This window comes from Pelophylax lessonae (genome assembly GCF_965119305.1).
Source record: "Pelophylax lessonae genome assembly, chromosome: 11".
In the NCBI taxonomy this organism is placed as follows: Eukaryota; Metazoa; Chordata; class Amphibia; order Anura; family Ranidae; genus Pelophylax; species Pelophylax lessonae.
The window spans coordinates 193,005,122-193,077,210 of NC_138778.1; the positions used below are offsets into that span (position 1 = coordinate 193,005,122).

The 72,089-nt window shown below is 46.2% G+C and overlaps 1 protein-coding gene across 1 annotated transcript; it reads right to left on the reverse strand.

The window, feature by feature from the left end:
• Positions 1-13,907: 13,907 nt before the first annotated feature.
• Positions 13,908-37,706, reverse strand: PRELID3B (PRELI domain containing 3B). The gene is made up of 6 exons (XM_082271968.1): positions 37,583-37,706; positions 25,879-26,047; positions 22,374-22,463; positions 21,410-21,480; positions 17,660-17,762; positions 13,908-14,376 (listed from the first exon to the last, which is right to left on the reverse strand). The coding sequence occupies exons 1-6, from the start codon at positions 37,612-37,614 to the stop codon at positions 14,257-14,259; spliced, it is 585 nt and encodes a 194-aa protein (XP_082128094.1). The 5' UTR covers positions 37,615-37,706; the 3' UTR covers positions 13,908-14,256.
• Positions 37,707-72,089: the final 34,383 nt, after the last annotated feature.

The following is a 72,089-nucleotide window of genomic DNA, read 5'->3' on the forward strand; positions in this document are numbered from 1 at the left end:
TTGCGCTCCTCCACCCTCCGATCGAGGATGCCTCACAGATGCTCAATAGGGTTTAGGTCTGGAGATATGCTTGGCCAGTCCATCATCTTTAACCTCAGCTTCTTTAGCAAGGCTGTGGTCATCTTGGAGGTGTGTTTGGGGTCTTTATCATGTTGGAATACTGCCCTATGGCCCAGTCCCTGAAGGGAGGGGACCATGCTCTACTTCAGTATGTTACAGTACATGTTGGCATTCATGGTTCCCTCAATGAACTGTAGCTCCCCAGTGCCGGCAGCATTCATGCAGCCCAAGACCATGACCTTGCCACCACCATGCTTGACTATAGGCAAGACACACTTGTCTTTGTACTCCTCACCTGGTTGCCGCCACACACGCTTGACACCATCTGGACAAAATAAGTTTATCTTGGTCTCATCAGACCACAGGACATGGTTCCAGTAATCCATATCCTTAGCCGGCTTGTTTTTAGCAAAATGTTTGCGGGCTTTCTTGTGCATCATCTTTAGAAGAGGCTTCCTTCTGGGATGACAGCCATGCAGACCAATTTGATGCAGTGTGTGGCATATGGTGTGAGCGCTGACAGGCTGACCCCCCACCCCTTCAACCTCTGCAGCAATGCTGGCAGCACTCATACGTCTATTTCCCAAAGGCAACCTCTGGATATGACACTGAGCACGTGCACTCAACTTCTTTGGTCGACCATGGCGAGGCCTGAGTGGAACCTGTCCTGTTAAACCACTGTATGGTCTTGGCCACTGTGCTTCAGCTCAGTTTCAGGGTCTTGGCAATGTTCTTATAGCCTAGGCAATCTTTGTGTAGAGCAACAATTCTTTTTTTTTTCAGATCACCAGAGAGTTCTTTGCCATGAAGTGCCATGTTGAACTTCCAGTGACCAGTATGAGAGAGTGAGAGTGATAACACCAAATTTAACACACCTGCTCCCCATTCACACCTGAGACCTTGTAACACTAACGAGTCACATGACACCGGGGAGGGAAAATGGCTAATTGGGCCCAATTTGGACATTTTGTCTTAGGGGTGTACTCACTTTTGTTGACAGAGGATTAGACATTAATGGCTGTGTGTTGAGTTATTGAGGGGACAGAAAATTTACAGTTATACAAGCTGTACACTCACTACTTTACATTGTAGCAAAGTGTCATTTCCTCAGTGTTGTCACATGAAAAGATAATAAAATATTTACACAAATGTAAGGGGTGTACTCACTTTTGTAAGATACTGTACCTAACAGCTATGCATTAGGATTGGCTATGTTTGGGCCACTAAAACTGGTCCGGTAGGTGACTTTCTGGCCATCATCTATGAGAGTGTGCTTTGAGTCCTTAGTGGGGATCACTTTTTGGGAGATACCGTATGTTTCACACAGGCTTCGGCTTGTATAAGAGCAGTGTGAACAGCAAGCTTTTACAAGTCCGGGTGGTATTGAGCCCTGAGGAAGTGATGTGATCTGGGACATTACTTTCCGATCGTGACCGAGGCCTGGAAGTTCTATGCTATTGATCTCTGGTGACCTTCTTAAGCTGTTTTTCATCTGCTTTTACTATTTTCTAATAAAATGTTATTTGGGAATACTATGCTATGAGGATTATTCTTATCACACATAATGCTGAACAGAGGAGAATATATAAAGGTCTATTGGGAGGAATTATTGATTACCAAATACTTCTAGACCTGTCTAATCATGTGTTTGAGATCAGAGGAGAATTCCTAGTGACCTTCTGTAAGGAATTATCTTCATACAAGCACTGCCAGACGTGTTTGGTCTTTGTTTGTGGTGATCTGCTAGAGCACACAGGGTGGATCTCGGAGTGTGATCACTGTACACAAAGAATAAACACTTGGATCACTACTCGGCTTTTCCTACACTTTCCTATTAATTATTGGACACGTATGATTGTGTGCACAAGCACTGAAATGGACTTTATATTTTCATTTTATTGATGGACTTTACTTTATTCAAGTATGGAATTGTCATTTATTTTTATGTTTATATATTTAATTGCAGTTTGCACGTTATTTGAACCCCTGTCACATTAGGGATTTGGGGTTACTACCTAGTAGGATATTTATTACTGTATGTAACTATATGCTGGCTGCCCAATTTATTGATTAGAAATTTGATTCTGCACAGTTTTATCCTTTGCAGCACCAGGGATCTGGGTGATGATTTGGGGAGCCATGTCATCTGCTGGTGTTGGTCCACTGTGTTTTATTAAATACAAAGTCAGCTCAGCCCTGTAGCAGGAAATTCCAGAGCATCTAATGCCTCATACACACACAACGATTATCGGCCGATCGATCGTCCGACTTTTGTCCAAGTTGTGTTTTGTTGGTTGGAATGTGCCTAGACTGCACACAAATTTTCTCAGCCAACAAAAATCTACTTCAGAAGTGATGTCATGTGCTGGTTTACTTTCCGTGTGTTTTTTCTTCTCTGAGCATGCCCAGTCTTGATCTTCAGATTTTTGTCTGCCGAAATCTGTACTGACTGACGAACAATCGGCCGTTCTTTTGACGGCCAACAAAAATCTTATAGCCTGCACACCAGATTTTTTTCGGCCGAAAAGTCGTAGTCGGTTGTCGGAAGCATCATACTAACAAGCCGAAAATCGGCCGATCGGACGCTGGCCGAAAATTCACGGCCAATAATCGATGCGTGTGTACGAGGCTTAATGCTTCCCTCTGCTGACCAGCTTTATGGAGATGCTGATTTCATTTTCCAGCAGGGATTGGCACCTGCCCACCCTGCCAAAAGTACCAATTCCTGGTATAATTATCATGGTATCACTGTGCTTGATTGGTCTGCAAACTCCCCTGAGCTAAATCCCAATCTGTGGGGTATTGTCAAGAGGAAGCTGAGAGACACCAGACCCAACAATGCAGATGAGCTGAAGGCCACTATCAAAGCAACCTGGGCTTCCAGAACACCTCAGTAGTGCCACAGGCCTCTAAGACCGCATTCACACTGAAGCGGCATGACTTCGGGGGCGACCTGTGAAGTCCCGTGCACCGCGACTTCGGCGCGACTTGCAGGGACTTCACATAATGGAAGTCAATGCAAGTCGCCTCCAGGTCGCCCCGAAGTAGTACAGGACCCTTTTTCTAAGTCGGAGCAACTTGTGTCGCTCCTATTAGAACGGGTCCTGTAGCAGTCAATGGACCGCGACTTGTCAGGCTGCCAAGTCGCGGTAGTGTGAATGGAGCCTAAGCCACGCCACATTGATGCAGTAATTCATGCAAAAGGAGCCCCGACCAAGTATTGAGTGCATACTATACTGAACATGGACATATTTTTCAGTAAGCCAACATTTCTGTATTAAAAACCTTTTTTTTTTTTAATTGGTCATATGTAATATTCAAATTTTCTGAGATACTGAATCTTGGGTTTTTACTAACTGTACGCGCCATAATCATCAAATACACTGTCTCCCTTTACACAATGCACGTTGAACACCCATGCCCCAATACACCACAGGAGTGTGACATGTATTGGAGCTAAGGACAGCCAGACAACTGATATTGGGTGAAGCTTAAGCCCCGTACACACGTACGGATCGTCGTCATACAAACGTCGGCGGACGAAAGATCTGCCGATTGTACGCATGTTAGTATGGTGCCTCCGACAGCTGTCTGCGCACAATCCGCGGACAAGAGTCTTTCTTGCAAACATGAAAATTTTTGTCTGCGGACACCAGAACGGACGATTGTTCGCCTGTCAGTACAGAAATCAGCCGACAGACCGCAGATTTGCAAGACTGGGCATGCTCAGAAAATAAAAAACACAGGGAAAGTTAACCATTACATGACATCACTTCTGCAGTCAGCTGAAGTCTGCGGACAAAATTCTTGTGCTGTCCTTGTGCTGTCTTTGCACTTTTCAACAGACACCGACATCCCGGGGAGAAAAGACGAACGTTTGTATGACCACGATCCGTACGTGTGTACGGGGCTTTAGTGCTGGAAGCCTACATGACAACAAGCACCCTTAAAACCCCAATATTTGTTGGCAAATAATTTTGGTTCATATTTTTACGGTTCAGTCTAGGATTAGCAATTGTAGAAAACAAAAACCAACACCCAGTGCATTACTGAAAGATTTTATTAAAAATCAACACATATGCCAATTTTATATTCACAAAAGTGATAATGTTGAAGCGGTGTATGACATCAAACTCAGGTCCAGTGACAGGAAAGTGTCACCCAGGCCCAATATGTCACTCAGTTAGCAGGCTTACACGTTTCAGGGGATACAACCTCTTTCTCAGAGTTAGTGGAACCCAACCCTGGGAGCAGCTCTGGACTGTTCATTATTGTATGATCTGTGAAGGTTGGGGTTGCTAGATTTTATTTTCTTGATCTTTTGAAGATTACATCCTTTATGGTTTGCAAGTATATTGTCAAATGTTTTTTAATAATAAAGCTTGGTTAAAACATGAATTCACTATAGGAGCTTTTGTTTTGATATCTGCATGCTGCATACAAGGAGAAATCTTAAGAGGACACCACCTATGCTGGAAGCACTTAAAGTGTTTGTAAGGAAAAGTTTTGCACAGAACAGCCGGACCCTCTTCTCAGGTCCCTCCCCCTGCCAAGTCCCCCCCACAGAAAGCCACTTGCTATGGGGGCACTCGTGCGTGCTTGCTCCTGTCCAAATGACAGAGAATGTCGCTCAGCCCTGCCCTCCTTACTGGCTGTGATCGACAGCAGCAGGAGCAAATAGCTCCCACTGCTGTGTCTCAACCAATGAGGAGAGAGACCCTGCAGAGCAGCTGCTCTCGTGCACATTGCTAGATCGGATCAGGCTTAAGTATTGGGGGGGGGGGGTCTGAGAGGGGAGCTGCACACTGAAGGTTTTTTTTACCTTAAGTGCCGGTTCACATATGTGCGGCTGCGGCGATCGCATGTAATATCGGAGAGCACTGCTCCTTCATTACATGCGATCGGGTGTGCGGTGCAAATTCAGCCATACACTTTGTATGGCTAAATTCGCACTGCATCCGCAGTAAAGTCGCACAGGACCCTTTTTTTGAGCCGCATCAGGATCGGATCGCACAGTGGTTCACACTTGTGCGATCCGATGCTGTGCGAACTGTAAGATCGCACTGCGATATGCGATCAAACTGGGGGTGTCGTTAACATTACATTGACACCCCCAGCGTATCGCATATGGCAGTGTGAAGTGCCAGGGGTGCGTTTGCGATGCGGGAACAGGCTGTGAATTCGCAACCTTCCCGCATCGCATAAGTGTGAACCGAGCCTCAAGCATAGAATGCATGAAGGTTTAAAAGAAAAAAAAAAAAAACCTTCAACCTTTAGAAACACTTCAAAGCTGCCCTTGACTATTCTTGAGAAAAGATAGGCATGCACTTTCGTTGAGAATGTTTGCTAAAGAGGGATGAGGAGAACTTGAAATCAAGATTGATGAAGTCACACGGTGGTGGCATTTTTCAGCATATACACTTGGACTTTGTGAATATTCAAACATAGGAATTTTTCAGTGCATGCACCATTGTATTGATATATTGGACTTTTACGTTTTTTGCACAAGAATTGTATATTTAGTTTTTATTGGATACTTCTTAGTACTTTAAAAATTGTTAAAATTATTCATAAGAGATAGATCATTTATATACAGCTGCTGATCTACAAATGTCTTCTTTTTTTTGTGGGATTTGTTGTCAGCGCAGAAGGATTTACTTTTTTTTTTTTTTTATAGCTTACCAATTCCTAAATGTGGTTGGTTGCAACAGTTTTCTTTCCCCTTTGTTGTCATGTGGTGTTTTGGCCAATAATGTACTTACTGTCTCAGGGTGTCTCCGCTCTGGATGGAGGAGCACTAGAGACACCTTTAGGCATCACCATTGTCCGTCTGGTGAGAGGGTAGTATTAAGGCCCGTACACACGTGACGAAAATCCAGCGAAATATCCTCCGATTTTTCTCTCTCTTGCTCAGCGTTCATAACCGTTTTTAGTTGACAGTGCATAAATGTTCAAGAAATTTCTCATCCGATTTTTTTTTGGGACATTTGTTCCCAGACTTCCGGGTAGTCAGCAACTTCAGATCACGCGCAGTCTTTCGTATCCGATTTTTCGCAGACTTATGGCGTACACATTAAAACGAAAATTGGTCATCTGGGGACGGACGATAAAAATTTGGGGTTTGTCATGGTTTTTTTTTTCGTTGAAAATGACAGCGTCGGCTGCTGAAAGTTGTGTACACACTAGCCGAAAATCGTACGATTTTACCTCGGACGGGAATTTTCAGTAGATTTTCTACTAGTGTGTACCCCACTTTAGATGCACTAGTAGATTTAGATGGACTTGGATAACAAATTTAATCTAAACTCCAGCTAACGCGTTGTAAAGGCATTAGGATAAAAAGCCTTTTGTGTGTATCAGCTCCCCCTAATACATACCTGAGCTCCATCTCTTTCCAGTGATGTCCCCGAGTCCCTAAGTCATCCGGGACTCTTCCTCCCAATTGGCTCCAGCTGCTGTCAATCAATGCCAGTTAGCCAATCAGGTGAGAGAGGGGCGAAAAGCAGCTCTGTGTCTGAATGGACACACATGGGTGCAGCTCAGCTTTGGTGACCCCATAGCAAGCTGCTTGCTGTGGGGGCACTCCACAGGAGCGAGGGGCCAGGAGCAGGAAAAAGGGACCCGAGAATAGGAGGATCCAGGCTGTGCAAAACCAAATGCACAGAGGAAAGTATACCATGTTTTTTTTTTTTTTTTTTTAATAACAAAATACATATATATATATACACACACACACACATATATATATATATATATATATATATATATATATATATATATACATATACACACACACACACACACACCATTGTAAGCACCCATCATTGTTAAATTTGGGTTTTATACTGCTTTAAGCCTACCAATAATGGGGTTAATTTGAAGCTTCCTATTCTGCCAGACTGAATATACCTGGGTAGTCTATTATTGTAGGATTGCTTTTAATGCACTCTCCACACCCAAGAAGTAGGTCTACAGGAAATATTTCAATAATCTGGATTATACATGTATATGGACAAATCTGTAAATGAGGAGTGACCCAATTGTTACGTGTTTTATTGTTTTGGGGTTATCAAATGGTCCAGACAACCCCTCCAGCATCTGCAGAAGAAATGCATGTTTCAGCAGGCTTTCCATAGACTGCCAAATAACTGATCTTACAAAAGAGTAATGATCATAGATTGCAAACGCTAACGTGCAGGGCCCCCGATTCCTCCTCTATGGTATCTGTATGTTCTGCCCTTATATTGTAAAGCACTGCTCAAACTATTGGCACTACAGTAATCCCCCGCTACATCGCGGTTCAGTTTTTGCGGTCCCGGTAATTCGCGTTTTTTTTTGTAATGTTATTTTACTATATAAATCATTAAAAATGAAAGATTTTGTGTTTTTCATAGCTCTTGCTCTGTCTCTAAGTATCTTTTATGTGTTTAATTGAGTTTCTATTGTTTTAAAAGTGTGTTTAAAGACCTTAAAATGCTTCTACACGTACAGTGACAGTAAAAAAAACATGCCTACAATGCATTTTAATAGGGTTTTTCTATTTCTCGGAATTTCACTTTTCACAGCTGGGTCCGGAACGTAACCTTCGCAATGGAGGGGGGTTTACTGTATATAAATCCTGTATAATAAGACTACCCCATGTGAGTGTTTACCCTGGATTAGGGGTGATTTGTCAGGCCCTGCTCAAAGATCATTATGCCCTGATGAAGTTTAATTCCCACTCTGCAGGCACTACATTAGGTATAGTCTGAGAACTCTGTCAGATATCAGCGAGGACTGCTTGCTACTCTCCCTGCCTCTATCCAGAGATTACAGCTCCATAGAGGTCAGTGTGATTGTGACCTACATGTACAGGAACCTTAGAGCTGACACTAATCAGGGACCTGGAGAAAGTGCAGAAAAGGGAACCAAGCTGATAAGAGGCATGGAGGAACTCCGCTATGGGGAAAGATAAGAGGAACTGAATTTACGCTCTCTTGAGAAGAGGAGATTTAGGGGGGATATGATCAACATGTATAAATTCATAAGTCCATATAGTGAACTTGGTGTGGAGTTGTTCACTTTAAGGTCATCACAAGAGGGCACTCATGCACACATGGCGTTTAAACACGAGCTGCAAAGCCAGTACCAACTCCACCATAAAAAAGTGGCTGTAAAAACACGCTTTTAGAAGCGTTTTGCATTAGTGCTAGAGGTTGTAAAGAGTCTACAAAAAATAAAAACCTGAAAGACAAAGGCATAATGAGCTTGTGTGCATCACATACCAACTCATTATGAAATAAATACTTACCCTAGAACAAAGCCCTTCCCAGTGGCGCCTGCTCACCGCTGAGATGGCCGACATGTTGGTCAGTCTTCCTTCCGGGTTTGCATCCTCAAGCCGGAGCCGCAATGACGTTGCTCCAATGCTGGAGTCGCTGTTCATGGCACAGGGCTCTAAAAGGAACTGCAGGGGCGGCCGTTCCTTCAGAGCTCATGTGCCAGTGGTGTCATTGCACATTTAAGAGATATTTACAGTACCTATAGGAGGAAGTTACAGAGGGAACTTCACTTCCTCTTTAATGTGTGCTTAGTAGAGTTTCGCTGCCCCCTATTTTCCACTCCCAAAACCCAATTACTTCAGCTTAAACGCTAACAGAGTGTTAGCATGAGTTTAGCAGCTTTAAAGCTGCTGCTCCAGAATGCACAATCCCTGCGTGGCGTGTTTTTTTTTTTTTTTTTTCTTTTTTTGCAGCTTAACCACTTAAGCCCCGGAAGATTTTAGCCCCTTCCTGACCAGGGGGTATTTTTCGATTCGGCACTGCGTGACTAACGGACAATTGCGCAGCCGTGCGACGCTGTACCAAAATGAAAATCTACGTCTACGTCTTTTTTTCCCACAAACAGAGCTTTCTTTTGGTGGTATTTGATCACCTGTGCGATTTTTTGATCATGCGCTATAAACAAAAAAAGAGCGACAATTTTGCAAAAATAATATTTTTCACATTTTTTTTATATGAAATTCCCCCAAAAAAAATTTAAAAATCAAAATTTTTTTAACATTTTAGGCCAATCTGTTTTCTGCTACCTATGTGGTTAAAAAAAAAAAAAAAATAAAAAAAAAAAAAAAAATCGCAATAAGCGTATTTTGATTGGATTGCGCAAAAGTTATTGCGTTTACTAACTAAGCGAAAGATTTGTCATTTTTATTGTTTTTTTTTTTTTTTACGAGTAATGGCGGCGATCTTCAATTTTTTTTGCGGGACTGCGACATTGCGGCGGACAGATCGGACCCTTGACTGACATTTTTGACACTTTTGGGGGTACCAGTGACATTACTACAGTAATCAGTGCTATACATATGCACTGTTACTGTAAAAATAACACTGGCAGGGAAGGGGTTAACTTTATTAGAGAAGGAGGGGTTAAGTGTGTCCCTAGGGGCGTGATTCTTACTGTGCAGGGATGTGGCTTTTCTTGTAACAGGAGAGATCTACGATCCTACATAGCAGGACCGTATGATCTCTGCTGTTACACAAGGGAGAATGACAGGCGGCTTTGTTTACATTAGCCACCTGCATTTCTCCCTCTGTAACCGACAATTGCGAGTGACCAGCGGACATCAGGTCCGCCGGTCACACGCGCGGGGATCCCAGTGAGCGAGCGGGGGCGATAGCTCGCCCCCTATTGGCTCGCAGGCGAGTGATGTACCAATACGTCACTTTGCCTGGACGGGGCTGAACGCTGCAGTATATGTACTTGCGGCGGTCAGCAAGCAGTTAAAACCGCCTATGCCACGTACAGCTCCTAAAAGCCTGTGTGCGCCTGGACACACAGAATACCATAGGGAGGCGTCTTTAAGCTGTAAAGAGGGAAAAGGGGGGGGGGAAGCACCTGACGCCCCAAGGAGCAGCTGTAAAAACATCCTGTGTGCATGAGGCCTTAAAGGTAAAGTTGATCCAGGAAACCTATTGCTCCAGCAGGATAAAAAAATTCCTTCCTGATCCCCCCTGAGGCAAATTGGATCATGCTTTGCTGGGTTTTGCCTTCCTCTGGATAAACTGTGGGTATAAGATTGAATGATTCCATCCTGGATGGACTTGTGTCTTCTTTAACCAGACTATGTAACTAATAACTAAACTTGTGAACACGCTATCTGGTTGCCAAACTGAAAGCAATTTTTAAAAAAGGTGCAGAAAAAGTATGGCGATCAATTTCTGCGTCAGTGATTCAGGAGGTATTCGCACCAGTGGGCCACCATCTTCTTTTGTTGTTTGGAGAAGTGCTATTTGTTGCGGTTCTCCTCATTGAAGATTTACGCTCATTTCCTGTCCAATGAGAACAAATCTCCCCAATGAGGCCTGAGGCAGGAATAAAACCAGACAGGGATTCTAACCCTTTCCCACTGTACAAAAATTAGAAAAGGTTTTGGCTGGAGTCCCATTCTAACTGAATCAAAGAAGTTCACTGCAGCCTACAAATGCCATGTTATACAAAAATAATATGAAGCCCATTGGCATTTAAACAAAAAAACACCCTCTGACTAACACCCCAAACTGAAGCCTCCGTTCTGGTTTTATCCCTACAGGCCTTCCTCCCAACCTTTTACCAACCTGTATAATGGAATAGAACAATGAAGACACACAAGTCGGAGCCATTTCCAGTTTTTACTGGTATTTTCTTGTCCAATTGACATACATAACAAGAACAAGGTAAATATAAAAATAAACTCAGGAGTGCTAGTTGTATAAAACATGTCATTTAAACCTTATTGTCTGTACAGTTAAGGCCATGTTACATTTCTGCCACACAAGCAAACATTGGCTGTTACTTTGTTTTATACCCAGAAAAAAACTATTTCTAGATGGGCGAAACAAAACTGTGCTCATACCCTAGAACAGGATTTGGATGATGCAGTCCACCATTCTGAGAAATGATCTGATTTAGTCGGTGACATCGCAGAGTAGCAAGGCAACGACCTTGGGCTGACAATGGCCGCTGCTGCTTGGCGACCCGGTGATGTTGCTAGCAAGCTTGTAGGCGGTGGAGTCCAATCACAGATTAGCTGCTGGACTGGGCGACAACAAAATTTATGCAGCCCTATGCTGGGAGTTGAAGCCTAGTGGCGTTTTCTGTTTTTAAACGCCTAACAGGATTATCGCTACATTCTAGCCGTACTATTCTTCATTAGAAAAATACTTCAAGCAGTATGTTGAGCCCCCGTTCACACTGGGGCGACCTGTCAGGCAACCTGGTCGCCTGACAGATCGCCTTCCATAGAGAAGCTGCGGACCCGTTCTAATAGGAGCGACACAAGTCGCTCCGACTTAGAAAAAGGGTCCGGAGCTTCTTTGGGGTGACCCTGCATAGACTTCAATGATATGAAGTCCGTGCCGGCCGCTCCGAGGTCGCGGTGCCAGCAAAGTAGCGTCGCCCCATTGTGAACAGGGCCTAAAAGAATTGGTATTTTCAGATATTCAGAGATCCTTTAATGTGTATGTTCTGTGCTTATATCCATCAATTTCAATGGGCTTAAGGTGAAGTTCGTTAGTTGCTGGGGATATACCTTAGGACGCTGCGCCCAGCAGTTTTCCTGTACTAAATGCAGGACGCAGCTGGATGTCATTAGCTGGAATTTCTTTTCTTTTTTGGCTAGGCTTCATACTTGGCCTACTCTAATATCCTCAAAGTTAAGCTCAATTCCTCTCCAATATATATATATGTTTTAACATACTGTGCTTTGCTGCATACTGAATTTTCTTAAAAAGGTGAGCTTAGCGTGTAAAGAGATACTGACACATTGCCCAAGTAAATGGCAGTGACTTTGGCAAGGGTATCCCCCCCTATCCCCCCCCCCCCCCCAAATCTCCTTGTACTCCTTTACCTGGGCTCCCTTGCAGCTTCTTCTTCCTCAATAGAAAGCAAGAAAACCAGTGATGGCACCCAGCCCTGTCACGTGTTTGGGGGACTGAACATCACTGCTCCCCGTGGTCACAGACAGAGCCAATCTCAGTGCAGGCTGAAGAGGAGCAAGGCGCTATAAGAGGGTGCAGGTAAGGTGATTACAGCAGATACCTTCCTAGACACTTGCCTGCTTGATCAAGATGACTGTCTCTTTAAAAAGGAAGATGGCATTTTCCAGTGCAGCCATTGAGTTTTTCTAATAAAAAAAAAAATAAAACACCAAAACCACATAACTAGCATCTGATTGGCTTCTAAAGATGCCAACGGTTACACTGCGTACCCCAATAAGGTTTCCACCCACATGAAGAGGGGTTTTAACATTAAACATCACATCATCTCTCATACATCTACTTTAGAACCATCACATTTTCAGAATTTGCCCAGCTGTACATAGGTCAGCCAACCGAAACAACCCAACTAATGAACGGATATGGTTACACACAGGGAAATGATCAAAGCATAAGTTCAACTGATTTTCAGTACTCTATTTTTTGTGATATGTACATCCCCAGTCAGGAAAGGATGGAACTACGATTAGACAGTACCAAGTCTCAGTTCTTCTGAAAGCCCAAAACTGCAAGGACTGAAAAACAACACGTAAAAAACGATTTGTCCTTTTAGGGTGGTGTGGTTGGAAGGTGTGATCCCTGCTCAGGTCATTCAGCTATTGAGGACCTCAATGAGGAGATCACCCTCCAACCCTACCAAAGCTGTGAAAGGCCTCTTCAGGTGTCACCTACAATAGTGACTCCCCCCCCCCCCATGTGTCCTTATGGAGAATCCAGAACACATGATGCAACATTTGTGCCTGTTGCCCCGTTTTGAATTTCCATAACGCAATGTGGGAAAGACACTTCAGTGGGTAACATTAGATGTCTGCTAAGACTGGAAATTCAAAGCCAATGGCACAGACCATTGCAGGGGATACAGAGAAATCAGTTTTAAGTGCCATTTTACTGCTTGCTAACACAGACAGTATTTTAAAAAGAACACTTGTCACCAAAGTTATCCAAGCTTAGGAGAACCCAAAAGCTGAAACCTAGAGGTTGCCTGCATGCACACCATTTTTGTCTCCAGAGCACCTTGAACCTGGCTCACTCTGGATGCAAATACCGACTTTAGTCAGAAAGTCAAAGCCAAGCCACACCCTTGATACAAACTTAGAGGTTTAAGAAGCAGAGGGGGTGCAGCAGAGCTCAGACTTTGCTGCCTGGGGTATATAGGGGTGCTCTAGGGCCTAAAACTGCCCCACGTTTAGGTTCTCCAAACTTTATCCAAAAGACAGCCTAACCTATAATGTAAATCCAATTAACTCTACTGCTAGAAATAAGAACGTGTCAAGTCTTTAACAGTCTTCAAAATCCTGAAGGATATGTGCCACAACTGACAAACTGCCACTTGTATGGTGCAACAGACTTTATCAACTATCAGAGGAAGGAGCCATGTTTGTGGATGCACTATTACCTCAAAGCAGCCCATCTATTTCCAGAGACTTCTGAAAATGCTACCTGCCTAGCTTTCAGACCAACTGAACGACTTCAATACTGAGTCAATGACTCAGAGCAGGTCAAAAGCCCAAAAGTCAGAGAAAAGTCAAAGTCCTTATCTGACTATTTGCAGATGGATCTACAATGGTCAATCATCAAACCAGGCAAATGGCATGTTCACAAGGTCAGAAATGCACTATGTTTCTCATCCTTTAATGATGAGAGTTGTAACAGAGCTAGCTTAGTAAACCCTTTAGTCCGATTGCAGGTGTGCAGATAAGGGACAGGTGATGGCACTGAAGTGTGTGAAGTAACAGCTGCCCCAGTTTGGGCTGTCTGTATGGCACCAGGAAGCTGAAACGAAGCTTGGGATTAAATGTCTTGGGCATTAGGCTGTCCAGGACAATTCTAACACCTTTATATAAAAATAACCTGACCTGATGAAAGAAGCTGGATAAACATGGCTCTTGGTCCAATAGTGGAGATAAAGCTGATGAGATCACATCGAAACCTGTCAAGTATTAATACTGGGAAGGGTGATGGAGGTATTTAGAGAAAGTCACTGTACAGCTGTGTACAGTCACTTAACTACCTGGTCCCCATTCATTCCTTGTTCCCACACAGCTGCCTCCTCTCTCCACGCTTCAATTTGAAAAATCCTACTTAATAATTAACATTCTTAAATAAGAATAAATAGTTGAAGTGCCAAGAGGAACATCCTAATGGTTCCAGTACAAACGCCCAATGCCTATGGCATGAGTAGACATCATTCCTCTACATAGGCCGCTGCCGCTATGGTCGTCCTGATGCCCCCTCTTGTTGTCGCCTTCAGATCCTCAAGTTCAGCATTTAGTTTGCTAATCACCCACTCCATAGCATCCCGGCCCTAAAGAATCAAGAGAGAAGAAGAAGTACTGTTAGAAGTAATCATTTTTAGAAATGTCCTAGAATCCCTTGAACTAGCAAGTCTAAACACGACAATTCGCCTCCGTTCACACTAAGTCGCTCCGACTTAGGGGACGACCTGTGAAGTCGTGTGCAGCGCGACTTCGGCGCGACTTGCACGGACTTCATAAAATGAATGTCTATGCAAGTCGCCTCCAGGTCGCCCCTTTTTCTAAGTCGGAGCGACTTGTGTCGCTCCTATTAGAACGGGTCCTGTACTACTCAATGGGAGCGTGATGGACCGCGACTTGTCAGGCTGACAAGTCGGATCAATGTGAATGCGGTCTTAAGGTGGACCGGTAAATCAAGTCAAGCATTTCTAAAACCCACAATATTCCAGTGGGGGGGGGGGGGGGGGGGGGTTGGTTAGGAGAAGTTTTGTACCGTTCAGTTTACCTGGCTGCACCAGTGACTTTTTAACCACTTAAGGACCAGGCCTATTTTTGACACTTGTTTACATGTCAAAATCTGTATTTTTGGCTAGAAAATTACTTCAAACCCCCAAACATATATTTATGTTCAGCCCTAGAGAAAAAGAAAAAAAAAATGAGATTGTTGCAATACTTTGTCACACCGTATTTGTGCAGCAGTCTTACAAACCCATTTTTTTTAAAAAAAATATACTTTTTTTTTTTGTTAATTAAAAATTCTGGAAACAGTAAAGTTAGCCTTCAAAATTGCGCACGCATGGAATGGAATGGCGACAAACATTGGTACTTAAAAATCTCCACAGCCGATGTCTACATGTTACCAGTTTAGAATGATAGAGGAGGTCCAGTGCTAGAATTATTGCTCTCGCTCTAACGGTGATACCTCACATGTGTGGTTTGAGCAGAGTTTACATATGTTGGGGTGAGTTGCGTGCGCGTCCTTGGAGGGGCGGGGCACTTAAAATGTTTTTTCCTTATTATACCTTTTATTTTTACTGTCCCTTAAAAAAAAGTTATTTTGCTTGCTTTTATTCCTATTACAAGAAATGTAAACATCCATTGTAATAGAAACAGGACAGGTCATCTTTAATGTGATATCTGGGGTCAAAAAGACCCTAAAAGCATAGACCCAAGATCGTTGGGAGGAAGCTCTGTCGGCAGCAGGGAAAATGATCCGACCCGTCCATCCATGTCCCAGGCAGTTAGTCAAGTGAGGGCAAGATGGCCATCACGCGACTGTTTGGGGGCACCCCTCCTGCTGCCCATAAAAGTGATCTTGCGGCGAATCCGCTGCTGGGACCACTTTAATGAGGACGCCAACCCTGTAAGAAAATACCAGGGTTATGGCAGTTATCTGCTGCCATAACACCAGTATTTAACGTCAAAGTACTGACATAAAAACGCAGGGAGCGGTCTGGAAGTAGTTAAAAAAAAAGAAATGTATTTTTTTTTTTTGTGTGTAGCAAGTTGTTATAACATGTTTTGTACCATTTCTATTATACAAAACTAATCAAAAAAACCCTCACAATTTGTGTATAAATGTAGGATATGTCCTTAAAGTAAAAGCTGAACTCACAGTCTCAAAGTACCAATGATTGCATGGGAAAAGGGGTCTAAAGTTTTCCCATTTAGGTCTCTTGCACACTGCAGCTTGAAAAAGCTCAGTACAGCTTTTTTTTTTTTTTTTTAACTTATCTATATAACCAACAACCCCCATATTAGGTGGGACTTTGAAGACAACCAAACATCAATTTCAATTAAAGCGTATGCTTATTAATTCGTATTATAAACCAATGCATAAGGTGATAATTTAAGTAGAAAACGCATGTATTTAGGGGTTGTTGATCTATATATGTTCTAACCGGGACGGTGGCAACCAACATATTGGTTTCTGAACAGTGGGGATCTTTTAGCTTTTTTTACAGAGCTAAAATACAGGTCATTAAAGAGGTTGTAAACCCATGAAACTTTTTTTTTTTGCTGCAACCTGAAAGAGAAACCCATAATGAGCTAGTATGCATCGCATACTAGCTCATTATGAAATACTTACCTAAGAACGAGCCCCCGCCGTGCCGTCCGCTCACCTGCATGACGGGCGACATGTCCAGTCGCCCGTCTTCCGGAATTGCAGCAATCGGCCATCTAAATGGCCGGAGCCACGGTGACGTCACTCCCGCGCACGTGCGAGGGAGCCGACGGTCACAGCACCGGGCTCTGAAGAAACGGCACCAGCGGCCGTTCCTTCAGAGTGTATGCGCCAATGACGTCACTGGCTGCATATAAGGTAAATATCTCCTAAACGGTGCATGTTTACAGTACCTATAGGTAAGCCTTAATATAGGCTTACCTATAGGTAAAAGTGTCAGAGGAGGGTTTACTTCCTCTTTAATTGTAAACAAGTGCATTCTTCAGAAAAAAAATAGAAAAATCTGCTTTTTTGGTCAGTATTTATGCTTCATGCACGCAAATGCACACAAATGTCCATTTACATATTATGCAGAACAAGTATGCAAGAATATGTTTTTGCGTATTTGCACGAAGGCATATATACAAAAATGTGTGTGCATACAAGAAAAAAAAAAACAAAACACACCACACACAACACGTCTGGAAAAAGTAGATTATTACACAGAAGTATCATGTGCAAGAAAGAGGCCTTAGACCAGGGGTCTTCAAACTATGGCCCTCCAGTTGTTCAGAAACTACAATTCCCATCATGCCTAGTCATGTCTGTGAATGTCAGAGTTTTACAAAGCCTCATGGGATGTGTAGTTCCACAACAGATGGAGGTCCGTAGTTTGAGGATCCGTGCCTTAGACCCTGACTGGTGCTCACTGGAATGCCTCGCATACGATCTTTGCATAAAAAGCAAAGAAAGCTGCAATTACAAGCTTTACATAGAAAACAGTTTTTCCAAGCAAGCAGCGGATCATTTCTGTATATACAAAATGTAAACATTACTACTTTTCCATAAAGGTTTAGGCAGATCTTGCCTAGATATTTGGTTGCTTGGACTGCCAATGCGATAACCCTGAATCACTAGTTGCTTTGGATTCATTATAACACTAATTATGCTGTGTACAAGTCATTACCAAGAAAGCCGGAATTACTAGTTGTAACCTGAACACACGTGGACAGCACAACCCTAGATGCAGTACATGGGATAAGAGGCTTATCTGTTCCAGGTGGTTTTCTTACCCCACCTAACAAACACCAATGGAAGTCACCCAGGAGGATACGACACGCCCAAATATTGGCAGAAAATACTGGATTTAAGGCTAGTCACATACTTACCTTACTGGCATTGCTAGAAATGGTATTGGCCATCATTCCCTCTAAAACGCTGCTCAGACTGACGCCTTTCACAGATATGATCGCTTCCTGAGTAAGAACGGTCCTGAAAAACACAAAAAAAAAAAAATATATATTTGTGTGTTGTAGTCTTGCCTTATCTGAGAAAAATACAGCCATGAAATACAGATAAACAAGAAAGTGTCTTCCAACCTCTCCACGCTAAGACATTGCCAAAGCTGACTCAAGGGTCTGATGTTGGCGATTCCTACTATATAAAGCCTCTTCAACCACTTGCCAACCTTTAAAATGTCCTGACTACTAGTGGTGAAAAGTTCACACCTGCAGCTATGAGCTTGGTAGCATTTTGTTTGAAGCAAGTGGTGGGCTGTTCAGTAAAAGTGATCCAGGCGGCCCCATATTTTAGATTTGGCCATATATTGAGTATTCTATAGTGTACAATAAAAAAAAAAAAAAAAAAAAAAAAACACAATCATTTTACCATTTTTTTCCCCCCTGAAAATAGGAGTTTGATAAACTGTGCAACTGCTGTGCAAAATAGACAATTGCAACGGATACCATTTTTATTCTACAGGGCCTCTGAAGGCATGTCATTGTTTGGGGGTTCCAAGAAATTCTCAAGAAAAAAAAAAAAGCTTAACTACGCCTATGGGGCAGTCCCAGGGGATATACTTACACTTCGTGTTATAGGCACTCAGTTTTGTTGCAAGCAATGTCAGAAGAAATCTAACCCAACTCAATAGAGGGGTGGGTGCTGTGTCTGTCAATGATCATCAGAGAAAAGGATTTTACGATAAAACAAAAAATCTAAATTTTCTCTTTCGTTCATTGACACAGCTCCAGAATCTGCTTGACCTTTGGGACATCCCAAAGCAGTGTCAAACATGAGTGGTGGGGGGGGGTTGTAGGGGGAGGGGGAGGACTATTCCTCTCAAACAGCAGCTAGCAAAACATTCTGGCCAAAGCAGCAGATGCCAGCACATCCACTTTGTAAAAGTGTGCACAGGTGACCAGTGGCCACTTTGCATCACTGACCCCTGATGGCGGAAGGCCCAGGAGGCACTAAGTGCCCGCGTAGAATGCACCATAACAGGGAAAGGAGAACCTGACCCTTGATTGAACAGGCCTGCACCTTCGTCTGTCTGATCCATCTGGAAATGGCAAACCCGGCCAAACCCTTGCGAGGTCCATCCATAAGGACACATAGCGAGTCTGATTTCCTTATCGACTCGGTAGCTTCCAGGTACACCCTGATCAGCCAAACCACATCCAGAGAACGCAAGGCAATCTCCTTAGGATGCATAGGCTTAGGACACAGGGAAGGCAACACAATGTCTTCATTTAGATGGAAACCAGAAACAACCTTGGGAAGGAACGACTGACAAGGACGAAGCTCCACTGTATCTCCATGAACCACCAAGTAACGTGAACGACAAGACAAAGCTGCCAGCTCAGACACCCTAAGTGCAGAGGAAAAAGCCACCATGAAGCATTGGGACAATGTAAGCAGAGGAATCTCACAAATATTTTTCAATGGCAGTTACTGAAGAATCGACAGCACCAAGTTGAGATCCCACAAGGGCAATGGAGACCGCACTGGGGGAGCCGAGTGGCGAATCCCCTGAACAAAAGGTGGGAACCAAAAAACACGTAGCCAAAGGACGTTAAAACCAAAACGGCCAAGGCCGAACCTGGCCCTTGATGGTACCCGAGGCCAGACGCTGCTCAAAACCTCGATGGAGGAAAGCCAAACTCCGAGTCACGGAAAAGGAGCGGGGGTGAACCCAAGAGATTCACGCCCGCAAAGTACGCTCCTCAAACGCGATGGTAAATCTTCCTAGAAGTAGATTTACTAGCCTACAGCAACGTGGGAATCACCGATTCAGACAACCCTCTATTCTTCAGCCCCAGGCTTCCGACAGCCAAGCCGTTAAGCCAGAGACTGCAAGGCAAGATGGAAGATTGGCCCTTGGGCCAACAGATCTCCTCTAAGAGGAAGTCTCCAAGGAGCATCGGTGACCAACCATATCAGATCTGCGTTCCATAACCGGCAAGGCCAGTCTGGAGTCACTAGGATGGCCGCAATCCCTTCTGCCTCAAACCTACGCAGGAATCTTGGCACAAGTTCTAGAAGAGTAAAGACTTATAGCAGACAATACTGGCCTCAAAGGGAGCCACCAGTGCATCTGTGGCGTCGGCCAGAGGATTCTGAGACCATGCCAAGCACCTTTCTGTTGAGACGAGAGACCAACAGGACCACCTCGGTAGTTCCCCACCGGAGAACTAACTGATGAAACCCCTCCGGAGGAAGTGTCCAGTATATCGATCGGTAGTCTGGATTCTCAGACCCCCTGAGCAACATCTGTGCCAAAAAACACCACACCACTCGGACAGGCTGGCATCCGTGGTGACCACCGTCCAGTACAGGGGGGGGAGAAGGAAGATTTTCCTTGTCAAAGTGCCGGAGAGCGAAGGCACAGAATCAGAGACCCTCTTGTACCCCGGCTCAACAGGATCAGACTGTTTAGAGACTGTGGATTCTTGCCCCACATGGCAAGAATCTCTTTGCAGAGGTCTAGTGAGGAACTGTGCAAACGTAACTACCTTGAAGGTAGACACCTAAATTTTGGGCCCTATCTGGCCGCATGAGGCAGGTACCCGGAGATGATAAAACATCTGCTCCCCTAGTCCAACAGACATCCCAGCCCCAGTCACTAACCCCCAGGAGGCAAGAAACCCGCTCAAAATCACCCGTTGTGCAACCCGGTCAGCAGAAACCACATCCAACCCCGCACCTTCTGGAGTATGTGGCAAAGCTAGCTACTACTGCACCCGGGGAGAGGGGTGGGTTGGGGACCAAAAGACCCACAGTGACTGCTTAGAGAGGCTGGGGGAATGGAGGGGAACCCAGGGGTCCGATCATCTCAAGAGGGGCCCACGTCCACCCCGAAAGACCACCAAGGGAGAGGGGAGGAGGGGGGGGGTACACTACTTACCACACCATGGACCTAGGTGGGCACCACTCCAGGCAGACCAGTGCACCATCTTGGAATGGGGGTGCTGCGGGCCAGAGGTACGCTGCGAACCAGGTCGTGACCAGGTCTGAGCGTCCTTATGAGACGTTTAACTCGCCGGCCAGCCCCCGTCCATTGGGGCTATGTCGCTGCCGACCTAGGGTGGAGCTGAGATCGGGTCGCGCTTGCTGGCCGGTCTGGGGAGACCGAAAAGGATCTAGAATATCCAGTGTGTCGCCCAGTCTGACAGTTGATTCTAGTTCTCACAGGAACAGAAAATAAAAAAGGAGGAAACTAATCCATTAAAAAAAAAAAAAAAAAAAAAAGCTAGGACCAGAGATCCCAGCAAGGAACTAGGTCCTTACTCCTAGAAAGTGGGAGTATATGCCCTGGGACTGCCCCAAAGGCATGGTAAAGCTTTTTCCTGCCTATCGTCCTACTCCTGTAGGGGGCAGCATAATCCAATGGTCAAGAATATTCTGGAGCTGTGTCCCTCAATAAACGAAAGAGAAAATGGCTGATTTTACCATTTTTAAAAAGTTCAACTGCCCCAGACATGAAAGTGGTTAAGCAATAGCTATGGAGTACATTTGTCAGAAATGACTATACAAAAAACAAAATACTAAAAAGATAGACCTGGTTCTCTGTATCCCCAGTAAATGTTCTGAATTAGCACAGACATCAGCAGATTAGATCTTTAGCACAGCTCTGTACTTACTTTTTGTTGTCCTGAGGATGTGGCTTGTACACTAATCTTTCATCCACGGACACCATATTTGTGAATGTGATCTAGAAATCAAAAAACACAAGTCAACAAGTTACATAACGAGCAAATAACTTTTTTGCCTAAAGCAAAAATACAAAAATTTTATTGAGCACATATTGGGATCCAAGTTTCACCAGTAAGTAATGGTAAAAAGGGACTTCACATTTTTACATGCTTTCAGGCTAGAGGTGCACCAAATGGAAAGAGTGGTGCTAAAACCCAAAATGCAGGATGTTATTGGCCGGAAACCGTAAACAACAGATATATATATATATATTTTGTATTATATTTGACTTTATAATATTCTGAATTTAAATGAATATGGCTTTATTGTCCGCCATTATAGGCATCTTTAGTGCTAGAAAAGCTCAAGAAAAATGTATCTCTTTAAACTATGTATGTCTTCACACTGGCCTGTTGTGCTTCCGTTGCGGTGTTAAAAATCCTGCTCGCCAAATTTTTGGTCAGCAAAAACCAAAAAACAAACAAAAAAAAAAAAAAAAAAAAAAAAAAAAAAAAACGCACCTCCCCGTTGAAATGCATTGAAAACGCAGCAAGAGTGCATCAATAACACACCCGTGTTACGTTTGAGTCGAAATTTCAGGCCATATTGTCATTATAGCAATTTGTAATTCGAGGGGTTGAATTTTACTCTCTAGTGGCAGCCATAACGGGCACGTTTGCCAAATCACTATCATTAGAAATAGTTCACTCAGCCAGCTGCCCAGCACATGACAAGTGTAAATGAATGACGAGAGCCGGCCAAATGGACGAGTCTGCTGTCGGAGGTTTAAAGGTGAAACATTGTGCCATAGTCAATATGTGATACGATGATCAGGCCTCAGCTTGCAGCATCCCCCATCTAGTAGTAATGTCTGGTCACACTTGGGTTGCACAATCAAAAAGTGCCACTTACATTTGTTGATTTTAGTTCCATCGTTTTTGCAACAGGATCCACCACCGAATGTTCTTGAACGTACGTCTTTGTTCTGGTTGCCCCAATAATCTATTCATGAAAATAAATAAAATATAGAACTCAGATTCTGGAATAATTAGCAAAATTGTTATCCTCCTATCTGTCAAAATACACAATTATGACTCTTCAGGGGAGATTACCGGAATTTCCTGACAGCCCACTCCCTCGCAAAATAGATTTACAAATCACACGCTTTGGTTGTAACAGGGCGGGGCTTCTGGGTATGGCTGCTAGAACAACTAAAGTCAACAGGCGCAAACACCGTCACACTGAAGGACGCGGGAAGGCCTTGACATTACCCGCCCAAGTAAGCTCAGATACTGGAGCTCACACAGGGTGGCATATATTTGCTCACTCTGCATTATGAGGAATACTTGAAAGTGTCACTAAACCATCAATAAATGGTGTATTACATGATGTTCATACTCACTCACTGAGATTCCTTTTCTGTATTCTGCTAAAAACCTGGTTTATTTGCTGCTCCCCATCGCCCCCTTCTATCCATGTCCCTAATGCAGTTGTGGATTTTGCAGCTATGGTGGCAACTCTGCACATGCTCAGTTTTCAGTGAGTTTCTATGCTGGGCATTTCCTCCCTATCACATCTGAGAAGCCCATGCGACTATAGAGTCACACATGTGGGCGTATACACAGTGATAAATGACAGCCCACTCCCTATTTCCTCCTCAATGCCCACTAACCAGCTACACACAATGGGGATGGGATATAACATGTGGATTAATGGCGGCTTCGTCTCCCTCTTATTCTAAGACACAGGCTGGGAGGAACATGACACAGACTGTAATAGGCAGAAATCCATCCACCCCATGTTATTACCAAAAAAATAATAAAGATTTGATGTCAAATATAGATTTGTATGACCATTTAAAACAGTTTATTAATATTTTTACTCTGTATTCCAGAGGTTGTTTTAATATTTTGAACATGTGACCAGCAGCAGAGAAGAAGCTCCTGCTTATGTTTCTCTGCAGACAGGCTGGGAAAGAGCTGGGTCATGTGACAGTTGTATATCGTTAAGGAAAAAGGTATAACGATAGAAGGGACACTGTAAGATTAAACTGTTTGTGTGTGTAGTATCACCTAAATACAGCACTAGACCCCTTTCTAATGGCTGCAGTAGAGTTTGAAGCTGGGAATACATCACCATTAGGTCCCATAGACAGAACTAGTCAGTGAATGCAAGCAACTGCCTAAAACCATTATTTTGGGTGGAATTGGCTTTGACTAATACTACATGTTTGCATCCAGCATTCAGCCACCAATATGCATATACTGTACTTGTTTAAGGTCAGCAATTCTTTAACAGCTTGCTGACCATATAACAGATATACCTAGTATGTGATCCAGAACTTCCGGGTAGGGGGCACATGCCAACGGCAACACGGCCGTGCTGTGAATAAGCATAGCAGACATTGATTAGTGGGTGTTGGCCAATGGATTACCACCCGCACCCCCCGATCATCAGGAATTTACAGAGCCCTGTCCTGTCAGCAGGGAATAAAATCCATTACTTGCCTTAATGAAAGCACCACACTGCTTACACTAAAACACTGGCTAGGCACACATACAACCCTTTAATCACCCTAGATGTTTAACCCCTTCCCAGCCAGTGTCATTAAGACAGTGACCATGCTTTTTTTTAGCACAGATCACTGAATTAGTGTTACTGGTTCCCAAAAAGTGTCAGTTAGTAGAAGATCAAATACCACCAAAAAGAAAGCGCTATTTTTTGAGGGGGGGTTGGATGAGCGAAGACAATTTGCTTGGGTACAGCGTCGCACGGCTGAGTGTCATTTAAAGTAATGCAGTGCTGTATCGCAAACAATGGCCTGGTCATGAAGGGGGGTAAATCTCCCAGAGGTCAAGTGGTTAAGGACCGGGATGACCGCATTTGTTTCTGCACCCTTCTAAAAAATAACTAATCAGAAAATAGCAGCCATAATTTTATCTTGACAGGTTCCCTTTAAGAAAGGCGACATTACAGTGAACGCAGGGAATCTGCTGATAATGAGAATTCCTTTGTGACCAGGGAAAGCCATTCACAGGAAACCCCCTACACTCAGCAATTTCCACCAATAGCTGTGAGAGGAGAGAATTAATGTCCATGTAAACACTAGAAATTTACTTTTTATTTGCTCCCCTTTGGTTTGTTAAATTCACAACGTAAGCATTTTGTTCTATCGGTTCAAAAATTGCAATGGCAAGGACCTATCAGAAATCTGGTGCTGCCCTTTCTCCTGGTAACCTTTCAGTTATTTCTAAAACAATATCAGAAAGTGTGCCAGGACTACAGAACACCTCCTTTAGGTTATGGAAAGGGGGAGGGGGGGTTCTCTAGCCCCAACACACATCCTTTCCTAAGGCAACAACATTGCTTCCCCATAGATCCAGTATTGTGGGTGAGCGTTGTCACCCTAGGACAGAAAGGGTGCTACTAATGCAGCCAGCACATCCAACGATGCAATAGATTACATTTTTGTTCTTAGGTTAGGACAGGGTTTCCCAACCGGGGGGCCGCAGAGACTCCCCAGGGGTGCCGTGGAAATATTGCCAAAAATGTCCCAGAGTAAGCAGGCATCTAGTAAAAGATTCTAATTGCCGGCACTTAAACCCATTTGTTAGTACAGTGGTGCCGGTCCGCTGACCTAAATGTGCCTGCAGCTGCCAGAGGCACTCAGAAAGCTGAGGAGGCCACCCGCTCACATCCTGCCAACTGATGACATCATCGGTTGCCAAGGGCGGGTCAGGCACCCACACAGCTTTCTGGGTCTGCTCTGATGCCTCCCAGAAAAAAAGTATATATATCCACACACACATATGTATGTATGTATGTATGTATGTATGTATGTATGTATGTACATATATACACACATATATACACATACATACATACACACAGTATGTGTATGTATGTTTATATACGTCTCTTGATCCTGACCCCCTACACTCTGTACAGTCAGAATGCCGCTCCTCTGAAAAGCAATCCATGGCCAAATCCCTTGCCACAGCCATTTGACAGGTGGCGAGGATGCGATATGCCACCTCCTCGCTGCTTGCTTTACCCCCTGAATGCAGCACCACATTCAGTGCACGCATTTGCAGGGTGGCTGCATCACGGCCCCATTCATCAGCCATGCCCGCCGAAGGCAACAGGGGGTATAAATCCTGCCATAGCCGCAAAGCATTGTGGGTACAGCATGTGTACAACCTTGGCTGCTGTCTCTGCAGGTGAAGGGAGAGTAGTTTGGTTGGTGGGAGGTATGAAGCAGAAACCTCATAGTGTGCACCCCGCATTAGACTGGGGTGCCTCGAGACTGAATATACTTTCAAAGGATGCCTTGACTGAAAAAAGGTGTAGAAACCCTGGGTTAGGATATACTTGTGCTTCTTCTACCTATGTGCAGCTTCCATGGAATCGGACTTACTGATTTCACTAAAGAAGGCATTCCCCACTCCGTGCTGAGCAGCCGGTCACTGTGCAACTTCCCACTGGAATCCACGCGTCTGTCCAATACATCCACACCAACCACACCGGGGTTCATGGGGTTGGGGTACTTCTGCATGGCTGCTGTTGTGACTGTTTCCCATGGGTGGCTATCAAGAACAGGAATAAAAGCATTAAAGTGATTGTAAACGATCATCATGTAAAACAATCCATTCAGTTAAAAATAGAAATTAAGGCAAAACATTTTTGTGTAGATATAAAAAACACATAATCACCCCCCCCCCTTTTTTTTTTTTTAAATATAAGTGATCACTTTCCCTCTGTTCTCAGCTGCCAGCACAGCTAGAGAACTGACCACAATGTGTTCTCATGCTTCGTGTGGTCAGTTTTAATAGATAAGCAGAGGGACTGGCAGGATCACCAGGGATTTCACACAAAGGAAGAAATACAAAGAGAACAGGAGACTCTCATACAAGTACATGGTACAGCAGACACATATCAGGAATAAGTGTTGGGGTAACAAACGCTTTAAGTGAAAAACACACAAAAAAGACAATTAGTTCGGTGCAATAGCAAACCTACATTTAAAGCATAACATTTTAGATTGCAGTAAATAGAACAGAGAAGGATTACAGCCTCTTTAAGGCTGCATTCACATGTCAGCATATTGATTGCGGGCAGAATCGCCGCGATTCTGCCCGCGATCCAGAAATCATTGCAAATTGCGGGACGCCTGTGCGTTGCCCGTGATTTGCAATAGCACCCCAAACGATGTGCGATGTTGCCGCAATTTACGCCTGCCGAATCACGGTAACATCGCGCAAAAAAAAAAAAATTGCGGGACGCATTACGCTCCAAAAGAAGCTCTTTTTTGGGCGTAATGCATCCCGCAATTTTTTTTTGCGCGATGTTACCGCGATTCGGCAGGCGTAAATCGCGGCAACATCGCTCAGCGTTTGGGGTGCTATTGCAAATCACGGGCAACGCGCAGGCGTCCCGCGATTTGCAATGATTTCCAGATCGCGGGCGGAATCGCGGCGATTCTGCCCGCGATCAATACAGTGACATGTGAATGCAGCCTAAGGGTTTTACTGTCTTCTGTTGCCTTTTTTTGGGATGGAAAAAAATCATTTTCGTTGGCCTATCACCAGTCTGGTTATACACTGATTGAAATTTGGCCGGCTCAGAGGGAACATCGGAATTTCGCATGGTCTGTGACTGACCCCACTAGACAGAAGTCCATTGTCTGATTTGGTTTGAAGGAACGTGCGGGAAAACTTCTTGATCTTCAGCCAATCAGCTGCTGATCAGGGTATTCTGACAGTTGTCCCGGTGCGGGAGATTTGTTTCTGTGGACGGAGGATTTTACTAACCCAGCCACAGATGTTTCGAACCTTCTTGGGTTAGCAGGGACTGGCCAGGATTTGATCCATCTATAGGCAGGCTGATTGTGCCCAAGTAGATCCATCAATCCACTTTGGGTACAGATCTCTAGCATGCGATTATTGCCAGTGGCTAAAGCCGATAGCAATAATCACTGAGTTCTCGAAAGAAGGGCTCCCTGCAACCCCCGCCGAGAGAACACAATAGATCCATGGGAGGGATTCCCCCATCCGCACTGACTGCAATGATAGGAGAACCCGGCCTGTGGCTGCAGAAAGAAAACCGCATATCTATGGCCAGCCTTATTTCTTCAGTCCCGGTTCACACGATTGCGATCACAGACATCGCATATGATTCGGAGCGCACTGCGAGGTCTGTGCGGTGCAAATTCAGACATACAGTTTGGATCTGGGGGTGTCGTTAACTTTGAATTGACACCCCCAGTGTATTGCATATGGTAGTGTGAACTGCCTGTTCTGCGGATGCGATTCGGGAACACACAGTATATTCACAGGGTTCCCGCATCGCAATAGTGTGAACCGGGACTTAATTCTTTATTAAAAATTTTATAGCAGAAAACAGAATATAGAATAAAAATGCAAAATAAAGAAAACAAATCTTCAGGGGATACCCCCATTCCAAATAGATCCAGTAGGAAAAAAAAGAAAGGATATTTAGCTATTGGATCTATAGATCTAGTGGAGCTTTTTGGAATGGGGGTAACCCCTGAGATTTAGAGCCCATTCACACTAGCACGACTTGTGAAGCGACTTGTGTAGCCCCAGGTCGCTTAACATAACAAAAGCAATGTTAATCAATCAGTGCCGTCTTAATTGGCACTACTGAAGTCGCTCCGACTTCAGAAAAGGGTCCTGTACTACTTTGAGGCGACCTGTGATCCGACATATACTTCAATGGGAGTCGCCTACTTCTCTTAATTGACACGACTTGTTATCAGACTTTCCAGGAAGAAGAAAGAGATTAGCCAGGCATTCCCCACAGACAAAGTCGCCTGTCTCTTCAAAGTAGTGCACAAGTCTCTAAACAAGTCTCTAAACAAGTCTCTAAACAAGTCTCTAAACAAGTCTCTAAACAAGTCTCTAAACAAGTCTCTAAACAAGTCTCTAAACAAGTCTCTAAACAAGTCTCTAAACAAGTCTCTAAACAAGTCTCTAAACAAGTCTCTAAACAAGTCTCTAAACAAGTCTCTAAACAAGTCTCTAAACAAGTCACGGGCGACTTTCTGGTCGTGGTAGTGTGAACCGGCTCCTAGTATTTTCTTTGTTTTGCATTTTTATTCTGTATTTTGTATTCTGCTACAAAACTTAATAAAAGCTATTTAATAGATGAATACATTGTAAAGCAGACAGCCTTGATGGCAGTAACAATGTATCCATAGCAACAACCTTCCAAAGCTGACAATCATGTAGAATAAACAGGTTCCCTCAGTAGTGAACAATGAGTAACACATTGTATAGGGAGGAGGCTCTCCTCTATCACCGTCTTATGTAATAGAATGAAGTTATTGCCTCATTGTCCTGTTCTCTAGATGAAAATATTGTGCAACTTTTTTTTTTTTTTTTTTTTACTGTGAGAAGTTGCTGCGTAGAAGGAAAAAAAAAAAAAAGCCACGTGACACTGAAATTAGATTCAGCTGTCATTGAGCCGAGGTGCAGGGAGAATCTGGCAAAGCTCGGGAAAACTCTTCCTAAATAGGAAGTGCGGGAGTTGCTTTAAGTGAAATGTGCGGGAGTCACTTATATCGGAGGTGTAGGAAGGTGACATTGTACACTATCCCTTTCATGTCAAGTCACATGGGATGACGGAGGAGCTGCCCCCATCATGGAAAGCACGAGACAGATGAAGTGGGCACACACACCCCCACCCTTCCCCCGTCACATTCCAACCATCCTGAAGGCCAAACGCAACTTCTCTAACAAAATGGAAGATCAGATCCAAGATCCACATTGTAAGACGAGCAGAGCTGCCTGATCTGCATTTCCTGATGGGTGTGCATACTTTAGTAGCATTCATGACTAACAGTATACCCTGAAATACTGCACTATGCTACCCTGTAATACAGAACTATGCTATGTGATGACACTATTAAAGTCATACTAAAAAGATTTTCTTTTTTTTTTACCCACTTGCCTACCAGGCACTTTTATCCCCTTCCTTCAGCTTACACAATCATGCTACACTGTACCCATATGACATGTTCATCTTTTTTTCTCACAAATAGAGCTTTCTTTTGGTGGTATTTAAACACCACAGGTTTTTTTTTTTTATTCTATGCTAAATAAACCAGAAAAAAAAAAAAAAAAAAAAAAGTTATAAAATTTAGCAAACTTGTAGTTTTTCTCCTTCACTGATGAGGCCTGCACTGATGATTAGCGCCCTAATGATTAGTGTTCATATCCCTTTTAGAGAAGCCGGTTATCGGCTCTTTTCTCCAAAGGAGTTCCAATACCAAACTTGTGTTTACATCCAGGATCAGCTGTGATTGGACACAGCTGATCACATTAAAAAGCAGCCGATTGGCTCTTTACCTCAATCTGTGATCAGCAGGTCTCTTAAAGAGGAAGTAAACCCTCCTCAGGAAGTTGTACCTATAGATAAGCCTATGATAAGTCTTCCCTATAGGTACTGTAAATATCTTCTAAACATGCACCGTTTAGGAGATATTTACCTTACATGCAGCCAATGATGTCACTGGCGCATGCGCTCTGAAGGAACGGCCGCTGGTGCCATTCCTTCAGAGTCCCGTGCCGTGACCGTCGGCTCCCGTGCTCGGGAGTGACGTCACCGCGGCTCCGGCCAATCAGATGGCCGGATGCCGCGATCCCGGAAGACGGGCGACTGGACATGTTGCCTGTCATACAGGTAAGCGGACGGTAAGGCGGGGGCTCGTTCTAAGGTAAGTATTGCATAATGAGCTAGTATGCGATGCATACTAGCTCATTATGTGTTTCTCTTGCAGGTTGCAAAAAAAATAAAAAATGTTTTGGGGTTTACAACCTCTTTAAGGACACTGATCACAGAGCGAGCTGCCTGCGCCCTGCCACGGGCAATAACAGGAGGCAGCCATGACAGTCTCCCAGAACTAGCCAGCCACCACTTGGTATAGCACGTTTGGCAAGTGGTTAAATAACAAACACTTTATGCATATCTGCTGTGTTTAAGTTTTGGACAGAGCAGCCCCAGTTCTCTTCTGGGGTCCCCCCCCCCCACAGCAAGCTGCTTACTGTGAAGGCAGTTAGGTGTGCTTACTCGAGCTCCGCTCTCTGTCCATTGACACACAGAACTGGGCTCCGCCCCCTCACTGGGTATGATTGACAGCAGCCAGAGCCAATGAGGGAGAGAGCCAGGAGAGCATCGCCTCTAGTGTACATCACTGGATCGATGGATCGAGATCAGACTCCGGTAAGTATAAGGAGGGGGCTGGAGACATTTATTTTTATGTAAAGAATGTATGAAGGTAAAAAGACTTCAGCCTTTAGAACCTCTTTAAGACCAGTAGGTGAAAAAGCGCAAAAACCCTGGCACTAGAATTCACTATCTGCCGTACGATTTATGGAACACTTTGGGGTCCGTGTATAAAATATTCATTGTACGGATTACAGAAGCATTCCCGCATGCTGAACAAGATGTCCCCATCATTAATTTCTGTATCATCGGCTCAATCTGGTGGCTAAAAAGCGGTAAAGTTTTCTTATGGAGGTTTTTCAGAAAACTATTCTGTGCGGATCACTAGACAGAGATGATACAGGAATTAGTCTTAGAAAAATGACAGCAACATTTCATGCAGAATGCTTCTAACATTTGTGCAATGAAGGTTTTATAAATGGACCCCTATGGGTAAAGCCAGACATACACAGCTTGGCTTTGGCCCGGTGCGTATAACCTGACGCCACAATAGTCGATTTAAGGAATCACATGAGGTGGATGGAAAACGATCAGGCAAATAATAAGTACACCCCATCGCATGCAGTCACTGATTGGGTAATCAGGTATTGGATTGGGAAAATCAATCGATTTTCTCGTTTAGTCTGGAGGTGAAAATCTAAGCATGTATGGCAATCCTAACAGATCTGGAACGAGCAAACAAGGTTTTATGTGCTTTTCAGACTTGGAAAGCCAGGCAACAAGAATTTTCAGGAGAAAGCTAACTCCAGTGTCTATGACAGGTTTATGAGGGATTTGTTCTACTCCTGGCTGTTATATACTGTAATGTTTTACAGAGGGCTTCTGTGGAGGATTGTCAGGGTGGAAAGTGTTCATAATATACATACATATATACACACACACTAAAACTGGAGAGTGAAAAATCTGGTTAAGCTTTACATAGAAACCAATCAGCTCCCAGGTTTTCAGCCCACAATGGCACGGAGGACAGGTTTGCGTTCAGCTGAACTCGCAATTTCAAACCGGCATTTCAGTCCGACTTCGGGGACGATTTGAGCGCCATCTGTGCGGGTTCCTGCACAGACGTCTATTGAAATCACCCCTGAAGTCGCCAAAAATAGTGCAGGAACTAGTTTTGCCAATCGGTGCGATGCCGCAAAGTTAGCATTGCACCGATTCAGACAGTGCCAATCTGGCATGCGATGTGAACAGGGGTTTGCTGTCAAAGCTTGATCGAACAAGCTGAAGTTAGAAGCCGATTGGCTCCCATGCACAGCTGCACCAGATTCTGCACCCCCAGTTTTAGTAATTCAGCCTCATACTGTTCTAGAGATGAGTCATGTCCATCTGTCTCCGTCACCAACAGCTTGCACTCTAAAGCTGGGTATACACACTCTGAAACGCAGCTAGTTCAGCAGGAACTGGATGGATTTCAGGCTGTGTGTACCACTGTCTGTTCAACAGAAACCAGTCCAACCACCAACTTCCATCGAATGGTCCTGCTGGAAAACCAGCAATGGATGAGTGCTAATCTGTATTCTGACAGGCGGAGAGCCCGGGGGGGGGGGGGGGGGGGGATTCTTCTATCCACATAACTTGTGTGAATGCAGTGACCGGTCACGTTTATTTTACCCTTCAACTCTCTGGTTGGGGGAAAAAACACTCCATACACTACAATCTGATTGTACAATCTCCTTTAGATCTATTTTTAACTATGTAGTGCTGAAGCCTGCCCGATACAATTTGAATGCATTGTTTAGGTGTGTCCTTATAGTACATAGGTTGAGGAGATTACAGTACAATGAGATTGTGTAGTGTATGACCAGCTGAAAGAATTCCAGGAATCTTTTCCCCATGTAGTGGGACTGTGCATGGACTGCTCCTGACCTCATCACTCCCATAGACCGGCTCTGGGCATGGAGGACAGCAGAAGTGTCCACCCCTGGACATGGGGGGAGCGCAGTTTTCCAGAGGATCAAACGATTGGGTAAGTATAACCTTTCGCTGTGCCCCTAGACAAAACAAGCATTTACCCCATCATGCAGGGTGGGCACAGACCTGGTGCATGGGAGAAAAAAAAAAAAAAGGTTTTCATGGAGTTCTGCTTTAGTCCTGGTTCACACCAGTGTGGCATTGAAGTTGCGCTATTTCAATGCGATCTAAAGGCGCAGATCAGTGCGATTTGGACCGCCGATTTTATTGCGGCTTCATTAAACAGAAGTCAACGCAAGACAGTTGCAAAAAACAAAAAAAAAAAAAAAAAAACACACACAAAAATAGCAAAAAAGTTGTGCAGGAACCTTTTTCTGAGTCGCAATGATCTGACAGTTCCATTGCAGGTAATAGAGTGCGATTGGTCATGCGATTTTCAGTGTCAAAACACACTGGTATGAACCAGGGTTAAATATCCCTAGAACAGTCACACACTAAAGCCAACTGAGACCGGAGCGCAGAAATCTACTGGCTGATGGAGGAGGACAGGAGAACCCGGAGGAGAACCCCTCCGTCACAGGGACATCATACAAACTCCAAGCAGAACCCACTTCCACATTGTCCTGGATTATATATCACTGTATCAGTACGGATTACTAGTACAGTCTATAGTGCTGTCATTTACAGAGATTTATGGACTAGACCTTTACCATGACACATCAACACTCAGCATCCACGTGTGTGCAGCTCTGGAATAACCAGTCAGGTGGAAGCTGAGGAATGTGTACACAATACACCGACAAGGTTACCAGGTACATGACTGATAAGCAGCACAAATCATTGAAGGGCACCCAAAAGGTCCGCACGCCCCCGCCAAGTCACCCAAAAGGTCCGCACGCCCCCGCCAAGTCACCCAAAAGGTCCGCACGCCCCCGCCAAGTCGCCCAAAAGGTCCGCACGCCCCCGCCAAGTCACCCAAAAGGTCCGCACGCCCCCGCCAAGTCACCCAAAAGGTCCGCACGCCCCCGCCAAGTCACCCAAAAGGCCTGCGCACACACACACACAGAAGTCGCCCAAAAGGTCCGCACGCTCCCGCCAAGTCACCCAGAAGGTCCGCACACACACAGAAGTCGCCCAAAAGGTCCGCACGCCCCGCCAAGTCACCCAAAAGGTCCGCACGCCCCCGCCAAGTCGCCCAAAAGGTCCACACACACACAGAAGTCGCCCAAAAGGTCCGCACGCCCCCGCCAAGTCACCCAAAAGGTCCGCACGCCCCCGCCAAGTCACCCAAAAGGTCCGCACGCCCCCGCCAAGTCACCCAAAAGGTCCGCACACACACACAGAAGTCGCCCAAAAGGTCCGCACGCCCCGCCAAGTCACCCAAAAGGTCCGCACGCCCCCGCCAAGTCACCCAAAAGGTCCGCATGCCCCCGCCAAGTCACCCAAAAGGTCCGCACGCCCCCGCCAAGTCACCCAAAAGGTCCGCACACACACACAGAAGTCGCCCAAAAGGTCCGCACGTCCCGCCAAGTCACCCAAAAGGTCCGCACGCCCCCGCCAAGTCACCCAAAAGGTCCGCACGCCCCCGCCAAGTCACCCAAAAGGTCCGCACGCCCCCGCCAAGTCACCCAAAAGGTCCGCACGCCCCCGCCAAGTCACCCAAAAGGCCTGCACACACACACACAGAAGTCGCCCAAAAGGCCTGCACACACCCAGAAGTCGCCCAAAGGCCCGCACACACCCAGACCATACATTGTGCATTTTTTTTTCTGTTCAACTAGCTAGTCTAACCAGCTAGCCTGTCATTATATTACACAGTTACCATTCCACTGTATCATTATCCTATGACTACATGTACCATCATGTCCATCCCTCCTCCATGACTGAACATTTCCCATCATGACGAGTGCTTAGCCTCTTAAACAGGCCATAGGATTATGCAAATTTATTTCCTTCCGCCATGGGTAGAAGGAAAGAAAATGCCTCGATTCCTCCATTCACACATTCAATGTAGAAGGGGGAATCCCTCCTTCTGTGATTAGATTCTGCCGTCAGACTACAATGATCCGTGTTCTGATTGTTCAGGGAAAACCCCACAGGCTGGTTGTACACGAGCCAATAATAGACCTGCCTGCCCATACACGGATTGATATTTTGAAGGTCCCTGCTGAACCTGGCAAATTTTGATCCACGTATGGCTGATTGAAGTCCCCAAAAGGTCTGCAGACACCTCAAAAGTCACCAAAGGTCCAGTCACCTTGAAGTCAAAAAAGGTGACCTGTGCTCAGTGTACTCTGGGGAGTGAGTGCTTACTGCACCAACAGCACACAAATCTCTGCCATGCATGTGCCAAAAAATAAATATCCAGAAGCAAAATGAAGGAATGCATGTTATCACATTGCACATAAACTGGGGGTGCTCCTGTACCATTCATCCTTAGTGGCACCCCAATGCCCCTCGCCAACACATGTATATTTTGGCACAACTAAAGGGAACGCACGTTATTGGCTGATATTATAAGTCCATGAACCTTTTGTAGCATTGCCCATGTAAATTAATGAGCTGCCCTAAGACCTCACATTACCACATCAAAGTGCTTTGTCACACCCCGCTAAAGTATGATCCCGGCCTAATCTGAGGATTACCCGATATGGGGACAGTGAGCACGGATCTAATTGGTTGCTCTGGTCAAGAGAATGGATCACTGCTCTCCAATATTCCTAGCTTGGGGACATTTCCCAGATACGTCTACCAACATTCAGGCCGATCTCAAACTAGCCATTGCTGGTGACAGCTAGAAAACAACAAGATCCGTATACAAGGCTAGACAGAGGGGAAACACCAGCCTGCCGGATGGATGAGACGCTCTCTGGATGGTGATCTATTCTGCAGCGATGCCGTGTTCATCCAGCTGGGCCCGCTCTGCAGTACTTGGTGATCACTCATGTGACATGTAATAATCTATATTCCCATTGCACACGTTACTGGGGGTACTGGGCGCCGTAGCAACCACCAGCTGGGGACTGAGTCATGAAAGCCACAGTGAATAATTCTGCCTGCACATCACGGATCTTCCTTCCACACAGGTTTATATTAAAGCTCTCTTCATCAGTGAGTCAGAACATTGCACTCTCTTACTTGTCATGTTATCGTGTTTAATAAAAAAACATTTGGAATGAAGATCCGTGGTGTGCTGGCAAATATACGTGTTGTGGCAGTCATGTGACATGACCGGTATATTGCTGGAACACGCAGTCCATTCTTATCTACAATGATTGCTGACACCCTGACCCCTACTATAGGAACCTGTCTCTCATCCAGGGAGGGGGGCTAAGGGCAGACGCTGATCCAGGGGAGGGGGGCCGCTGGCAGACGCTGATCCAGGGGAGGGGGGGGGGACACAGGCAGACGCTGATCCAGGGGAGGGGGGGGGGGGACACAGGCAGACGCTGATCCAGGGGAGGGGGGGGGGGGGCCGCGGGCAGACAATGAGCCGGTGGAGGGGGGGACGCGGACAGACGCCCAACCAAGGGAGGGGGGAGACGCGGACAGACGCCCAACCAGGGAGGGGGGAGACGCGGACAGAAGCCCAACCAGGGAGGGGGGGAGACGCGGACAGACGCCCAACCAGGGAGGGGGGGAGACGCGGACAGACGCCCAACCAGGGAGGGGGGGAGACGCGGACAGACGTCCAACCAGGGAGGGGGGGAGACGCGGAAAGACGTCCAACCAGGGAGGGGGGGAGACGCGGACAGACGCCCAACCAGGGAGGGGGGGACGCGGACAGACGCCCAGGGAGGGGGGGGGGACGCGGACAGATGCTCAACCAGGGAGGGGGGGGACGCGGACAGATGCTCAACCAGGGAGGGGGGGGGACGCGGACAGATGCTCAACCAGGGAGGGGGGGGGGGACGCGGACAGATGCTCAACCAGGGAGGGGGGGGGGGGACGCGGACAGATGCTCAACTAGGGAGGGGGGGGGAAAGCGGACAGACCCTCAACCAGGGAGGTGGGGACACGGGCAGGCATTGGAGCTGGCAGACCTGTACTTCTATAAGTCAGATGTTACCATGTGTCACTTCCCTTTGTAATGCCCACAGCGCCCACTGAAAGAGGTCCTCCTGTGGTGACATTCATTTCCTGCCATGGTTGGGAAATGCACACCATGTCACATTCTACAGAAGAGGGACCGGTGATGATCCTGCGGAGCTGCGCAGGGATTGTGTATGGAGGAGGAGGGATCAGACTGGTCACCATGGGAACCATGAATGGTGACTTAGGCCGGCCATGGATGGTTCCAATCTCAGCCGATTCAGCCAGATCTGGCCAAGATTTGAACCATTAATGAGAAGGCTGAATGTTCCAAGATAAACAATGGATTCACCTGCGATTATCACTAGGAGCCGCTATAACCACCAGGAAAAAAATCAATGTCTTCTTCAGGACCTGCATCCCCCCCCCCCCCCGACATCACAGGACTCCTAGGACCTGCACCCCCCCCCCTGTGACATCACAGGACTCCTAGGACCTGCACCCCCCCCCCCCCCTGTGACATCACAGGACTCCTAGGACCTGCACCCCCCCCCCCGTGACATCACAGGACTCCTAGGACCTGCACCCCCCCCCCCCGACATCACAGGACTCCTAGGACCTGCACCCCCCCCCCCCTGTGACATCACAGGACTCCTAGGACCTGCACCCCCCCCCCCCTGTGACATCACAGGACTCCTAGGACCTGCACCCCCCCCTGTGACATCACAGGACTCCTAAGACCTGCACCCCCTGTGACTTCGCAGAACCCATACAGCCATGCTGGGACTTGTAGTTGCTCCCCAGGTGAAGTCCAGTCCCCGGAAGCCCCGCATAATACAGGCCGGAGCCTACAGGCCTTGTCCTTCCACACAGAGACTGATCGTTCTGGAAGGTTCCATGGAGGCCTCCCCTCCCCCTCTCCCGGTACTCACTCGAACACGTGCTCGGAGGTCCAGATCTTCATGTCTCCGCTCTCCGTCCGCCTGACACCAAATGATCGAACCGCGCACACCCCGCTCTGCTGGAGCACCGGAGCCACCAATCAGCGGCGGGAACGTCATCACATTACCGTCACCAGACCACACCCCCGGCACCCGGCATTGTTAAAGTGACAGAACATGACCTTCCTCCTTCATGTTATTGTACGGCCTGTTATATCATCACCGGGGACACCGACCTCTTTCCCGGGGGACAGCGACCTCTTCCCGGGGGACACCGACCTCTAACCGGGGGACACCGACCTCTTCCCAGGGTGACACCAACCTCCTCCCGGGGGACGTCAACCTCTTCCCGGGGACACCGACCTCTTCCCAGGGGACGTCAACCTCTTCCCGGGGGACACCGACCTCTTCCCGGGGGGCACCAACCTCTTCCCGGGGGACGTCAACCTCTTCCCGGGGACACCGACCTCTTCCCGGGGACACCGACCTCTTCCCGGGGACACCGACCTCTTCCCGGGGGACAGCGACCTCTTCCCGGGGGACAGCGACCTCTTCCCGGGGGACGTCAACCTCTTCCCGGGGACACCGACCTCTTCCCGGGGACACCGACCTCTTCCCGGGGGACAGCGACCTCTTCCCGGGAGACAGCGACCTCTTCCCGGGGACACCGACCTCTTCCCGGGGGACACCGACCTCTTCCCGGGGGGAACCGACCTCTTCCCGGGGGACGTCAACCTCTTCCCGGGGGACACCGACCTCTTCCCAGGGTGACACCAACCTCCTCCCGGGGGACGTCAACCTCTTCCCGGGGACACCGACCTCTTCCCAGGGGACGTCAACCTCTTCCCGGGGGACGTCAACCTCTTCCCGGGGGACACCGACCTCTTCCCGGGGGGCACCGACCTCTTCCCGGGGGGAACCGACCTCTTCCCGGGGGACGTCAACCTCTTCCCGGGGGACACCGACCTCTTCCCAGGGTGACACCAACCTCCTCCCGGGGGACGTCAACCTCTTCCCGGGGACACCGACCTCTTCCCAGGGGACGTCAACCTCTTCCCGGGGGACGTCAACCTCTTCCCGGGGGACACCGACCTCTTCCCGGGGGGCACCGACCTCTTCCCGGGGGACGTCAACCTCTTCCCGGGAGACACCGACCTCTTCCCGGGGGACACCGACCTCTTCCCGGGGGGCACCGACCTCTTCCCGGGGGACGTCAACCTCTTCCCGGGGGACACCGACCTCTTCCCGGGGGGCACCGACCTCTTCCCGGGGGGAACCGACCTCTTCCCGGGGGACGTCAACCTCTTCCCGGGGGACACCGACCTCTTCCCAGGGTGACACCAACCTCCTCCCGGGGGACGTCAACCTCTTCCCGGGGACACCGACCTCTTCCCAGGGGACGTCAACCTCTTCCCGGGGGACGTCAACCTCTTCCCGGGGGACACCGACCTCTTCCCGGGGGGCACCGACCTCTTCCCGGGGGACGTCAACCTCTTCCCGGGAGACACCGACCTCTTCCCGGGGGACACCGACCTCTTCCCGGGGGGCACCGACCTCTTCCCGGGGGACGTCAACCTCTTCCCGGGGGACGTCAACCTCTTCCCGGGGACACCGACCTCTTCCCGGGGACACCGACCTCTTCCCGGGGGACACCGACCTCTTCCCGGGGGACGTCAACCTCTTCCCGGGGGACGTCAACCTCTTCCCGGGGGACACCGACCTCTTCCCGGGGGGAACCGACCTCTTCCCGGGGGACGTCAACCTCTTCCCGGGGGACGTCAACCTCTTCCCGGGGACACCGACCTCTTCCCGGGGGACAGCGACCTCCTCCCGGGGGACAGCGACCTCCTCCCGGGGGACACCGACCTCTTCCCGGGGGACGTCAACCTCTTCCCGGGGACACCGACCTCTTCCCGGGGACACCGACCTCTTCCCGGGGGACAGCGACCTCTTCCCGGGAGACAGCGACCTCTTCCCGGGGACACCGACCTCTTCCCGGGGGACACCGACCTCTTCCCGGGGGGAACCGACCTCTTCCCGGGGGACGTCAACCTCTTCCCGGGGGACACCGACCTCTTCCCAGGGTGACACCAACCTCCTCCCGGGGGACGTCAACCTCTTCCCGGGGACACCGACCTCTTCCCAGGGGACGTCAACCTCTTCCCGGGGGACGTCAACCTCTTCCCGGGGGACACCGACCTCTTCCCGGGGGGCACCGACCTCTTCCCGGGGGGAACCGACCTCTTCCCGGGGGACGTCAACCTCTTCCCGGGGGACACCGACCTCTTCCCAGGGTGACACCAACCTCCTCCCGGGGGACGTCAACCTCTTCCCGGGGACACCGACCTCTTCCCAGGGGACGTCAACCTCTTCCCGGGGGACGTCAACCTCTTCCCGGGGGACACCGACCTCTTCCCGGGGGGCACCGACCTCTTCCCGGGGGACGTCAACCTCTTCCCGGGAGACACCGACCTCTTCCCGGGGGACACCGACCTCTTCCCGGGGGGCACCGACCTCTTCCCGGGGGACGTCAACCTCTTCCCGGGGGACGTCAACCTCTTCCCGGGGACACCGACCTCTTCCCGGGGACACCGACCTCTTCCCGGGGGACACCGACCTCTTCCCGGGGGACGTCAACCTCTTCCCGGGGGACGTCAACCTCTTCCCGGGGGACGTCAACCTCTTCCCGGGGGACACCGACCTCTTCCCGGGGGGAACCGACCTCTTCCCGGGGGACGTCAACCTCTTCCCGGGGGACGTCAACCTCTTCCCGGGGACACCGACCTCTTCCCGGGGGACAGCGACCTCCTCCCGGGGGACAGCGACCTCCTCCCGGGGGACACCGACCTCTTCCCGGGGGGACACCGATTTCTTTCTGGGGGACACCGACCTCCTCCCGGGGGACAGCGACATCCTCCCTGGGGACACCGACCTCTTCCCGGGGGACAGCGACCTCCTCCTTGGGGACAGCGACCTCTTCCCGGAGGACACCGACCTCTTCCCGGGGGACACCGACCTCTTCCTGGGGGACACCGACCTCTTCCCGGGGGACAAGGACCTCCTCCCGGGGGACAGCGACCTCCTCCTGGGGGACAGCGACCTCTTCCCGGGGGACAGCGACCTCTTCCCAGGTTACAGCGACACTGGGTTATACTGCCCCTTACAGGAGTAGGACACTAGGCAGAAAAAAGGTTTGGCTATGCCTATGGGCAGTCCGAGGGGGTATACTCCCTCTCCCTGCTATAGGTACTCAGTTTTTTTCTGCCTAGTCAGGAGTAAGGGCTCTTTCACACAGGCGGATCTGATCGGAGGCCCCATTCAGCCCTATGGAGCAGCGGATGTCAACCGTGACATGTCCGCTGCCATCCGCATCCGATCCTGTCCGTTATTTTCCATCCGTCCAGGGGATCGGATGAGAGCGGACAAGCGGTCCGCTCTCATCCGATTCCCCATAGAGAGCAGTGGGGCTCTGACACCTCCCTCTCCACACTGTGTGTGGAGACAGAGCTGTCATCCGCCGGCTCAGCGGGGATCAGCGGATCGATCACCGCTGAGCAGAGCACGGTCCGCAACGGAATGCGGACCGTGTGAAAGAGCCCTAAGGAGCTAGTTCCTTGCTGGGATCTCTGGTCCTGGCAATTTTTTCTTTTTTACTCCTGGATTTTTTCCTGTGAGATCTACAATCAACTGCCGGACTAGTGGTCACCCCAGTCCAGCTCCGCGCTAGGTCAGCCGGGACATAGCCCCACCAGATGGGGGCTGGCCTGCGAGTTAAACACCTTGCGAGGTCGCATACGACCAGGTCTCGGCCCGAGTCGCAGCGTTCCTCCTGGCCGACAGCAACCCATTTCGATGGAGAGGAGGTTTTGTCTGGAGCGGTGCCCGCCTGGTTCCTGGTATGGTGACTGTCCCCCCCCCCCCCTCTCTCCTTGAGGGGTTTTGGGGTGGACATGGGTCCCTCCATGGGACGGTCGGACCCCTGGGTTCCCCTCCTTCCCTTTAGGCACCCCCCCCTCTTCGTATTAAAAGATACACATAGTGGCACAAATAAAAAAGGCATATGGAAACTGATAAATGTCCATAGGGCAGTCTTACGGTTGTCCATGTTGCATACAGAGATGTATAATAACTAAGTAGAACTACTTCACTACTGTACTTAAGTACCGAAAGGCGGTATCTGTACTTTCCTAGAGTAGAATTTTTTTCTCCTACTTCCACTTTTACTTCACTAAATTTTTTCGATGATTTCAATACTTCTACTCCGATACTTTTTTTTTGTGCTGCATAGTTACTCGTTACAATTATAAAAATTACCACTGCCAGAACAGTAGATGGCAGGTTTCATGAAGCTCAAAACATGTGTATTATCAGCGCATACGAAAATAAATGCTACTGTATGTATAAATAAAAGCTGCATTTGAAATAATAAAAAACAATATGATGTTCAAACTTTTGACTTCTTTCTTTAATAACTACATAACACAGTACTTGTACTTTTACTTTCAGTACTTGAGTAGCAAAATTTTTTAAAAAAACTACTTGCAATACTTAAGTACAAAAAATGTTGAATACTTTAGTACTTCTACTCAAGTCACTTTTTGATCGAGCACTTCCACTTCTACTCAAGTCACTTTTTGATCGAGCACTTGTACTTTTACTCAAGTATGGGTTTCCAGTACTTTATACAACTCTGGTTGCATATGGGGAACAGTTTTTTAGCTCAGGGCCAACCTAGAGGTCAGTCCCTGGCCGGCCTAATTCTTTACTATGCAGTATGCAGGCAGGCTGGAACTCAGGAGAATACAGGGTGATGTCATGAGGGAGGGACTTATGCAGCTTCAGCTATCCATTGGCTGGGGAGGCAGCAGAGGGCGGTGCAGAACCGCCTCCTGCTGCCTCCTGTGCCAATGAGTACACAAAGTACGCTGTCTATCACTACAAGTAAAACGTCATCCCGCGGGCTTTCTGTATAGTGCCGGTGCGGGATGGAGCAGCAGTTGTGATCTGGGGAGAAGGCCGAACACAGGCTAATGAAACAGTGACTCTCCTGCAGTGATTGATAAGGTGAGAGAGAACAAGAAAGCTTTTTGCTCCAGTAGAAATAAAAGAATAACAGGAAACTTCTAGAAGCCTGTGCCCCCCTTTAATAGCACTCATTAATACCATCCATATTCCTGTCCTTTTACCAAGGGAAATATTCTGACACCTGTGCAGTAAAGGTGTGAGCTTACTGTCTCCATGTTAATAGGACAGGAACATGGATGGCATTATAATGAGTGTTGTTAGACTTGGTCCACACTAGCAAAAGCTCTGAAAATTGATCCAAAGTGAATCACTTTTCCGACTGCAGCTAAAAAGCTGGAGGTCAAATGGCAGTTTATAATGGTGCTAATGTGCCACAACCATGAGGACCCATTCACACTAGAAACTGCATGGATTTAAGGACCCGGCTGACAGGAAGGCGGAGGCTGTGGCCCGCAATATGTACACTCTGGCTGGTTCGGCACTGAGGTCGATATTCACTATTGCTCTGGTGTCACAGACTCTGACCGAATGGGCTAGGCTTTTGCGCCGTGACCTGGAGGGGATGTAGCTCCCCCTTGCCTTTGCTGAGCTGACCAAGCAGCTGATGCAGGGGCTGCAGCTTATCTGTGATATCTCTTTGTATGCGGCTCCCCTAGTGGCTCGGCTCTCTGTTTCGGCAGTGGTCCTTCGGTGCGTTTTTTGGCTCAAATGCTGGTCTGCGGACCAGATTTCTAAAAAGGCCTTGACTGATCTTCCCTTTCAAGGAGATCTCCTGTTTGGTGCTACCCTAGATGACATCATTAAAGGTCTTACAGGAGGAAAGAGTACTTTTCTTCCACAGGCTACTAAGGGCAAGGACCCTCGTCGTAGATGCGGGCCCTCCTTCTCGGCTCATAAGAAGTTTTTTTGTTCCTCAGGGTTGACTGACAAGGGATCAGGGCCCTTGGAGGCCTCCTCTGGAGGATTCAAACGAACTTGATCTGGCAAGTCAAGAGCGGGCTTCTCCAGACCTGCAGACAAGGCCCTTTCAGCATGAAGGTGCGCCCTCATCTGTATCTGGGGTGGGGGGATGTCTTTGCTGGTTCCCGGACCCTTTAGCCTTCCCTGGTACAAGTCAGGTGGGCCCACAAGGTAATTCAGTCCGGCTACAAGATTGAATTTCGCTCTTACCCTCCAGTTTGGTTCTTCCTTCCAACGTGCGACTGTTCCTGGTTTGCTTACAGGCTCTTTTTGGGGTGGTGAAAGACCTTTTACTTTAAAGGGTGATGGTCCCAGTTCCGACTTTGGAACGTTTTAGCGGCTTTACTCAAACCTTTTTACAGTCCCCAGGAAGGAAGGCAAGGTGCGTCCAATTCTGGACCTCAAGGCGCTGAACTGTTTTGTGTGGGTGCAGAAGTTCAGAATGGAGTCCGTTTGCACAGTGGTGGCTTCTCTGCATCAGGGGGATTTTTCTTGCCTCCATCGACATCAAGGACGTTTACCTTCACATTCCAATATGTGTCGGTCTTCAGCGCTCTCTCTGCTTTGCCGTGGGAGAGGAGCATTATCAGTTTGTGGCGTTACCCTTGGGTCTCGCTTCTGCTCCTCGGGTCTTCACTAAATTATTGGCCCCGATGCTAGCATTTTTACGCCAATGGGTGATCGCAGTATTGGGCTACTTGGACGACCTTCTTCTGAGAGCGGAGTCTCCTACTGCTCTGGTGGAGAACCTGGAAATCCCCATATGAGCTTGAGGGTGTTTGGCTGGATTCTGAATTTTCAGAAGTCTGCTCTGGTTCAGTCCACAAAGCTGGACTATCTGGGTCTGACTCTGGACTCGGCCTTAGCCAGAGTGCTCCTTCCTCTGGACAAATTCCAGAAACTGCAGGCTGTAATTTGTCTCCTGCTTTCCAGCAGATTGTAATCCTCCGAACTTGCATGCGGGTGCTGGCCCTAATGGTGTCTACCTTTGAGGCGGTTCCATTTGCACAGTTCCATACATGGTCCCTGCAAGAGAGATTCTGGCCAAATGGAAAAAGGATTCACAGTCTCTGGACAATCAGATCAGGCTGAGTCGGACAATGAAACAGTCCCTGATATGGTAGCTTTATTCTTCGGTGCTTCAGCTGGGCAAATCCCTCCTCTCCTTGTGTTGGACAGTGGTCACCACGGATGCCAGCCTGTCCGGCTGGGGAGGCGTCCTCGGCAAAATTTCTGCTCGGGGTCTGGACACTGGAAGAGTCCAGACTATCGATCAATGTCTTGGTACTCAGAGCGATCAGACTGGAACATTGGACAGATCATCTTTAGGGATGTCCAGTACGCATTCAATCGGACAATGCCATGGCTTATGTCAATCACCAGGGGGGTACAAGAAGTGTCCTGGCGGCTCTGGAGGTAGTCAGCATTGTAAGGTGGGCAGAATGGTTTGTTCAAGCCCTCTGGAAAACTGGCAGGCAGATTACCTCAGTCTGTCGGCTCAACAGAAAAGTGCAGAGGTTTGTGGCTCGGTCACGGGATCCTCTGGCGGATGCCACGGGTGTGCTGGTGGCCCTGTGGTGTCAGTATCGTCTGATTTACGCCTTCCCTCCTCTCAAGCTTCTGCCAAGACTTCTACACAGGATCGAGGCAGAAAGGATTGTGGTCATCTTTGTGGCTCCGGACTGGTCTCGCTGGACTTGGTACGCCGATCTGGCGCGGCTGGTCGCCGACGTTCCTTGAAAGCTTTCTGTCAGGAGGATCTGCTGTTCCAAGGACCAATCTTCCATCCTGCTTTACAGTCACTGGCTTTAAAGGTTGGCTGTTGAACAGCAGGTGCTGAATGGATAGAGGTTTGTCTGAGTCGGTAATGCTGTTAAAAGCTAGGAAATTGACTTCCAGGAAGATCCACCATCGTACATGGAAGACATACATTGTGTGGCATAAATCTCTTGGGGTTCATTCTCGCTCTTTTTTTTGTGGCTCGGATCTTGACCTTCTCTGCGTGCAGGGTGTCTGAATTGGCGGCGTTACCCTGTCGTTCACCTTACTTGGTGATTCAAAGTGATAGGTGGTTCTTCACCTCTGTCTTTCGTTCCTTCCTCAGGTTGTCTCCGATTTTCATGTGAATGAAGACATTGTGTAGCCTTCCCTGTGTCCCAGGCCAAAACATCCAAAAGAAATTGCTTTGCATGCTCGGATGTGGTCTGGGCGATTAGGCTGTACCTGGCAGCTACGGAGTTTTTTAGGAAATCAGACTCACAATTTGTGCTTACGGATGAGCCTCGCTTCCTCTGCGACCATTTCCAGATGGATTAGACAGACGGTGATTCAGGCCTATTCCATCAACGGTCAGGTTCCTCCCCTGTCAAGGTGCACTCTACTCGAGCGCTCAGTGCCTCCTGGGCATTCCGTCTTCAGACGTCAGTGACGCAGGTTTGCAAGGTGGCCACCTTGTCGTCGGTGCACACTTTCACAAGGTTATATAAAGTGGATGTGTTTGCCTCTGCCAATGCTTCCTTTCCCTGCAAGGTTTTGCAGGCTGCTGTTTAGTGAACCTGGTGGTCCTCTTTGAGGGTGTATTGTTTTTTTCAGGTGAGCTCCATATGTTTTGGTTGAGCTCCTGTTTACCTGGTTGGCTATAGTTAGCCTTGGGAATTTATTTTTCCCACCCCTCATGTTTAACAATGCTTTGGGATGTTCCAATATTTAAGAAGATCAGGAGGTGTGTCTGTCACTGAACGAAAGAGAGAATGGGATTTTTGACTTACTGTATAATCCATTTCTTTGTTGTTCATTGACGGACACAGCACCCACCCCTCTATGGAGTTGTAATTCTTCTGACATTGCTTGTAACAAAACTGAGTTCCTATAGCAGAGAGAGGGAGTATTCTCCCTGGGACTGCCCATAGGCATAGCCTGACTTTTTTTCTGTCTAGCGTCCTACTCCTGTAAGGGGCAGTATAACCCAATGGTTAAGAAGGTTAGGAGCTGTGTCCACCAATGAACATGGAGAAATGTATTTTATAGTAAGTCAAAGATCCAATTTTTTAAATGAAAAAATAAGAAAACCGTAAAATTTGCCTAATTTTTTTCTGTAATGTGAAAGATAATGTTACGCTGAGTAAATAGATACCCAACATGTCATGCATCAAAATTGCACACGCTTGTGGAATGGCGACAAACATTGGTACTTAAAAATCTCCATAGGCGGCGCTTTAACAATTTTTACAGGTTACCAGTTTAGAGTTGCAGAGGAGGTCTAGGGCTAGAATTATTTATCTCGCTCTAATGATACCTCACATGTGTGGTTTGAAAACCGTTTACATATGTAGGCACAACTTGCGTATGCGTTCGCTTCTGCGCGCAAGCTCGGAGGGACAGGGCGATTAAATTTTTTTTTTCATATTTATTTTACCTTTTATTTTTACACTGTCTCTTTTAAAAAAAAAAAAAATTGATCACATTTATTCCTATTACAAGAAATGTAAACATCCCTTGTAATAGAAATAAGCAGGACAGGTCCTCTTAAATGTGAGATCTGGGGTTAACAAGACCCCCGATCTCACATCTACCCTTGAAAGAAAAATACTTTTTTTTATTTCAGCATGAAAAACAATGCGCCCTTTAGGGCAGTTGGGAGGAAATGACGTATGACGTTGCTCTGCTTCGCTTCTCCAAGGCCATAGAGTCGAGTTGGGGCCATCTTGCCCTCATTCAACTTCCTGCCTGGGACATGGATGGACCGGATCGTTTTCCCCGCTACCGACAGCTCTGGTAAGCGAGAAAATGACCAGGGAGGGGGGGCATCTCTCCCACCGCCCATAAAAGTGATCCTGCGGCAAATCCGCCGCTGGGACCACTTTTATGTGAAAGAAGACCACCCGCCCTGTATGAAGATACCAGTGTTTGCTGCCCTAACTGGTATTTAATGTATAGTGCCTTCGTAAACTGCTGCGGGCGGTCCGGTAGTGGTTAAGTGACTTTGAAAGTGGCATGGTTGTTGGTGCCAGAAAGGCTGGTCTGGGTATTTCAAGAACTGCTGATCTACTGGGATTTTCACACACAACCATCTTTCGAGTTTACAGAGAATGGTATGAAAAAGAGAAAATATCAATTGCGCGGCAGTTGTATGGACAAAAATGTCTTATTGAGGTAAGAGGAGAATGAGCAGATTGGTCCCAGATGATAGAAAGGCAACAGTAACTCAAATAACCACTCCTTACAACCGAGGTATGCAGAATACCATCTCTGAATGTGCAACACACCCAACCTTGAAGCTGAAGGCTACAGCAGCAGAAGACCCCACCGGGTGCCACTCCTGTCAGCTAAGAACAGGTTATAACCTTCTATTGCTCTATCCAAAATGAAAAAAAAAAAGTTTTGCCTATAAAATATATATATATATATATATATTATATATATATATATACACACATATAAACACACACACAAGCTAAAAATAGGAAACTGAGGCTACAATTCACACAGGCTCACCAAAATCAGACAATAGAAGATTGGAAACACGTTGCCTGGTCTGATGAGTCTCGATTTCAGCTGCGACATTCAGATGGTAGGGTCAGAATTTGGCATAAACATAAAAGCATGGATCCATCCTGCCTTGTATCAACGGTTTAGGCTGGTGGTGGTGGTGTAATGGTTTGGGGGATATCTTCTTGGCACACTTTAGGTCCCTTAGTACCAATTGAACATCCTTTAAACACCACGGCCTACCTGAGTATTATTGCTGACCTTGTCCATCCATTTATGACTTCAATGTACCCATCGTCTGATGGCTCCTTCCAGCAGAATAATGCACCATGTCACAAAGCTCAAAACATCTCACCACTGGTTTCTTGAACATGACAATGAGGTCACTGTACTCCAATGGCCTCCACAGTCACCACATCTCATCCAATAGAGCACCTTCGAGATGTGGTGGAATAGGAGATTGGCATCATGGATATGCAGCCGACAAATCTGCAGCTACTGCGTGATGTCATCATGTCATTATGGACCAAAATCTCTGAGGAATGTTTCCAACACCTTGTAGAATCTATACCACGAAGAATAAAGGCAGTTCTGAAGGCAAAAGGGGGTCCAACCCGGTACTAGCAAAGTGTACCTATTAAAGTGTCCGGTTAGTGTATAGATCAGTGTTTCTCAACTCCGGTCCTCAGGGCACACTAACAGGCCAGGTTTGCAAGATAACTGAAATACATCCCAGGTGATATAATTTGCTGCTCAGTGATTGCAGTATTCTAGTCTGCATCTCCCCAAGGTAATACTTAAAATCTGGCCTGTTAGTGTGCCCTGAGGACCGGCGTTGAGAAACACTGGTATAGATAGAGAGGAAGAGGGAACATTTCTGTCTGGTTTTATTCCAGTCTGTGACCCCATTGGGGAGATTTCTCTCACTTCCTTCCAGTGACACCAGGAGAAGAAATGTATGGATTCTATGTCACCAGGACAGACAGTAAGAAGAATACCATCAGAGGTTCTGACTACAGATGATGGTGAGTGTGGACGGAGCCTGGACGAAAGCCGCCATTGCCGCCCAATCAACTGCTGCAAATACTCCAACAACAGGGTGGATATGGACTCAACCCTGACCACCCCACTCAATGAATTATATTGGTAAACCAGTCTGTTAGACACACTTTAGGGTTAACCCTAAAGGGTTGGGTAAAATGTATAGGAAAAGCCTATAAGTCAGTGGTGGCGAACCTTGGCACCCCAGATGTTTTGGAACTACATTTCCCATGATACTCGTACACTCGGCAGTGTAGTTGAGCATCATGGGAAATTTAGTTCCAAAACATCTGGGGTGTTTGCCATCACTGCTATAAGTAGTTCAAAATTGTGAAAAGGGAATAGAGCAACCAGTGGTCGCTTCTTGGCTGTCATAAGATAAACTGAAATCATCACTCACATTCAACAGAACTTCAGATACTTGCATTAGTGAATTGCTCTAAATAAATAACCTACAGATCCAGTCCATGCCAGCTGCGGCTCACACATTCCAAGCATGCCATCTGACATCTGTAGGAACCTTAGTTCATGTGGTGACCTACCATTCCTTGTTCAGCTCATTTGGTCCACTTGGGGAAATAAGAAGCCCAGACGTCCCCTGTGAGCTGTACGGCCACTAGGCGGTTACCTGGGACTTCTTCAGACCCCATATACTCTGCCCTTTACCATAGATCTGTTATAATTGTGACCTTTGATTTATGTGGTAATGCAGTGTGTTGACCTAGATGTGGCTATATATACCCGGGCATGCATTTTATTTATGACAACGTTGTCAGCTTTTAACCACTTGCCGACCGCCGCACGACTATTTACTGCGGCAGTCAGGCTCTCCTGGGCAAACTAAAGTAGGGCTACGCTCTCCCAGGAGCCTCTAAGGGACGAGCGCGCGCCGCCTGAGGCGCGCTCCCGCCCCCGCTCGTTCACGGACATTCCAGCGGCACTGACGTCCACCGGTCACTCGCATTCTCCCGCTGGAGAGGGAGAAAGGCAGGCGGCTGATGTAAACAAAGCCGCCTGTCATTCTCCCTGGTGTAACTGCAAAGATCATACGATCCTGCCATGTAGGATCGTATGTCTCTGTGGTTACATGAAAAGCCACACCCCTTTACAGTTAGAAGCACACCCCTAGGGACACATTTAACCCCTGCATCTCTAATAAAGTTAACCCCTTCCCTGCCAGTGTCATTTTTACATTAACAGTGCATATGTATAGCACTGATTACTGTAGTAATGTCACTGGTACCCCCAAAAGTGTCAAAAATGTCAGTCAAGGGTCCAATCTGTCCAGCGCAATGTCGCTATCCCGCAAAAAAAAAACAAAAAACGCAGATCGCCGCCATTACTCGTTAAAAAAAAAAACAATAAAAATGACATAAATCTTTCCCTTAGTTAGTAAACGCAGTAACTATTGCGCAAAATAATCAAAATACGTTTATTGCAATTTTTTTTACCAAAAATATGTAGCAAAAAACAAATTGGCCTAAAATGTTTAAAAATTTTGATTTTTACATTTTTTTGGGGGAATTTCATATAAAAAAAATGAGAAAAATATTGTTATTTTTTCAAAATTTTCGCACTTTTTTTGTTTATAGCGCAAAAAGTAAAAATCATATAGGTGATAAGATACCACCAAAAGAAAGCTCTGTTTGTGGGGAAAAAAGGACGTCAATTTCATTTGGGTACAGCGTCGCACGACTGCGCAATTGTCCGTTAAAATCACGCAGTGCCGAATCGCAAAATAGTCTCTGGTCTTTGAGCAGCCAAATCCTCTGGGGCTTAAGTGGTTAACTATTGTCTATTGCCTATCAAATGTGTATAGTTTTCTAATTTTTCTGATTAATAAAGTTCTTCAAAGAGAGAAAGCTGGTTGCTCTATTCCCTTTTCACAATTTTGAATTCCTTATAGGCTTTTCCTGAACATTTTCTCCTGCTGCTGATGACATGTTCTTGTGAAATAGGGATGAGCCCCACCCCTCATATTAGGTGAGTCGGTACTCCTAATGTGCTGGTACAATATTAAGCTTACCAGTGAGATCCCGATGATTCGTTTTTATTGCAATTACTTAACCCTAAAGGGTGTCTAATAGATTGGTTTACCAATAGAATGCATTGAGTGGGACGGTCGGGGTTGAGCCCATACCCACCCTGTTGTTGGAGTATTTGTGGTATATTAGTTAGTGGTGGGGTTCCCCCACTAGAAAATGGGCAAACCTTGTAGGACCTAACTATGGGACTTTGTCTTACCAATCAACTGCTGCCAGGGCATTCCCAAACAAAAGGGCGGGGATGACTGTGACATATTTTACCTGATATGGCCATATTAAAGCAGAACTCAACTTACCAATACTGAGCTCCATTAAAGGGAGCTAAATCCTCCTCTCCTATACACAGGGCCCTCTTTAATATTGATTGAACCCTGGGCAAACATTTTCTTTGGCCCTCGCGAATCCCCTTATCAACTATTTGCGAGATGTGTGGGCTCAAGGGGAAGCTGCCTTGGGCCCCATAACAATGACTGGGCCCGGGGCAGCTGCCCCTTTTGCCCTGTGTTAAAGATGGCCCTGCCTATACCGCAATCTTAGCCTCTCTGTTCTGCAGTTATCACAGTGCAGCACATGTGATCAGTTAGGACACCAGCCATTTGATAGCTTGACAGTTCAGTTTAGAGCACAAGCAACTGTGACAGTTATTATTCATGGCATGCCTTGAATGGAACTGCTTGGGAAACTGTTAAGTCGATGGGTTTAGTTCAGATTTATATTCACCTAGGTTACAGTGTTAAAAATATAATTTGAAATAAAAAAATCAAAAAATGAAAGTACTCTTAACGAATGCCAGTCTGCCTAAGTAAATGAGGCAGACTGTCATTCTGTGAGTACAAAAGGCATTGATTCTGTATTCCTGTAAAGCAGGAACATTGATCCATGCCTTCCACTAGTAAAAGCACCTCCCCCATTACCCTAAAACACCAGCTAGGCACACATTTAACCCTTTGATCGCGCCTGATGTTAACCCCTTTCCAGCCAGTGTCATTAGTACAGTGGCAGTGCATATAGTGGGGAAAAGAATTATTTGATCCCCTGCAGATTTTGTAAGTTTGCCCACTTACAAAGAAATGAAGGGTCTATCATTTTTATCATAGGTGTATTTTAAATAATAGAGACCGAATATCAACCAAAAATCCAGAAAAAAACAAATGATACAAATGTTATAAATTGAGTTGCAGTTCAGTGAGTAAAATAAGTATTTGATCCCCAATCAAAACATGACTTTGTACTTGGTGGAGAAACCATTGTTGGCAAGCACAGAGGTCAGATGTTTCTTGTAGTTGATTATGAGGTTTGCACACATCCCAGAAGGAATTTTGGTCCACTCTTCTTTACAGATTTCCTCTAAATCCTTAAGGTTTCTTGGCTGTTGCTTGGAAACTAAAAGTTTCTGCTCCCTCCATACATTTTCTATAGGAAAAGGGTCTTCTCTTCGGCGGCCGTGCAGGATGGTTGCCCAGGTCTCCCGGTGGGACGGGAGACTCGGGCGAGCCACGGAAGGCAGCAGGAGGGGGGAGGCGTCCCCTCCCGCTCCTTGTAATGACAGCTGAGTGGCTTCTCAGCCACATCGGTTGTCATTACAAGTCAGCCGACCGTCGGCTATGGACGGGGTGATGCCTCTAGCTGCAGGCATCACTCCGGTACATGCACTTTCCTGAAATATCGGCAATATCAGTAACCTTTGCCGATAATTGGTCGGTCGATCTCTACAAACTATGTATTATTTATATATAAATGCAAGTGTCAACCATTGATTCCCATTGTAGGAAAAGGGTCTTCTCTTCGGCGGCCATGCAGGATGGTTGCCCGGGTCTCCCGGTGGGATGGGAGACCCAGGCGAGCCGCGGAAGGCAGCAGGAGGGGGGGGGGGGGCTTCCCCTCCTGCTCCTTGTAATGACAGTCGAGCGTTTGTGAACAGCAGTTTTCAGTTCTTTACACAGATTCTTGATTGGATTCAGATCTGGACTTTGACTTGGCCATTCTAACACCTGGATATGTTTATTTGTGAACCATTCCATTGTAGATTTTGCTTTATGTTTTGGATCATTGTCTTGTTGGAAGACAAATCTCCGTCCCAGTCTCAGGTCTTTTGCAGACTCCATCAGGTTTTCTTCCAGAATGGTCCTGTATTTGGCTCCATCCATCTTCCCATCAATTTTAACCATCTTCCCTGTCCCTGCTGAAGAAAAGCAGGCCCAAACCATGATGCTGCCACCACCATGTTTGACAGTGGGGATGGTGTGTTCAGGGTGATGAGCTGTGTTGCTTTCACGTCAAACATAACGTTTTGCATTGTTGCCAAAAAGTTCGATTTTGGTTTCATCTGACCAGAGCACCTTCTTCCACATGTTTGGTGTGTCTACCAGGTGGCTTGTGGCAAACTTTAAACGACACTTTTTATGGATATCTTTAAGAAATGGCTTTCTTCTTGCCATTCTTCCATAAAGGCCAGATTTGTGCAGTATACAACTGATTGTTGTCCTATGGACAGAGTCTCCCACCTCAGCTGTAGATCTCTGCAGTTCATCCAGAGTGATCATGGGCCTCTTGGCTGCATCTCTGATCAGTCTTCTCCTTGTATGAGCTGAAAGTTTAGAGGGACGGCCAGGTCTTCGTAGATTTGCAGTGGTCTGATATTCCTTCCATTTCAATATTATCGCTTGCACAGTGCTCCTTGGGATGTTTAAAGCTTGGGAAATCTTTTTGTATCCAAATCCGGCTTTAAACTTCTCCACAACAGTATCTCGGACCTGCCTGGTGTGTTCCTTGTTCTTCATGATGCTCTCTGCGCTTTAAACGGACCTCTGAGACTATCACAGTGCCGGTGCATTTATACGGAGACTTGATTACACACAGGTGGATTCTATTTATCATCATTAGTCATTAAGGTCAACATTGGATCATTCAGAGATCCTCACTGAACTTCTGGAGAGAGTTTGCTGCACTGAAAGTAGAGGGGCTGAATAATTTTGCACGCCCAATTTTTCAGTTTTTTATTTGTTAACAAAGTTTGAAATATCCAATAAATTTTGTTCCACTTCATGATTGTGTCCCACTTGTTGTTGATTCTTCACAAAAAAATACAGTTTTATATCTTTATGTTTGAAGCCTGAAATGTGGCAAAAGGTCGCAAAGTTCAAGGGGGCCGGATACTTTCGCAAGGCACTGGATAGATAGATAGATAGATAGATAGATAGATAGATAGATAGATAGATAGATAGATAGATAGATAGATAGATAGATAGATAGATAGATAGATAGATAGATCAGAGACTGACATCTGATAAGTAAATGTTGCTCTCCATCTCAAATCTAAACCAAAACTCCCACAGCTGTCTTCAGAAAACCACACACAATACCATTTCTGATGTAAATGTAAAATGAGTAACAATTTTATGTGTTGTTCAGTATTTCCAAATGATAATAATGTTCACCACAAAAAAGTAATATGTGTACAAACATCATTAATCCAAATAAAAATGTAATTACCAAAATTCAGAGGGTAACACCACTATTCTACACTCGCACACCAATAAACACCAAATATCAATAAATCAAGAAACAGAGCTCCTGCCTGATATAAATCCACCACTTATAGGTAAACGCCTAAAGAAATGTAGTATTTAGGTGTAGGAGGGTTCCGCCACCATTGCAAATCTAGCCATATGTTTTCCACAGGGAAGGACAAGAAGCAGCCTTTTGAAAAAAATCGTCTACACACTATTATTTTTATTTATTTATTTATTTACTAGTAATGGTGGCGTTCAGTAATTTTTAGCAGGACGGCGACATTGCGGCAGACAGATCGGACCCCTAACTGACATTTTTGACACTTTTGGGGGGACCAGTGACATTACTACAGTTATCACTGCTAAAAATATGCACTGTTACTGTAATAATGACACTGGCAGGGAAGGGGTTAACACTGTGGGTGATCAAGGGGTTAAATGTGAGCCTAGGGAAGTGCTTTCTAACTGTATGGGGGAGGGACTTGTGAAATGACCATAGAGACCTGTGATCCTATATAGTGCTTTAAGTGGCCCAAAAGAGGTGCCGGTACTCTATTATAACCTATAAATTTTGTCGCCCCCCCACCCCACATCAGGGTGCCCACAGAGCACCCCCCTCCTGGCCTGGGCTGGGACTCTGGAGCAGGGGGACTCACTGGTGGTGACTGGTCTGGCTCTGGAGTGGGAAATATTCTTGGGGGGGGGGGGGCAATTGAGGGTGAGATGTCCAAAATGAGTGTACTGGTATACTAAGGTGCACGGAGAGGTGGCGGTATGCTCAAGAGCCATATTTGGAAGTGGCGGTACTGAGTACCAGTGCATACCTGCCCACTTAAAGCACTGATCCTATATAGAAGGATCAGAGGCGCTCTGTGATAATTTCAGAGAGAACAATGGTCAGCTCTGTTTACAACAGCTGGCCGTTTTTCTCTCTCAGTGGAGAGCGATCGTGGGTGCCCGGTGGCAATGTCCTGTGGATCGGCATCCCCGCTGCCTAGTCAGGGGGGGAGCTCGCTTGCCCCCCCAGCACCACTCCTGCAAACTGACGTACCCCTACGTCGATTTGCGCAGCCGAGTCAGCCTGCTGCAGTAAAACTGTGGCGGGTGGTCGGCAAGTGGTTATGGCAGGGGGTATGGCGGGGGTGTATCCTATGCCTACATAGTAATAGGTGTCCCTCATTCCCATCTCAGAAAGTTGGGAGCTATGAAATGTCACAGAGATGTAATGCGGAGATCCCTTGATTCTCTTGAACACATGTTCCAGTGTACACAGCTGTGTGATCCTCTGTGTTTCAGGAACTGAGGGAGTCACAAGCAGTCCTAAGAGTAGGGCTGGTGTATGGAAATAGAATTTCTGGGCCTCCAAGTTTCCGCCTCTAGGACAGCGATGTGTATATATATATATAGCCTCAGTGTTCTCTTCTATCAATTACCTAACAGATGACTGAGGCAGGCTGGAAGCCAAGGACAGCACCCCGCCCTGAGCATGACGCAACCAGTCCGACCAGATTGTGTAAGTAGGGGAAAGGTGAAGGGCCCGGCCTCCAAATAGGACTGTCACATTGGGAACATTGTCAGATCCCAGTCACATCACCGCCAACTGTCCCTGATCTCCAGGCACTCTGCCATGTTCTCAATGCGTGCCACTAGAAGTCCTTGTGCCCGCCTGTGTGTGCCGTCACCGTCCTGCTACACAGTGCCACTTCCATTGTGCTGACCCTGCCACAAGTCTGGGGGGTGTCACCGGTGACTGGGTTCACTTTATCCGGATCCCAGTTCACTGCCTGGAACAAGCATGCAGCCAATAAAATGCCTCCTTTATCCAGGATAGTGACAAGGCAGTGCAGCCAGGCAGATCCCACGTCTATCCTCACTTCTCTCCTGTCCATGAAACTCACAGAGGAGATTTACTAAAGGCAAATAAACTGAGAACTCTGCAAGTGCACTTCTTCCAGAGTTTAGTAAATCAGGTAAAGGTTCACTTTGCAAAGAATACCCAATCACATGCAAGGAAAATAAAAAAGCACATGATTAACCACTTGCTGACCGCCCACCGCATATATACTGCATCAGGCTGGCTCGGCTGCACGAATCGCTGTACCTGTACGGTGATCTGCAAGAGCGCTCCTGGGGGCAAGCGTGCGCCGCCGCTGGCACGCTCCCGCCCCCACTAGGCAGCGGGGATGCCAATCCATGGGACCGGCGGCTGCTATTGCCATCAGCCATCTGCATTTACTGAGAGAGAAGGACGGGCCGCTGTTGTAAACACAGCTGACCATTGTTCTCTATGAAATGATCACAGAACTCCTTCTATATAGGATCACAGGTCTCTATAGTCATTTCACAAGTCCCTCCCCCACACAGTTAGAAAACACCCCCCTAGGCTTACAATGAACCCTTTGATCACCCCTTCCCTGCCAAAGGCATTATTACACTAACAGTGCATATGTATAGCACTGATTACTGTAGTAATGTCACTGGTCCCCCCAAAAGTGTGAAAAATGTCAGTTAGGGGTCCGATCTGTCCGCCGCAATGTCGCAGTCCCGCAAAAAATCAGAGATCGCCGCCATTACTAGTAAAAAATAAATGACATACATTTTTCCCCTAGTTTGTAGACGCGATAACATTTGCGCAAACCAATAAAAATACGCTTATTGAGATTTTTTTTACCAAAAATATGTAGCAGAATACAAATTGGCCTAAAAGGATGAAAAAATTTTATTTTTACATTTTTTTTTGTTTTGAGAATGTTATATAGCAGAATGTGAAAATTATTGTTTTCTTTTTTTTTTCATAATTGTCGCTCTTTTTTTGTTTATAGCGCAAAAAATAAAAATCTCAGGGGTGATCAAATAACACCAAAAGAAAGCTCTATTTGTGGGGAAAAAAAGGACATATATTTTATTAGGGTGCACCGTTACATAACAGTGCAATTGTCCGTTAAAATAACGCAGTGCCGAATCGCAAAAAATGGCCTGGTCATTAAAGGGACAAATCCTTCCGTTCCAGAAGTGGTTAAATGATGGAAGTCTGCAGCACTTTTCCTCATTTACTACGCTCTGGAGCAACTGCACTTGCAATGTGCACAGTCGATACCAGGGGTACCAAACTGGTCTTGTAAACTATTTTTCTTAAAATAATGTCTTACTGTGTTGTTCTGCCTCCTTGTAATGTCCTCAGTTAGCTCCTAAACCTCTCCTTTTCCCTCTCACTTCTGTTTGTTTGGAATGAGCAGTGCACGTTATTTGCGGGAATGGGCACTGCTCTGCACTAAAAATTCCATAATCCATTTCAGGATAAGTGACAGGGTGGCTACGTTCCTACATACAGTAAGACCATGGAGAACATACGTAGCCATCCTCTAACAAATAGTTCATTCAAACCAGCAAAAAGTAAAAAATTTAAAAAAATAAAAATTAGGACCAAACTGAGAGCGACAGAAGGGACTTTTTTGGTTATAAACCTCTGAAATTAAAAATGAACAAAGCACATCCCTCTATAGTGTATTAAGAAATAGACAGAGGGCGCACCGGCCTAGGGCTTTATCCTCAATAAAAACGGCTTTATTTGATAAAAATTCATACTCACAATCATATGTTTGACAAAGGCACATCAACTCTATATAGCTAAAACATCCAGAGTCTCACATAACAGATGTGACCTCCTCAGTTACACTGGCTGACGTGTTTCGAGGCCTTGCCTCTTCCTCACTTCTGCTAAGGTATCCTAACACCACATAATCTTACGAGATGCCCTCCCCCTTCAGCACACAGAAGGTGATTGACAGCCTCAGTTGTGCATGTTTCCCTATGAGACTCTGTCGAGAGTTGTGTGTCCTTTCCCTCCACTCAGGTCTCAGAATACACTCAGCTCTGTGCTCTATGATGTGCAGTATGTGATGTCTGGTCCCTGCCCCTTGCCTGCTGGAGCTGAGTAAAAGCCTTTGATCTGTGTGTTTTAGGAGCCTGTAGATGATAGAAGACTGCTGATAAACAGGTACAACTTATGTAGGAGGATTTGTTTCATTCCGGAAGCCAGTCACTTCAGTGAGGGTTTACAATTACATACTTGAATAGAATTTTTTAATACAGAGTTTAGTGTCACTCTAACAACCATTGGTTAACCACTTCTGGGCCACTTACATTGTATTTACTGAGGCAGGGTGGCTCGTACAGGCAAAACGACGTAGGTCTACGTCGGTCACTTGGTGGCAGCTAGGGGGCGAGCACGTGCCACCAGCGGGGCGCTCCCACCCATGATCGTCAGCGGGGAAGCCGATGCGGGTGTCAGGCGGCTCCAATTGCGGCCTGACACCCGCGATCGTTCCCCGCAGAGAGAGGACGGTTGGCTGTTGTAAACACAGCCAACCGTCCTTCTCCCTGGGATGATCACAGAGCTCCTGTGATCCTGCTATGTAGGATTACATGTCTCTGTGATCATCTCACAAGCCACGCCCCCCCCCAGAGTTAGAATCACTCCCCTAGGGTCACATTTAACCCCTTGATCACCCCTAGGGTAACCCCTTCCCTGTCAGTGTCATTATTACAGTAACAGTGCATATTTTTAGCACTGATTACTGTATTAATGTCACTGGTCCCCCCAAAGTGTCAAAAATGTCAGTTAGGGGTCCGATCTGTCCGCCGCAATGTCGCGGTCCCGCGAAAAATCGCAGATCGCCGCCATTACTAGTAAAAAAAAAACAAAAAAACATAAAAATGATATAAATCTTTCTCGTAGGTCGTAGTCATAATAACTTTTGCGCAAACCAATCAAAATACGCTTATTGCAATTTTTTTTTTGCCAAAAATATGTAGCCGAAAACAAACTGGCCTAAAATGTTAACAAAATGTGATTTTTAAATTTTTTTCGAGAATGTCATATAGCAGAATGTGAAAAATATTGTTTTTTTTTTCAAAAATGTTTTTTTGTTTATAGCGCAAAAAATAAAAATCGCACAGGTGATCAAATACCACCAAAAGAAAGCTAAATTTTTGGGAAAAAAAGGACGTAAATTTTGTGTGGGTACAGCGTTGCATGACCGCGCAATTGTCTGTTAAAATAACGCAGTGCCGAATCGCAAAATAGGGCCTGGTCATTAAGGGGCCTTAAAGTGGTAAAAAAGGACCTTCACCCAAAAGTAAAAGTTGCTCTTGTTTGCACCCTCCAATTCCACATTTGGCACTTTTTTTGGGGGGGGAGCGGGTACCTGGTGTTGACCGGTACCCGCTCGCACTTCTGGTCAGGTTGCTTTGGCGATCTGTGTGGAAGTTCAACCCCCCCCTCCCCCGCAGCCTTCAGGGACACATCACAGGACCCAGAAGACTGCGGAATCATTGACAGAGCGCAGTGTGGTTTGCATATGTGCAGTTGCAATCCGGCTGTGAAACTGGAAGGCTTCAATGCCAATTTCCCTTACTGAAGAATAATTTACCTTATTGAAGAATCAGCTTGGATGAGGACTGTGCGGGGTCTCTGGACAGGTAAGTCTCCTTATATTAAAGTCAGCAGCTGCAGGATTTGTAGCTGCTGACTTTTCATTTTAAAGGGGAGCCTGGAGCTTTTCTTTAACCACTTGCTGCAAAATCATGTACCTCTACGTCATTTTGGGGAGGGGGTTGTACCGCAGTTATGCCTGCAGCTAGAGGCATCACCCTGGTACCGTATTTTGGAGCTCCCAATGCCTTCTGCCGCTCCGCTCGGGTCTCCTGTCCCACCGGTAGACCCAAGTGACCAGCAGGCACGTCTGCCGGCTGGCTTGAGTCCCGAACTAAGCTGGATTCGGCTTTGATCGGGTCTCCAATGTAAAAACCTGGAAGCGACATCACAACAGCAGCCAAAGGCGCCAATTTAAAAAAAATCTAAAGTATTCAAAAATGCTGATTTTGGAGTTTTGAATACATTAAAGTAGGGATAGACCGATATGGTTTTTCCAGGGCCGATACTGATACCCATATATTGATCACAACGTATCGGTAGCAGCTGATATGGGCCGATATTCGGCACATTCAATCACACATCCAATGCAGTGATCAGTGCCCCCATCAATGCAGAGTGATCAGTGCCCCCATCAATGCAGAGTGATCAGTGCCCCCATCAATGCAGAGTGATCAGTGCCCCCATCAATGCAGAGTGATCAGTGCCCCCATCAATGCAGAGTGACCAGTGCCCCCATCCAATGCAAAGTGATCAGTGCTCTCATCCAGTGCAGAGTGACCAGTGCCCCCATCCAATGCAGAGTGACCAGTGCCCCCATCCAATGCAGAGTGACCAGTGCCCCCATCCAATGCAGAGTGATCAGTGCTCCCATCCAATGCAGAGAGACCAGTGCCCCCCATCCAATACAGAGTGACCAGTGCCCCCATCCACTGCAAAGTGATCAGTGCTCTCATCCAATGCAGAGAGACCAGTGCCCCCCATCCAATACAGAGAGACCAGTGCCCCCATCCAATGCAGAGTGATCAGTGCCCCCATCAATGCAGAGTGACCAGTGCCCCCAGCCAATGCAAAGTGATCAGTGCTCTCATCCAGTGCAGAGTGACCAGTGCCCCCATCCAATGCAGAGTGACCAGTGCCCCCATCCAATGCAGAGTGACCAGTGCCCCCATCCAATGCAGAGTGATCAGTGCTCCCATCCAATGCAGAGAGACCAGTGCCCCCCATCCAATACAGAGTGACCAGTGCCCCCATCCACTGCAAAGTGATCAGTGCTCTCATCCAATGCAGAGAGACCAGTGCCCCCCATCCAATACAGAGAGACCAGTGCCCCCATCCAATGCAGAGTGATCAGTGCCCCCATCAATGCAGAGTGATCAGTGCCCCCATCAATGCAGAGTGATCAGTGCCCCCATCAATGCAGAGTGATCAGTGCCCCCATCAATGCAGAGTGACCAGTGCCCCCATCCAATGCAAAGTGATCAGTGCTCTCATCCAGTGCAGAGTGACCAGTGCCCCCATCCAATGCAGAGTGACCAGTGCCCCCATCCAATGCAGAGTGACCAGTGCCCCCATCCAATGCAGAGTGATCAGTGCTCCCATCCAATGCAGAGAGACCAGTGCCCCCCATCCAATACAGAGTGACCAGTGCCCCCATCCACTGCAAAGTGATCAGTGCTCTCATCCAATGCAGAGAGACCAGTGCCCCCCATCCAATACAGAGAGACCAGTGCCCCCATCCAATGCAGAGTGACCAGTGCCCCCATCCAATGCAAAGTGATCAGTGCCCCCATCCAATGCAAAGTGACCAGTGCCCCCATCCAATGCAGAGTGACCAGTGCCCCCATCCAATGCAGAGTGACCAGTGCCCCCATCCAATGCAAAGGGATCAGTGCCCCCATCCAATGCAGAGTGACCAGTGCCCCCATCCAATGCAGAGTGACCAGTGCCCCCATCCAATGCAGAGTGACCAGTGCCCCCAACAATGCAGAGTGACCAATTCCCCCAACAATGCAGAGTGACCAGTACCCCCAACAATGCAGAGTTACCAGTGCATGGGGATTAGAGCGCCACCTAATTACACAGAGCAGGGTTCTTTTGCTTGCCCGGCGCGGGTGCTGTCATACGAAGTCCTGCCTCCTGGACTAGGTAGGAGCCGGTCCAGGAGGCAGGACTTCGTATGACATCGCCCACGCCGGGTAAGCAGAAGAACCCTGCTTTTTGTGTTATCAGGCGGCGCTCTAATCCCCACCCCCCTTCCCCTCCGGAGGCAGAAATATCGGTTATATCGGCCAAAAAAGTGAATATCGGCCGCCGATTATCGGCCAAACCGATAATCAGTCGATCCCTACTTTGAAGTGCAGTGGAGGGGTCTGGGATCTTTTAGGCCCCAAGTCACTCCATAAATAGTACCTGTCACTGCCTATTACTATCACAATGGATGTTTACAATCCTTGTGACAGCAATAAAAGTGATTAGAATAAATAGTGTAAAAATAAATAAATAAAATAAATAAGGAAAAAAAAGATTTTAAAGCACCCCCGTGTCCGCGTGCTCATGTGCTAAATAAAACCCATATGTAAGTCCTACTTGCAAATGTAAACAGTGTTAAAGGGGAATTAAACTCTTCCTTTTTTTTTTTTTTTTTTCTTCCCTGCAAAGTAAATGCATAATGTGCTAGTATGCATCCTATACTAGCACATTATGTGACACTTACCTCCAAACGAAGGCCTCGTCGCCCCCACTGGAGGCTGCATCCATCTTCTGCCGTCTTCCTTTCTGGTCTGCGGATTCCGGCTATGCTACTGGCCAGGAGCCGGGTGACGTCACTCCCGTGCATGCGTGCGGGAGCCGCCGGTCACGGCACAGGGCTATGAAGAAACAACAGGGGCGGCCATTCCTTCAGAGCGCATGCTCCGATGATGTCATCGGCTGCATAAAATGTAAATAATCAAAACAGTGCAAGTTTAGGAGACATACAGCACCTATAGGTAAGTCTTATTAAAGGCTTACCTATAGGTAACAGTTATCAGAGTGGGTTTACAACCACTTTAAAATCACACAGATGAGATATCGCTGCGATCGTTAGAGCGAGAGCAATAATTCTAGCTCAAGACCTCCTCTGTAACTCGAAATGATAACGGTTAAAAATTTATAAGCGTCGCCTATGGAGATTTTTAGGTGACATTTTAAAGCGTGACATGTTAGATATCTATTCACTCAATGTAACATCATCTTTCACATTATACAAAAAATTGGGCTAACTTTACTGTTTAGTTTTAAAATTGTGTTTGAAAGACTTCTGCACAAATACCGTGTGACATAAAATATTGCAACGATCGCCATTTTATTTTCTAGGGTCTCTGCTAAGAAAATATATATAATGTTTGGGGGTTCTAAGTAATTTTCTAGCAAAAAATATGGATTTAAACTTGTAAGAAACAAGTGTCAGAAATAGGCCTGGCTCTGAAGTCTAAAGTGTCAGAAATAGGCTTGGCTCTAAAGTGGCTCATGTATCACATGTTTATTTACACTTCCAGTTGTTGTATATCTCCTATAACACATCGTCCTCTTGTTTGTACATCCTTGTTGAATGCTATGAAGTATAAATAAAGAATTTTTAAAAATCTGTGATTGTCTTCTAGAGCTTCTCTGTATAAAAGAAAGTGCAGTGATAATGCTTGCTGCATGACTGTTAGGCTCCATTCACACCTGAGCTTATCGTTTTCAGGCTTTTTTAGGGCGTTTTTAGGCTTCATTCACACCTGAGCTTATCGTTTTCAGGCTTTTTTAGGGCGTTTTTAGGCTCCATTCACACCTGAGCTTATCGTTTTCAGGCTTTTTTAGGGAGTTTTTAGGCTCCATTCACACCTGAGCTTATCGTTTTCAGGCTTTTTTAGGGCGTTTTTAGGCTCCATTCACACCTGAGCTTATCGTTTTCAGGCTTTTTTAGGGCGTTTTTAGGCTCCATTCACACCTGAGCTTATCGTTTTCAGGCTTTTTTAGGGCGTTTTTAGGCTCCATTCACACCTGAGCTTTTCGTTTTCAGGCTTTTTTAGGGCTTTTTTAGGCTCCATTCACACCTGAGCTTATCGTTTTCAGGCTTTTTTTAGGGAGTTTTTAGGCTCCATTCACACTGGAGCTTATCGTTTTCAGGCTTTTTTAGGGCTTTTTTAGGCTCCATTCACACCTGAGCTTATCGTTTTCAGGCTTTTTTAGGGCGTTTTTAGGCTCCATTCACACCTGAGCTTATCGTTTTCAGGCTTTTTTTAGGGAGTTTTTAGGCTCCATTCACACCTGAGCTTATCGTTTTCAGGCTTTTTTAGGGCGTTTTTAGGCTCCATTCACACCTGAGCTTATCGTTTTCAGGCTTTTTTAGGGCATTTTTAGGCTCCATTCACACCTGAGCTTATCGTTTTCAGGCTTTTTTAGGGAGTTTTTAGGCTCCATTCCCACCTGAGCTTATTGTTTTCAGGCTTTTTTAGGGCGTTTTTAGGCTCCATTCACACCTGAGCTTATCGTTTTCAGGCTTTTATAGGGCGTTTTTAGGCTCCATTTACACCTGAGCTTATCGTTTTCAGGCTTTTTAGGGCGTTTTTTAGGCTCCATTCACACCTGAGCGTATTGTTTTCAGGCTTTTTTAGGGTGTTTTTAGGCTCCATTCCCACCTGAGCTTATCGTTTTTAGACTTTTTCAAGCGTTTTTTTGGCTTTTTTTCAGGCATTTTTTGTAGGTGTTTGGAGGCAGGCATTGACATCTAACAAAAATGCTTGTAATCTGCCAAAAAAGAAGCTCATGTACTCTTTTGAGCTTCAGGCATTTTGCTTCAGGTGACAAAACGCTCAGATGTGAACAGGGGCCATTGAAATGAATGAGATTTTGCTTGTTGGGCGTTTTGAGACTTCATGGATGAGCATTTTATGAGCTGAAAAATGCTGAGTGTGAACAGGGCTTATGTATAATAAACATGGCATATAAATTATAACTCCAGCTAAAACATGTATGTTTTGTTTAGATGGAGAAGGGGTTTATTATGTCCTCTGTGTAGTTCTTTTTTTAAGTGTTACTTAACCCACAACAGTAAAATCAGTGTGTATATGCAGTAAAGCATGCTTGTTATTCTCATTGTGGAACCTAGCGGGTTAATCCTCTGAATTGTGTAAAAAGGCTGTTTGATCCTGTCTTTTCTGATCTTCCCCTTCTTCCAATGTCCCCAATCCATCTCCTGTTAGTACAGAGGCTAGGGGACAAGCGGCATTTGCTCAGTTTGGTGTGTATTGCTAGACAGAGGGTCAGGGGTCCTGCAGCCTCACAGGACAGTCAGAATGGAATAAAAACTCCTCCTACAAGCTTTAACCAGATACTGATAGAAGTCACAAGACTGCTATATACTGCTGATGAGATAAGGTATTTAGCAGTTTATATTTACTAAAATAACTGCATTTTCATGTTCTGTGTATGGTGGGAGACCAAATATAGTGACTGCAGGGTCCTGGGTTTAGTAACATTTGAATTGCTATTTGTTGCCCCATTGTGTAGTTTTCCTTTCATTTCCTGTCCTGGTTACACTCAGGTCACTGTTGTGAACGTTCTGTTTCTCTATATACTCCAGTGTGACATTGTCATCATCCCTAATAGATTCTCCAAATATTTGTAGAATGCATGCAGGTGAAAGGAACCAGAAATCCCGCTTACAGCAGTACCATGGGTGTCAGTGGAATAGGCATTCAATCTAGGAATTTAAGAAGAGGGATTTCCTTGGAGTTCTTCTTTGCCCCTCTAAGGACCATTTGAACCTAAAATAGTCACACAGAAATATTATAGTTCTTCAAAAAAAAAAAAAAAAAAGAATAGAACCCCCCCCCCCTCACCCCAAGATGAATTTATTTATGTAGTCTTCCTTCCTCTGCCTATTTGTCAGGGGAGACACGGAGATGAGATGTTTGATGTTTTGTCCCCATGTGTTGTCACCTCTCCTCCTGAGTTTTTTTCATAGCTGAGAAGTCTGATGGAGTGCAAGCTTTGATCCTTACCCTAAAGCAAGCCATAAATGACTCCATTTTATTTCCATCTAGGAAAGAAAATCATTGATTCCCCTATTACCACAGTCAGTGCTGATATGGCAATGCCTCCCGCACCCCTATTGTGTTCTGGGGGGTTTAGGGAGGGGGGGGGGGGAGCCTTCCTGGCTGGCAGAACACAATGGTTACTGTTAGTGCATATTATAGCCACTGGCTGAGTTTGCATGTAGAGAAATCTGGTTGTACTGAAGTCAATTGATGGATAGATTTGGGTACAATCAGCCGGCCAATAGATGGTCCCTGCTGAACCAGCCCAATTTCGATCCATGTATGGTCGGCCTTAGCTTAGCTCCCTAATAATGAGGAAATGTGAATTGTTATGTTGGCTGCAATCCTGTAGGACTGCAACCCTACATTTAAAGTAAAAACTAAAGGAAAAAATATATATATATTTTCAATTTAGAATAGAGGGGAGAAGGATTAGATCACCTGTCGGTTTATATTGCTGTCTGTGTCCCCATTAAGGAGATTAGTGCTTTTTACCATTATCACCAAGAGTGAAAGTGAAAGAAAATCCCAAAATTTTGAGCTGTCCCCAAAGCAGAATAGGGTGGAAATCTTCCTTTGGGGACACCCAGGGATTTCCTCTCCTTGGAGGGATTTCCTCTCACTTCTTGTGTTGGCTATGGGACAGGAAGAGACTGAAAATCTTCTCTATGGGACACAGATGGTACATTAACGGGTATAACCCCCACCTCCCCTTATTTTATCCAAAAGGACAAAAAAAAGTGTTAGTTCTACTTTACAGATTTTTGCGTAATACATAACTGGACATAGTGACATCATAGTGACATCATAGTGACATCATAGTGACATCATATATATCTGCCTGAAGTTCAGCTTCAAAGTGTCACTTTGCTGTTCATTAGTTTGGTGGCTTAGTGGTTAGAGATCCAAATGATATGTGCACTAATCAAATAAAGAAGCTGTCAGAAATGTACAGTACTAAGTGAAATACAAAAAACTGAAGACATGGACGTTATAGGCACCAAAATGTCATTAAAGGTACAGATTTATTCACTATAGACATATATAGCAACAGTGTTTAACCACTTTAGGACCGGAGGATTTTCCTGATTTACGTCCAGGCCACTTTTTGCAACTTGGCACTGTGCGACTTTAACTGACAATTGCGCGGTCATGCAACGCCATACCCAAACGAAATTTACGTCCTTTTTTTCCCAGAAACAGAGCTTTCTTTTGGTGGTATTTGATCACCTCTGTGCTTTTCATTTTTTGCGATATTAATAAAAAAAAAGCGACAATTTTGAAAAAATAACAATATTTTTCTACTTTGACAGTTAAAAAATATCCAATATATTCAATTTTTGTCATATATTTAGGCCAAAATGTATTAAGCTACATGTCTTTGACAAAATAATTCTCAATGAGCGTATTTTTAACCGCTTTAAGACCGGAAGATTTTACCCCATTCCTGACCAGGCCATATTTTGCGATTCGGCACTGCATTATTTTAACGGACAATTGCGCAGTTGTGCGACGCTGTACCCAAATTCAATTTATGTCTTTTTTTCCCCACAAATAGAGCTTTCTTTTGGTGGTATTTGATCACCTGTGCGATTTTTACTTTTTGCGCTATAAAAACAAAAAAAGCGACAATTTTGAAAAAATAACAATATTTTTCACATTTTTTATATGAAATTCCCCCCCCCAAAAAAAATGTAAAAATCAAAACTTTTTAACATTTTAGGCCAATTTGTTTTCTGCTACATATGTTTGGTAAAAAAAAATCACAATAGGCGTATTTTGATTGGTTTGCGCAAAAGTTATCGCAGCTACTAACTACGGGAAATGTAATCATTTTTATTGTTTTTTTTTTTAAAAAGTAATGGCGGCGATCTGGCGATTTTTTTTGCGGGACTGCGACATTGCGGCGGACAGATCGGACCCTTGACTGACATTTTTGACACTTTTGGGGGTACCAGTGACATTACTACAGTAATCAGTGATATAAATATGCACTGTTACTGTAATAATGACACTGGCAGGGAAGGGGTTAACTTTTATTGGTGATCGAGGGGTTAAATATATGCCTGGTGCTTACTGACGTGTGTGGGGGAGGGGACTGTGTGACACAGGCACAGATCGCAGGTTCAGCTATGCTGAATCCTGTAATCTGTCCCTGCCTGTCACTTAGGAGATCCGCCCGCTTTGTTTACACAAGCGGTCGGATCTCCTCACTCAATCCCCGACGATCGGGGAAGAGTGGCGGTGATCACTGCCTCTCCTCCCCTGACCCGACTCCCGCTGTGTCTGAATACAGCGGGAGCTAGCCTCCGGCGGTGCGCGAGCCGCCCACAAGGGGAGAAGTCCAGCGACGTAGGTCGCTGGATGATATCGAGCCACTTTGCCGCAGTGCGCTCCATGTGAGCGGTCGGCAAGTGGTTAAAAAATACAACACATACAAAACAATCACACAGTATCAGACCACCAGGCCAATGGCCCTGCTGTTGGAGATGTACCTGTGCAGACCATCAATTAGTACTAAATTACAGCAGAGTCCTTGGAAGGAGGTGGGCTGTGACAGAAGCTCTACATGTTTCGGGATAAATATCACTTCCTCAGGAACTATAATGTGTGATTCTAAATAAGCAAAAAAACTATTAATTATAATCATATAGTTTCATATGCATGTTTTAAAACCTATGGATATCAACAAACGTACAACAACCTAAGTGTGCTTTATGCACTTTAAGGTGACAGAGGTGGACGCTGCCCAGCAAGGTGCAAGAACCATCCTATCTCCCTCAGGTGGATGCGGGGGCCAGGGGTAAATGTGCTACAAGTAAAAAAGACATATACTGTATATATGAAGTAATTCCATAAGGGTAAAGCATCTACAATACTCTCTTCTACAAATTATAGTACCAATGGATCACTTACATGTCTCCACTAGGGGGCAGAGGTTATTCAGGCTAGTGCAATGGTGAATTGGTTGAGGCAATCATTGCCTATGAGCCAAAGAGTCTCCCTTTGTAGTATGCATTTGTCCTAGCTGCCCCCACTATTATGAAGTCGTTGAGGTATCAAATATATGGTAAATATCTAAGGGGTTGATTTACTACAGTGAGGGAAAAAAGTATTTGATCCCCTGCTGATTTTGTATATTTACCCACTGACAAAGAAATGATCGGTCTATAAATTTAATAGTAGGTTTATTTTAACAGTGAGAGACAGAATAACAACAAAAACATCCAGAAAAATGCATTTCAAAAAATTGATTTGCATTTTAATGAGTGAAATAAGTATATGATCCCCTATCATTCAGCAAGATTTCTGGATCCCAGGTGTCTTCGATACAGGAGCTGAGATTAGGAGCACTCTCTTAGGCCCCTTTCACACAGTCCGTCTGTGAAACGGACTCCGTTTTTCTCAGCGGGGGATCGATCCGCCGATCCCCCGCTGAGCAGGAGGATGACAATTGTGTGGAGACACAGCTGTCAGTTCCCCATACATCTCTATGGGGGAATCGGATGGGAACGGACCGTCTGTCCGTTCTCATCAGATCCGATCCACTGGACGGATGGAAAATAGGGTTTCCATCCATCCAGATTTGACGGATCGGATCGGATGTCAGCGGACATGTCTCCGCTGACATCCGATGCCCCATAGGGCGTTCAGAAAAAAATGGACAGGCGGATCTGAATGGTCCGCCTGTGTGAAAGAGCCCTTAAAGGGAGTGCTCCTAATCTCAGCTTGTTACCTGTATAAAAGTCACCTGTCTACAGAAGAAATCAATCAATCAGATTCCAATCTCTCCACTATGGCCAACACCAAAGAGCCTTCCGAGCATGCCAAGGACAAGATTGTAGACCTACACAAGGCTGGAATGGGCTACAAGACAAGCTTGGTGAGAGGGTGACAACAGTGCGATTATTCGCAAATGGAAGAAACCCAAAATAACTGTCAATCTCCCTCAGTCTGGGGCTCCATGCAAGATCTCACCTCAATGATCATGAGAACGGTGGGGAATCAGCCCAGAGCTACACAGGAGAATCTTGTCAATGATCTCAAGGCAGCTGGGGCCATAGTCACCAAGAAAACAATTGGTAACGCACTACGCTATGAAGGACTGCGCTACGAAGGACTGAAATCCTGCAGCGCCCGCAAGGTCCCCCTGCTCAAAAAAGCACATGTACAGGCCGTCTGAAGTTTGCTAATAAACATCTGAATGATTCAGAGGAGAACAGGGTGAACACTTGCAAAACATTAGGTACACAACCCCTCTGTATTGCATAGAATTTGGGAGAAAAGATCACACCATTGGTAACACAAAACAATATCCCGGATTAATCCAGGTGCAAAAACTGTAATTTCCACACCGGTGTACCCCATTGGGATGAGCCACAGGTGTGGAGTGGGCTACATAGTGTCTGTTGGTTATCCTATGCCCTAAGGATGCAGCTTTTCTAAACACTATTTGGGGATTCCTACCAATGTATTGATTGATAGTAGGATCCTCAATAGAAAGTGTAAATGGCTCTGTAGAACTTTAATGATAAATTTCACTGTGGATTGTGAAATGTGTTGTGGATAGGATCTATACAATAACCATGACCGCGCCTGTCGTAAAGCTCTGTTAATTGTCTTGCGCAAGAGGGACTTGGAGTACCCATAGGAGATTAGTGAACCTGGTATATACAGTACATCCTTTACAGATTTTTATCGGACTGATTTTAGACTGACATAATAGGCGATGATTGCCTCAACCAATTCACCATTGAGCTAGTCTGCCCCCTAGTGGAGACATGTAAGTGATCCATTGGTACTCTAATTTGTAGAAGAGAGTAGATGCTTTACCTGTATGGAATTCAGTACATGATATATAGTATATGTCTATTTTACTTTTAGCACATTTACCCCCGACCCCCGCATCCGCCTGAGGGAGATAGGATGGTTCTTGCACCATGCTGGGCAGCGTCCACCTCTGTCACCTTGACCTGCATGTAGCACACTTATGTTTTTGTAAGTTTGTTGATTTCCACCGCTTATAAAATAACTTTTCAGCAGTATATAGCAGTCTTGTGACTTCTATCAGTGTCTGGTTAAAGCTTGTAGGAATTTTCATTCTCACCTGATTGTCCTATAAAGCTGCAGTACCCCTGACCCTCTGTCTAGCCATATACCCCAAACTGAGCATGTGCAGCTTTCCCCAAGCCTCTGTACTAACAGGAAATGGATTGGGGACAGTGGAAGGGGAGGATCAGAGAAGACAGGATCAAACAGCCTTTTTACACAATGCAGACCCTTAGGTTCCACAATGAGGACCCCTGACCTCTATCTGCACAGTGCTGATTGGCCCTGTGCTGATCACATGCACCCTCCCAAGAAAAAAAAAATCCCTACCAATACACACCAAACTAAGCATGTGCAGAGTTCCTCCTCAGGCTCTGTACTATCAGGAGATGGTTTGGGGACAGTGGAAGAAGGGGAGGATCAGATAAGACAGGATCAAACAGATTTTTTACACAATGTGGAGGATTAACCCCTTAGGTTCCACAGTGAGTATAACAAGCATGCTTTACTGCATATACAGATAGTAACACTTTAATTGTTTTTTTTAGTTATTTAGAATCACACATTATAGTTCCTGAGGAAGCGACATTTATCACGAAACATATAGAGCTTCTGTCACCTTCCAAATGATGGTCTGCAGAAGTACAGCTCCAACAGCAGGGCCATTGGCCTGGTGGTCTGATACTTTGTGATTGTTTTGTATGTGTTGTATGTAATAAACACTGTTGCTATATATGTATATTGTAAATGTACCTTTTTAATTACATTTAGGGGCCTATAAAGTCCATGTCTTCAGTCGTTATTATATTGCCATTATCTGGGATGTGACACCTCCATACTAATTTTGTACCCACATTTGCCACCTTGTGATGGTGC

Bases quoted from the DNA above. Each gene is read 5' to 3' on its own strand.
- PRELID3B (XM_082271968.1), bottom strand. From the start codon at position 37,614: ATGAAGATCTGGACCTCCGAGCACGTGTTCGA. The intron at 26,048-37,582 runs GTGAGTACCGGG...TGTTCTTGATAG, and splicing joins ACCTCCGAGCACGTGTTCGA to CCACCCATGGGAAACAGTCA. The intron at 22,464-25,878 runs GTAAGTCCGATT...TTTCATGAATAG, and splicing joins TGCCTTCTTTAGTGAAATCA to ATTATTGGGGCAACCAGAAC.